Below are 72,089 nucleotides of genomic sequence, written 5' to 3'. Positions count from 1 at the left end.
TTATTGAGTGCTTTCTTCTCAGAAATAATTAGCAAACAGAACCGAGTTTTTATCAGCAGTTATTAACACTATTTTTTAGGTCCAAACAACCTTTTTTTTCAGTGTATTAAAACTGTGTTTGTAAGAATATTTGAGTAAAATACATATAAAATGATTTCTCCACATCCTTGGTTTATGATGTTAGGCTAAAATATGTCGTGAAATTTATATGATGATATATTTTTTCGTGAAAACAAAAAAAAAGGACATGTATCCATAAATGAACTTAATCTGAAGTCTCACTTGTTTTGTGCTCTCGTCTCCGATGGCGCCCGTCGTCACAGCTGACCGGCTGGCTCACCAGTATCGACTGGGGCAGGTGCAGCGCCGACGGGTAGAGGACGGACAGCGGCACCGTGACCGGAGACACCATGACCCCTGACCCCTGGATGACCCCGGAGCCCAAGCTGATGAGCGGCGCCATCATGGTCGGGTAGGGCAGCGAGGCCGTGGGCGGCGGCGGCACGGCGTGCGCGGGGGACGAGCGCAGCTGCGAGTGCGGTGGCGAGCAGCGCGGGGAGGCGCGGCTCGCCGCGCTGTGAGGCGACGGCGGGGAGCTGCGCGAGGAGGCCGGGGAGGAGGCGCTGGAGCAGGGAGGGGAGGAGGACGCCGAGGAGGAGGCGGAGGAGGAGGACGAGCGCTTGCTGAGAGACAGGTCCACTGGCTCCAGCTGCTGGGTGTGTGTGGGGTTGCTGGGGGTGTGGGACTGGCTGAAGGCGTGCATGTGTGTGTGGTAGAGGGGGGCCGGGTGGGGGAAGATGACTCTGTACGGCTCTGGGGTTTTCACCAACGATGAGTAGAATGACTGCGAGGGAGAGAGCGAGGATATAAGAGTTAGAAAACATGTTTTCAGCCACACAAACAATGTGTTCGTTAGAATGCTGTGTGTGTGTGTATTGTATGCAAATGTCCACTGTACGGCAGCCTGTTGGTCCAGGAAGACACGGAATGTGGGAACCACTCTGTCTAGACACGTAGCAGCAGTGTGTGTGTGTGTGTGTGTGTGTGTGTGTGTGTGTGTGTGTGTGCGTGCGTGTGTGTTGTAGGTCAGATATACTGTAGTGTATGGCATCAAAAAACATGCCCGGACATGATGAGAGCACTCAAAACACACACACATGCATGCACACACACCCAGTTCTACATTGACACACACACACACACACACACACATGATGCCTGCCTCACCGTCTCCATGTCTGTCTTCAGAGGGTAATCATACATCAGCATGGCTGCACAGGGCAGGCTCCTGCAGAGGAAAAACACACACCATCACCCACATGTGAATACACACAATGTCAAAGAAAACAATGCATTTAACACTCTTTCCTCTATCGTTCCTCCAATAATGGCCAGCAGGGGTTAGCAAAGCAAAGGTTCCAGCGTGGTGAGGCAGACTGTAAGGTGACTGTGGTGCAACAGCTTCATTATTGTGAATTTAGTGGAAGGATATTTTAATTTTTCATACAAAAACAATGTTGGGATACACAATTTTTGCTTTGCTCTTTGTGTGTGGGTTGGTTATTTAATTATTTTTGTCATTATTGGCTGTAATCTTATGTAGAATGGTATCAAGTATCATATAATATTGGAAGTAGTACGTACATGTTGCCTTGTTTTGATCTAAATATATATGTACACATATACACACATATATACAGTATATATGTGTGTATATATATATATATATATACATACATACATATACACATATATACACAAACATATATACATACATACATATATACACATATATACAGTATATATGTGTGTATATATATACACACATATACGCACACACACACACACATATACATATATACACACATACTATATATACATATATACATACATAAATATATACACATACACACACACATACTATATATACACACATATACATACACGTATACACACATATATACACAAATATATATACACACATATATGTACACATATATACACACACACACATACATATATATTTATATATATGTATGTATATACATACACACATATAGTGGCCCATACGGTGGCTTTATTTCTAAACTTGTTTAGTAGTTTTTGCCGCTTGCACGCAAACACACACACACACACACACACACACACCTTGTGAAGTCATTAAAAGTAATCGCCAAAAAAACCCAGGGAGTGTCTCAGACAAAAGCCATATTTATGTGTGTGTGTGTGTGTGTGTGTGTGTCTCGATCGACACACCTGCTCCTCCCTCTCTGCTTTCGCTATCTCCCACAGAAGAAGAGCTCCGGTTTCTCACTCGTCCGATCTGTGTTTTTGTCGCGTTAGCACAAACACAAATCTGGTCCGTACATTCAGGTTCACGGCGCTTAAAACCGTTGGGTTTCTGCCGTGTTAGGAGCAGGTTTTGAGGACCTCAGGTACAGGTACTGAGAGGCCCGGTCTGGTATTTGGATCAGAAGTGAGCGAGTGATTTCAAAGGTGGTTCCTGTTACCTCGTCTTTGTAATAACCAGGTGCAGCGGCGATGACTTTTTGAAAGGGTTAGGGGTTAGAACGAGTGTGTTTATATCTCTGTGTGTGTGTGTGTGTGTGTGTGTGTGAGAGATCACCAGAGCATTAAGGCAACACAAACTGTCAAAGAATGTACCCTCAGGGAGTGAGTGAGTGTGTGTGAGTGTGTGAGTGTGTGAGACAGAGCTGATTAAAGTCCACAAGCTGGAGACGAAGTTAGCCTTTAATTATTAACAAATGGCAGGAACAGAGGCCCGTCACGCCCTAGTCGCACACACACACACACACACACACACACACACACACACACACACACACACACACACACACACACATGCACAAGTCCAGATGGGGAGTGAACCAATGGAAGAGCAGGATGCGTACTTGCAGGGTCAGGAAGGGTGTGAACATGACGACTAAAGCCTCGCCCTTCACTCGGCTCTGAAGAAACAAAGAGACTGAAGGCAGGTGGGGACTGTGTGTGTGTGTGTGTGTGTGTGTTGGGGGGGAAACGAGGACTGTGTGTGTGTGTGTGTGTGTGTGTTGGGGGGGAAACGAGGACTGTGTGTGTGTGTGTGTGTACGAATGTGATTGAGGGTGTGTGTGTGTGTGTTTTTTCTAATCCGGGTTTTTATTGTGCTGCAGTTCAACTCGAGGTCAAGCGTTTATTCCATTGTGGCTGTGATCCACACACACACACACACACACATCAGTGCGGTTATGAAGCACAAAGCGAACATGAAACAGCAAAATAAATAAAAAAAAATAAAAAAGGTCAAAGGTCACTTAAGAAGTAAAGAGAAGTGTGTGTGTGTGTGTGTTGGAAAATCAGTGGAAATCCCCAGTCACTTGACACTGAGGTGTTCTTTGTTCATATCAGACGCCGGGAGAAAGATGAATGATGAATTATAAATGTGTTTTGAACACCTGTAAGTCGAGGTCGGTGCATAAACAGATGAAAATTACTTTCAAATTTTCTTTTTTTGTGTGATGTAGAACTGATTTGACATCATCGTTGGCCTTACAGGTCGCCATGCTGTCGTCAAACGTATAAAAACACACTATACTTGATAATAGTGATGTGAAAATCAGTGAAAATATGAAAAACAAGTTTGTTTTCGCTTGAGTTATGGACTCGTTCCAAACATTTTTCAGCGTGTAGGTCGGTTGGAAAGCTCTTTAAAAGTGCACGAGGCTTGCGAGTGACACATGCTGTAAATAGCTTTTAGACTTTAGCCTCGTTATCTGACGTCATTTCTCACAGATACTGGGAAGTAAAAAAAAAAAAAACACCCCAGCATAGAGAACATGAAAGTCCTTCGAAGAACAAAAGTCGTCATGGGAACACACCGTTCCAGTCAGACTTCACCTGACATGAGCTATTGTTTCTGTGTCTCTCTCCAGGTAACAACGGAGAGTGACGTTGATTTATGGCATCGGAGATAAGACGCACAGAGAGGCTGTACAAGTAAAAGTGCTAAGTAGAACCATATAAGGTTCTTCAGCTTGTCCTCATAGGAGAACCCTTAGTGTTACCAAGAACCCTTTTAAAACCCTTTATTCAGGAAAGGGGTTTTAAAGGTTTCTCTGGATCAAAATGGTTCTTGCTGAAACCATTAAGTGTTACCAAGAACCCTTGAAAAACCCTTTTTTTTCGGGAAAGGGTTTTTCAGAAGCAAATGGTTCCAGGTAGAACCTCAGCCCTTGTAGAAGAACCCTTTTGGAACCCTTATTTCTAAGAGTGCATGTATGAATGAAACGTTTCATCTTTCATCATTCAAGACGTGAGAAAACAAAGAATCTTACACTGCACTCTAACAACGACCAGGACAAAAATATGTGGACTTTACAGACAGTTTTTGTCTGAAAATGGCCTTTTCTGAACGTCACTAATGGAAAAAAAATGAAATTTACCCGAAATTGGCAAATAATCGATGCTGTTTTTTCCTTAACTCATTCGTCATCCACCGCTTTATCCTCCACTTGAAGGTCACACGGGGCCAAACAAACCGTCTTCATTTGTTTTTAAATGTAATATAATGTAATAAACACATGACGGTTTACCACCAGGAGAGTAATCAGGCAGCATTTTGACCAAATTTCCCCCATGAGGGCGGATCCTAATAAAACTAATACAATGATTTAGAGTCAAATTAATTGAATAGGAGTTCCGACATTACCACCACACCACCACAGACCGTGCAGCCTCAGGAGCTCCCAGTCAACCTGCAGCTGCAGCTGGAGCTTATTTATTCCCGTCTGGATCTAGAGCTGCATTTAATGGGTAAATTGAGAATTTTTAGATGAAGATATTTATATTGCCTGGTGAACAAAATCGATACAGTTATAGGGGTCAAAGTGATTTTGTGTGATCGGACAAACTCTCTCTGAGGCAGAAGAACCAGTGTGAACTGCACCTTTTTGGTAAATAAGTAGCCAGTGCATGTGTTGTTGCTGCCTACGCACTACATGTGGGTGTGTGTGTGTGTGTGTGTGTGTGTGTGTGTTTGTGCATGTCAAGTGTGGTCTGCAAATATTGTCCTTCCAGGTCAGAGGAGCTACTGTGTGTGTGTGTGTGTGTGTGTGTGTGCTCTACCCCAACCCACTCTGCAAACACGTCCTACATCATCACGCTCTCTCTCTCCAGCCCATCGTCGTCCACACTCTGCTGCTCGACAATCGTCTTCACTACTGTATTTATCTAAACCTCGCACTGGTTTTCTCTGCCTCTCTATGAATGATATAAAACAACATGACTGAAGGGGAAAATATTGTGGCTTGGAGCTGCTGGCCACCGAATCAACCACACACACACACACACACACACACACACTTATACACAGACACACACACTCGCAGCCGCACGCCGACTTTTCTGCTAGCTCGACAGAATACACACACTAAATCACGCCGGGACTGAATTATTACAGACGCGCGCACACACACACACACACACACACACACACACACACTTAAAAATACACACACACACATTCAAACACACACATGCACACACACACACACACATGCAGCCTAATAGCAACAGGCTGGAGAAGATGAGATCACCAGAGAGACCAGAAACCTCCAGACAACAGCCTGGTCCAAAAAACATGCCGCAACACACACACACACACACACATATGTTCTTGTACTTGCCGCATACTGAGGACCAGGTAAAAGTGCTGACAAAGTGAGGACCGGCATTTCCACTTTATAAATCAACACAATTACAAAAATCTACTTCATGAATGACGTCTGTAAACAACTACTGGGTACAGTAGTTCAGAGGTGGAAAAAGTACTAAAATATTATACTCAACTAAAAGTACCAATACCTTGATGAAATATTACTCAAGTAGATGTAAAAAGTAGTTCATTTGAAATGTACTTTAAGTAAAAGTTAGTTAGTTACTTTGCGTGGGGTGTGAGGGTAGTAGAAATATGACAAGGGGTCAGAAATCCAAAACTATTTTGGAGCTCGACACAGGATATATTACGTCACTTTTGGCGCCCTCTATGTTCACGCGCTAGTACTGGTGCTAATCACATCATCATTTGTCTGGTTCAATACAATACTTGAGTCAATAAGTACTTTAAATTGTACTTAAAAAAAACAAAATACACACAAAAAAAGTATTCAATACAGTAACTTGAGTAAATGTATTGAATTGTCTGCAGGTGGAGCCCTAGAGCAAAAAGTGTGTGAAACACCTGGGACTGAAAAGAGTTAGGGTTTTTGTACCAAATTGACGACCTCTGTTAAAATAGTATAGCATGTTTACAACCTAAGGAAGTGATTTCAATGAAAAAAAAAAAAGAGAACCGGCCAAAATGTCCCCACTTTGTAAAAATGACCTCACTTTGTTGGTTAAAAACCCTCACTGGTCCTCAGTATGCCGCAAGTACAAGAACACACACACACTTTTAACACTATCAGCCCTCACTTCTCTCTCTTCTTTTTTTTAGTGTCAGTGTGCGCAGAAACAACATTGTCGTCACATTTTTTAACACCCCTTAGGGAGTGAGCTAATCTTAACCTCATTTAAGATCCCAATTAGATGACTCATCAAGGTGGGAAACATTTAAAACGTTCCTCTCATCGCTCTAAAAACCCTTCGGTTGCCCTCTCTACCCGGTATTCTTTCAGTCTCTTACCCCCAAAGTGTACCTCCCTACGCTACTCTCTTATTTCAACCCCCTTGCCTCACTTCCAGTTCCTCCTCGGCTAATAACGTGTCACATGCTCTGACTTTGACCTCCCTCCCCACCCCCCCCCCCTCCCTTCCACCACCGTCCTCTTGTGTTTTGGCTTCCTTTGCTTGCCTTTTAGCCCACTCCTACCACCTCATACAGCACAGACTGCGAGGCCTGCAGGGCCTGCAGACCCCACGGAGGAGCCGAAGGGGGCCAGGAGAAGGGGGGGGGGGGGAAAGGAAACAGAATCCACCGTCGCCACACATTTAAAGACACGAGGCTCTAAAAGCTGACAAAAGAACCAAGAAACATGTCAAGAGGACGCAGCGGGGGGGTTTTGAGGCTTTCCAGACGACAGGAGAGAAGAAGAGGAAGAAGGAGAGAGAAGAAGAGGAAGCCCCTCAGAGTTTAGTCTGACTGTTATTATTTCCACACTGCGTGATGGGTCGGGGTGTAAAGAAGAAGGAGAAGGAGGAGGAGGAGGAGGTGGAGGAGAGTGAAGCCAAATGCTGCTGCAGGGGACCTGTGGTTTCCTGTCCGACCCCCCCCCCCCTGCACCTCCCTACCATAAGAATGAAAGGATAAGAGGAGGGGGGAGAAGGAGGGCAAAAAGAAAGAAAAACAGCCGCTCTGACCCAAACTATGTAAAAATGGAAGTGGAAAAGAACAGAGAGACAGAAAACCAAGTGGGTTTTTCAACCCCGAAATATGACAAAACTGCAATGGACCTCAAACATGGGGAGGAGGAGGAGGAGGAGGTGGTGGAGGAGGAGGGACACTGTCACAGTGGCTCAATCCAGTGGTTTAAGAGCGGTAACAGACACACTGCACACGTCTGTGTGTGTGTGTGTGTGTGTGTGTTTTTAACTTTACAGCCGTGTGTGTGTGTGTAACACTGTTTCCTTAACTTCAGCATCCAGGAGTTTAATGTTTAGCCCTAATGTTCTTTTGGACCTGCCCTTTGAGCACTGTGTGTGTGTGTGTGTGTGTTTGTGCGTCTGTGTACACACACACACACACACACACACACACACAGACACACACACTCTTGCGCATTTTGTTCCACCAGATAACATCAGCATGTTGATTCAGGAAAAGAGGTGTAAGGGTGGGTGGAGTAATTGGGGCGTGTTTGTGTGTGTGTGTGTGTGTGTGTGTTAATTAAAGAGGTCAACTCCACTTTTTCTTTCTTCTTCTTCTAAAAAGAACTTCTTTCTGGACTGGAGCTGAGTATTAAGTAAGAGAGTCAGAGAGAAGAGAAAGATCGGCCTCATTCCACACTCGTCCACCCCCCACATCCACATCCACATCCCTCTCTCTCTCTCTTTTTCCTCCTCCCTCCCTCCCTCCCTCCCTCCCTCCTCTCACTCCAGGCTCTAAACAGGATAAGGGCTTCATATGCCAAGTGGAATGTGTGACGCAAGCCTCAGCCTTGAAACAAAGCACAGGAAACAGGGAGAGACAGAGACAGAGAAACACACACACAGAAAAGAAAAGAGATGTGTATTGTCAACGAGACAGAGACGCTCAGGTGTGACTCAGTGTTTGCTCAATCTGACACACACACACACACACACACACACACACACACACACACACACACACACACACCTGTCAAACACACTGTATTACACTCATGCTGTGACACTGAGGGACAGCCCCTCACTCACTTCACAATCCAGCACTAGTTTCACTCTATTTAATCAGTTTTTCAGTCAAAACTACACATATTATCATTATTAATAATTATTTGTATTATTTTAAAGTGAGAAAGTTACATTTTGGACAAAATAAGAGAATAAAAGTAGTCAAGTAGTCACCTATCACCATATATATATTTAAATATATATATATATATATATATATATATATATATATATATATATATACATCCTTAAAGTTAAAATATATTATTTACTTTTGACTTAGTTACATTTTGGACAAAATAAGACAATATAAGAAGTCACCCATCACCATATATATATATATTTAAATATATATGGTGATAGGTGACTATATCACCATATATATATATATATCCTTAAAATTAAAATATATTATTTACTTTTGACTAAGTTACATTTAGGACAAAATAAGACATTAAAAGAAGTCACCTATCACCATATATATATATAAATCCTTACATTTAAATATAATACTTACGTTTGACCACTTTTCCCTCTTTCTTTTCCCCACTAACAATAATAATGATTATAATTAGCAACTTTAAGATAATTATTCATCAAGTCAATATAATTCTCTTTTCTTTTTTACCAGATTAAATTAAATAAATTAGGTCATTTTGACACACACACACGCGCACACGGCTTAATTATCTAATGAATTATTAATTACTCACTAACAGTCAACTACAACGTTCAAATTAAGCCACAGCAATGACTTCCACTTCAAAACAGCAAAATACAAACATATAAACAAATAAACAGCAGTGTGTGTGTGTGTGTGTGTGTGTGTGTGTGTGTGACACAGTGTCACAGACTTACTTCTCGGATGAAGGACGCGGTCTATTCCTGAAGCAGAGACGCTCGTTCGAACGCAGCCTCGCGGATATATATATATTTATATAATAATAAAGTAAAAAAAAAACAAAAAAAAACTGCGCAGTAAATGGGAAAAGTGACGCAGAAGACTGCGCTGTGTGTCACTGAGACCGAGCTCAGGAAACAACAACAGCGACAAAACAACAACAAGAAGAAGAAAAAAGAAGAAGAAGAAGAAGCTCCAGTGATCGATGGCTCTGTTACTCTCTGTGTCTCTTTTCTTTCTGAGTCTCAGAGTTTGTGTCACATGATCCGCTGTCTGTGTGTGTGTGTGTATGTGTGTGTGTGTGTGTGTCTGTGTGTGTGTCTGTTCTCCGTGGGGTCGGGCCGTAGGGCGGGACTGGGGCGGGGTGGTCCAGTGTGTGTGTGTGTGTGTGTGTGTGTGTTGCAATGTTCATTCCAAGTTTGGAGGAGACAACAAGAGCCATCATAGTGATTATCCTTAACAAGCCTGAGTGCGCTGTGTTATTAATGAAAACACGCCAGGTTCACGCCATTATGTGTCAGCGCTGAGTCACAGCTTATAAATGGATCCTAATCTGCAATTAAAGCTACAGTGTAGACGGGATTAAATGGGGGGGGGGGGGAATTATTGATTCCATGACTCCATAATGACTTTTTAAGATTATGTAAGACAAGTGACCCGAGAGAACAGCGCCTCCTGTGGGCTCCTTTTTTAGTAGACTCACAATTAAGGGCCAGGTATGGTGGCCCTGAAGTGCAAAATATAGGATAACGCAACAACATTAACTAAAATGCAACAACATTAACTAACTAAAACACAACAACATTATATAACCGAGACACAACAACATTAACTAAAACACAACAACTTTAACTAACTGAAACACAACATTAGCTGAAACACAAAAACATTAACTAAAACACAGCAACATTATGTGAAACACAGCAACATTTACTAACAAAAACACAACAACATTAGCTGAAACACAACAACATTAGCAAACTAAAACACAACAACATTAGCTGAAACACAACATTAGTTGAAACAACAACATTAGCTAACTAAAACACAACAACATTAGCTGAAACACAACAACATCCACCCATCCATTATCTACCACTTTATCCGCCACACAACAACATTAGCTAACTAAAACACAACATTAGCTGAAACACAACAGCATTAGCTAACTAAAACACAACATTAGCTGAAACACAACATTAGTTGAAACAACATTAGCTAACTAAAACACAACAACATTAGTTGCAACACAACAACATTAGCTAACTAAAACACAACAACAATAGTTGCAAAACACAACAACATTAACTAACTAAAACACAACATTAACTGAAACACAACAACATCCATCCATCCATTATCTACCGCTTTATCCGCCACACAACAACATTAGCTAACTAAAACACAACATTAGCTGAAACACAACAACATTAGCTAACTAAAACACAACAGCATTAACTATTAACTTTCAGTTCCTAGTTGTGTTGGTGATTTACTGCTGCATTCCGCATCCACAAACAGGACAATTGCATTTGCGCATGTGTGTACATGCCCAGAGTACCGTTCACACTCAAACAAGGGTCCGCGTTTGTCTAACATTCCACGCATGCACGCGCAATCGCACATTCCACTCCGGCAGTCAGTGTCGAGTTCTCGCCAGGACTTCACCCTCCTTTGTATGTTCTTGTATTCTTTGTACATTTTGTGTCCAATGACGATATCGCAAACTCGAGTATCGACCGATACCAATATCAGTCTCATACAGTCATTTTAGACCATTTATGAACGTATGAAGCATCTGCACAGTTGTAAGTTTAGATGCAATCTGGACTATTTAGTAATGCTCGAGTAAAAGACAAATGTATGGTTGTTTTTTTTTGGACAATAGTAAGTGTGTTATCCAGATTTGGTGTGTATCTTCCGTCTTCCTCGGAACTACGGTGACAGTTCTGAGGAATATTAAAGGATTCTGCACTGATTTCGATTTTATTTTTTATTCTTTTTTACAAATATGTACTTTAAATGCTCAATTAAGGGCCAAGTACGGTGGCCCTGAAGTGCAAATATAGGAAAACACAACAACATTAAGCACAACAACATTAACTAAAACGCAACAACGTTAACAAACTAAAACACAACAACATTAACCAACTGAAACACAACAACATTAGCTGAAACATAGCAACATTAGCTGAAACACAACAACATTGGGTAACTAAAACACAACAACTATTTAGTAATGCTCGAGTAAAAGACAAATGGATTGGGGTTTTTTAGACAATAGTAAGTGTGTTATCTAGATTCAGCGTGTAGCTTCCGTCTTCCTCAGAACTACGGTGACAGTTCTAAGGAATAATAAAGTTGTCTTACAAGTCCTGCTGAAGTTTACATGAATTCAATTGTTTTTGCAATTAACAGAGATCCAAAGATTGCGCTCTGCACTGATTTTGATTAGATTTTTTATTCTTTTTGACAAATATATACTTTAAATGCTCCCCAACACTACTCACTACTACTAGATGCTAACAGGTGCTAGGTGCTAACACTAATAGGTGAAATTATTTTAAATTCCTGCATACAAAATTAGGTTTAGTTCCATATCGTAGCCTACGAGGTGTCATATACTGTATTTTGATCATTAACTCAGACAATCAAATACAGCAGCCTTGTCATTTTGAGACGGATGATTTTTCGGCATTTTAGCGTTAGCAACAGTTAGCGTTTGAAATGCGGTGGCTTATAGCTCAAGCACAACGCATAATTACATTTCCCCACTGAATGATTTAGATTTTATTTTGTATTCTTTTTTTTTTTACAAATATATACTTTAAATGCTCTCCAACACTACTGGCTACTACTAGATGCTATCAGGTGCTAGGTGCTACTAGGTGCTACCACTACTAGGTGAAATTATTTTAAAATCCTGCATATAAAATTAGGTTTAGTTCCATATCGTAGCCTACGAGGTGTCTCATACTGTATTTTGATCATTAACTCAGACAATCGAATACAGCAGCCTTGTCATTTTGAGACGGATGATTTTTCGGCGTTTTAGCGTTAGCAACAGTTAGCCTTTGAAATGCGGTGGCTTATAGCTCAAGCACAACGCATAATTACATTTCCCCACTGACCTCAGATTTACACAGTGAATTAGACGTTAATTTTTCTCTCGTTGTTTCTGGTTCTGGTTGACAGGTGTGCACTAAACGTTTGCGTAAACACACATTTAATCGTTGCGGTGTGATGTATGTGATAAGTGCAGGCTTCAAACACCTCTGTGTGTGTGTGTGTATATTAAACCATACAAGCTATCACTCATACACTACTTGTGTTCTACTTTATAGCAATACTTTTGGTACAAATATTGGATTAAATACTGTATTAAAGTACTGAATGGACGGAGCATCAACACTTATATTATCAATACTGCAGCTCATTGTAGTCTGTTTTCCTGATATTGAGACATACAGGAAATTAAAGGCATATAAGAATTTCCCTCTTATGTGAAAACAATAATCGGGTTGAGAAGTAAGAATAAAAAGACAAATCAAGGTCAATAAAACCCATTTGTTATGTTTGCTGCGTCCAGATACTGAGCTTGTTTTGGAAACTGCTCGCTGATAAAAAACGCATTCAAACTTCTCTCTTTGTTTGGAACTTGGAGTCGAGAGTGATTCCGGTAAATACAATTACAGGTTTTTTGATGTATTGTATTCTAGAAAAACACAGAGCTTCCTGTTTGGCAAACACCCCCCAATCGTTGCCTCAGGTGAACGACGTTCTTATTTGCATAGAATGTAATGCGTTTACTTTTGACACATGTGTTTTCATGTCACCAGTCAGTCAAACGGCAGGAATTCAACAACGCCTTGGGAAAAGCAATTTGTTCATATCTCGGTGAGAATGAACGGCAACGCTGTTTTGCGATAACAAGATACTTTAATCACGTTCAATTATTAGCAATGTAGTTTTAGTCTGCGCAGAGAATTCTGCTAAATCACTGGCTGCTGTCCATCCACCCAAGCCAAAGTCCTGTCTATGATATGTCATATATTGCTCCGTGTTTGTTTATTAACCCTTTTGGAGGGTTCCACCAAGAACCCTTTTAAAAACCTTTTATATTCAGGAAAGGGGGTTTTAAAGGGTTCTCTGGATCAAAATGGTTCTTACTGGAACCATTAGTGTTCAAGAACCCTTGAAAAACCCTTTCTTCGGGAAAGGAGAAGCAAATGGTTCCAGGTAGAACCTCAGCCCTTGTAGAAGAACCCTTTTGGAACCCTTATTTCTAAGAGTGTAGGTCATACTGGTCTTTACAAGGTCAGAAAAAGCCCTAAGGTAATAAATAGAAGAATACACCAGGGTTATTATGGGTTTTCAGTTTGCTTTTTTTATTGCAGTTGATTCAACAAAGATTTAGTAGTTTCAGTTTAGTTCTAATTTAAAAAACTAAGTCTTAGTCGTAGTCTTTCAAGTATTAAGAGAAAGCCTCGACTTGGAAAGGATGAAAGAATGTGTGACACAAAATATGGATTATTATCAAATCCTTTAATTCCATTCTTTAATCTTTAACACCTGCAGGTAAATCAAAAGTAAACAACTTCAAACAGTCTGTATTCCGGAATGAAGTTTTGGAAAAAATTCATTTTATTTAAGTTAACTAAATTATTTTTTCCCTTAATTTCCGTTTACTATAATAACCCTGGTATACACACACACACACCATAACTCTTTGCTTGACCTCAGAAGAACCTCAGAAATTAGATTTTGCCTCATTAGAACCAGGTTTTTGGTCTTCATGATGACGACTGGTCCTCAGTGTTTGTATCCCAGGATAAAAAAAAACGTCTTAAAGTAAGTAACAGACGCACAGACCGACACACTAGCATCTGTCATCGTGACCCTGCCTTCCACACAGTCTGTGAAACGAGGTGAGGAAGCGCTGGGTTACGCTCGCTGGTTGTTGAAACAAGTAAAGTGATGATGTGACAGCTGTTATTTCATGGATGGTCTTTAAAAAAAGGAGTGCGAAGGGTTCCTTTCAAGTCTGAAAACACATCCGCTTCAGTTTTGTCTGCACGAGACCAGTGTGTGTGTGGACGTCTTACAGTGTGACGGAGGTAGATTTAAGGCAGGGGTGTCAAACTGAGGGGCCACATCAGCGTAATGGTTACCCTCAAAGGGCCAGATGTAACTGTCATACAGAATAAATGACACTAAATGTAAACAAATAATAACATAAAATAAAGGTAACTACTAACTTTCTGTATTTATTACTTATTCAATTTCACTCGTCACATGATGCATATACAACAATACACCGCGATCTAGCGGCGGTGCCGTCACTTTGCGGGTAACGCAATCGCCATGCATTGTGGGAAATGTTGTTTATGGTCAACGCACGCCTTAAAGCGACACAGAACTATTTTAGCACTGATTTGTAAGACCAATTAATCACTCGCAGGCCACATAAAATGACGTGGCGGGCCACATCTGGCCCCCGGGCCTTGAGTTTGACATATGTGATTTAGGGGGTCGCTCAGGTCAGGTCAGTCCAGCAAGACTGTGTTTCTGTGTCAGAAACGATGTGTTTGATACATGAAGCCACACAAACTGCAGAGACAAGCAGGACCACACACTTAGAAATAAGGGTTCCAAGGGGGTTCTTCTACAATGGCTGAGGTTTTACCTGGAACCATTTTCTTCTGAAAAACCCTTTCCCCAAAGAAAGGTTTTTTCGAGGGTTCTTGGTAACACTAATGGTTCCAGTAAGAACCATTTTGATCCAGAGAACCATTTAAAACCCCTTTCCTGAATACAGGGTTTTAAAAGGGTTCTTGGTGGAACCCTCCAAAAGGGTTCCAGGTAGAAAAAGGTTCTACCTGGAGCCAAAAAGGGTTCTCCTATGAGGACAAGCCTAAGAACCTTATATGGTTCTACTTAGCACTTTTATTTCTAAGAGTGTAGATTTCCGATTAAATTATGAAGTTCCAAGGGTTCTTGGTAACACTAATGGTTCCAGGAAGAACCATTTTGATCCAGAGAACCCTATAAAACCCCTTTCCTGAATAAAGGGTTTTAAAAGGGTTCCACCTGGACCCAAAAAGGGTTCTCCTATGAGGACAATCCAGCACCTTCTTGCTGTGAGGCAACAGTGCTAACCGCTACACCACCATGCCGTGCAATTTTAAACCATTTCAAACCTCATTTTTTAATTTAGAATGAAGGATGACTTGAATTTTGCTAACGTGGTTAGCAATAAAAATGTGTTTCTCTTAGGTGAGGTTACTTTTAGAATAGTTTTATCACTTTATGGCGACTTTGAACATGTTTACCGTCTATATTTGTACGGAACGTTTTTGTCTGTGATGTGTCATGTGCGAAACAGGGGCGTTTATACAGTACAGTACATGCTGATACACTTCATTCAATAAATCAACTCCCCCACGTGGAAACATACTGAGGACAGGTGTGTTTACGACAGCGCTAACAAGAATAGCCCTGTTTGAGAGTGTGTGTGTGTGTGTGTGTAAATGGAAATTTTGCACCTGATCTCTGACCTTTTAGGTCTGACGAGCTCAACGATGTGCTGCGAAGTAAAAGCGCTTCCTATTTCAAGAGTGTTTACATACTATATAGCGCTCGTGCATGTGCAGACACACAAAAACAGACAGCTTTATTGTTCCTGAAGCTCCGCCTACTGTCTCTGCTCCTCACGCATTTTAACAACACACCCAAAAAGAGAGCGACAGAGAGAGAGAGGTTAAGTTACAGTTAGGGTTTGGCAAATGGTGATGGGAAGTCTCCAGGAAATGACTGCAAAGGTGAGCTGTGACAGCGCTCGTGTGTGTGTGTGTGTGTGTGTGTAAGAAAACCACAAATCATCCAAGTGACATATGAAACACTATCGTTAATCCCTCGCTACGGTGACACAAAAAAGAAAAACAAAAGACTCTGACACTCGGTCCGTCCAAATTCATTAATTAAAGTGGAGCGAGAACATTCGCTCGAGTGTTATTTAACCTACGCCAAATCTTTTATTTATTCATTGAAATCCACCAGAGATAACGTCCTTGTAATTCAAAACGGGTCTGACTTTGACGGTTTGATCATTCTGTTTCTCTCTGCAAAGAAATTATAAAATACAACATATTCATCATTAACTAAGTGCTAGGTCACATACTAGCCCTTTATTAGTCAATATTAAGCACGTATCAACGCCTTATGTAGGAAAAATCTTAATTCATGTCATAATAGAAGTAGAATAAGGTGTTAATACATTCTAATAAAGGGCTAGTATGCTACTTATATATGTTAGTAAGCACCTAGTTAATGGTCCATATGTGTTCCCTAATCTAAAGTGTATTAATCCAAATTATTTATTTGCTCAGTTAAAGCCAAAGATTGCCCAATGTGACCTTGTTTAAAAGCAAAGCGATGACATTTGATTTATAAAACTTAATGCACTCTTAGAAATAAAAGTTCTCAGTAGAACCATATAAGGTTCTTCAGCTTGTCCTCATACGAAAAGCCTTTTTGGCTCCTTTTTATAAAGGTTCTACCTGGAATCCTTTTGGAGTGTTCAACCCTTTTAAAACCCTTTATTCAGGAAATGGGTTGTAAAGGGTTCTCTGGATCAAAATTCTTACTGGAACCATTAAGGCCACAGTATACTTCTCCGTCTGCGTAACCACGGAGACCCCTCGATCCTTCATAGTTCTCCCTCGTGGTGCCGGATACGCACTGCAATTTCCCGCCCGATCAGTAGGGGTCGCTACGCAAGGTTGATGTGCTTCTGGCTACAGTGAGCAATGGCGTCCGAAAGAGAAAGACTGTTGTTGTTGTTGTTACAGCTGAATAACATTGAAACTGTGGCCGTTTCTCACCTGCAATAAATATTTTTCTGTGTCCCGGAGCGCGGTTTTGAGATCATTTGAGGCGAGAAATTGGCCATTAAGAGTCTAAAGATGTGGTTTGTGTATTAAGATATGAAGTATTTATAGGACCAATCACAGCCTTTGCCGTCTCCGTTGTCCCTTGACGAAGTGACGGAGAGGCTCTCCGGCGACGTAGAGCACTTTACGCAGGAGTATACATTGAGCTTCAGTGTTACCAAGAACCCTTGAAAAACAAATGGTTCCTGGTAGAACCTCAGCCCTTGTAGGAGAACACTTGTGGAACCCTTATTTCTAAGAGTGTATGGCCTTATCTCCAACCAGTAAATACTGAAACCGCAACCTTAACCTAACCACAATTCCCATCTTAACCAATAACCAATCAGAGAAGAAGTAGTTGTCTCGTCTTCACATTGTTAGAAAACAAAGAAGGGTCACAAAACCAAGAGAAACACAATCAATCCTTCACAGTCATGACAGTAATTGAGTAACAGAAAAGAACAAGTTGTTTTTGTTCGAACAAAAAAAAAGAAGTCACTGCGTTATCAGATCACTTCTGTGTGAAAGGTCATAAACACACAGCAGCGTTTAACTCTGAGCCAAGTTTACAAACTGCACCACTCAGTATGCCGTTATTCAGCATTTTTCAGAGTAAGACACTGTCTTTGCTACAAAAAGTTATGACTTCATTTACATGCGAGTGTGTATGCAAACTCTCACGACCTTTTTCTCCCGGGAAAAATACTCCGAGCATGACTTCAGTGTTCCGAGTGAAGCTCCTGCTTCAGGCCGGAGCAGGAGATCCTCCAGAAACCACTGAAGCGTTATTAATTCATAATCGCAGCTAATAATAGGCAGGACAAAGGCCAGATGCACATGTGCTGACAACATCCTGTGAAAGAGCTACTGGGGAAAGTTAGAACAATAAAGGTCTTTTTTTTCCCCCTTTCTTCTTCTTCTGCTGTAGCCAAGATGCCATTCAGACCTTTTATGAACATCCGTGCTGAGACATCCAATCACACCAAGTATGCGTCCTTCGCAAGCTCAAAGCTCAAGGAGGAGTTTGATCAAATACCACCGTGTGAATCCAAAATGGCCACCTTCCTGTAGGATTTAGGCCATTTGCTCCTCCCACTTCCACTTCACCAAACCACTCTCATATGTACATTTTAACCGGCAAAAATTCTGTGCATTTTTTCGGGGCCGTGCTCACGTCCTCAGAAACGCAATTTTCAAACCACACATTCAGAGGTGCTTCGAGGACGCATGTGTCCACATTCCTGAGCATTAATGAATGCAAGACAATCCTCTGGGACAGTTTAGATAACATCTCTCTACAGCGAAACATCCTCTGACCCCATGCAGAGTCTGTACACTTATCACATGTGCATTCATTTGGAGTGATAGCACTGAAAGAGCAAAAGCTTTAGCCCAGATCTATAAAAAAAAACAGATAAAAACACATTCTCTTTGTGCACTGAATACACAGAAATCCAATACATTGAGTCATTTCTTTTCCCCCTTTCGACCGCATCTACGATCAAACACGCTTTATCAACAGTACTACGGTGGATATTGTAAGTCAATACAAGTACTTGGGCACCATTATGGATGGAAACTGACTTTTGAAGACAATGCTAAAATGACTAGTTCTGCAAAAAGGTTTAATTCCTCTTATATTTAGTTCGATTTTTACCCTAAAGCCCAATTTATACTCCTGCGTAAAGTGCTCTACGTAGGTTACGCAGAGCTCTCTGTGTCGTCTCCGGCTGCACAAAATATTTTATAAGTGTCCGTCACTCCACCAAGGGACAACGGAGACGGCAAGGGCTGCGATTGGTCCTCAGGACAGGCCGAGCTAACGCTGCTCTGTGCCGGCTCACAGTGCACACCGAGCGTCCACAGAGGTGGAGCTGATCACCGCCAACAATGTAGCTGCCAAACTATAAATACGTCATATCTTAATACACACAAACCACATGTTTAGACTCTAAATGGCTAATTTCTCGCCTCAAATTACCTTAAAACTGCGTTCCGTGACACAGAAAAGTGAGAATCGGCCACTGTTTCAACAATAACAACAGCCTCTCTCGGACGCCATTGCTCACTGTAGCTAAAAGCACGACAACCTTGCGTGGGGACCCCTGCTGATCGGGCAGGAAATTGCAACGCGTATCCGTCACCGTATGAAGGCTCGAGGGGTCTCCGTGGTGACGCAGTCTGAGAAGTATAATGTGGCCTTAACTCTCATCAGTTGGTTTGACATGGTTAACATAAAGAGTTCAGGTAGCATTGTTGCTTATCATTTACCTTATCTGTGATGATGTCAGCCAAGTCAGTCATTCACAGGGCAAAGTTCAAAGTTCAAAGTTCAAAGTTCAAAGTTGGTGCATGCATTGGATATGTTTTTTTTTTTGTTTTTTTTTAAGTCATGTGATCATAAATACCTCTCATTCCTCGCAGGTTAACGTTCATCTGCCCTGATGCGCTGGTCTCGTAGGCCGGGTGTGCGGGCGTGGTGCGGTGGATTCAGCCGGTCATCCATGTTCCCCAGTGAGGAGCTGAAAGTCAGAAGAAGCATCAGAGGTCTTTGGATTATGTTCAAACTAAACCAAACTAATGATTCTCAGAGGATAAAAGTACCAGGGTTTGAATTAAGAGAGAGAAAGTATTAGATTTGTTTTGTGACCTCCGCCAGGAGGTATATGCTTTCACTGGTGTTTGTTTGTCTGTTAGCAACATAACTCGAAAAGTCACAGACGGATTTGGATGATATTTTCAGGATATGTCCGCAATGGGACCAGGAACAAGTGATTAAAATTTGGGCGTGATCCGTACACGCTGCACTTAGCTGCCTTGGTGGAGGTCTGCGCTCTCCGAGTGCTTTTCTAGTTTTATTAATAATTGACTTTTTTGTCTCCATAAATACTTGTACTGTCTTTATTTACTACACTATGTTCGGATATATAGCTGTGTCAATAAAGTAAAGTACTCTCACAATTAATCTATATATTAGAAGAAATGATTTTTGTACGTTTTAGCACGTTAATATGCTTTTAATAACAAAGTCTTCTTGTAGTCTTCACCATTGTGTACAGTTAATGACAAATAGAATCCTTTTTTTGTCATTAATTTGCTGAGAGAGAAAAAATATCTATAAATTACTATATCATTACTCTTGTTTTACATGATTGTACGAGCACTAAAAATGATTTTATTCACTACAAATATGTTTATTTGAACGGCACCAAATTGAATGTTGCAGTGAAATGTCAACGTCTGAGCGAAACTGAATATTTCCCACCCTGAGCAAACACAACTTTTACAGGATGAGACGTCCGACAGAGTCTCGGTGTGTGTCCGTGTGTCTCGACCGGTGAGTTTGAGACACAGCAAAGACTCTGTGTCTGTCAATGAGTGTGTGTGTGTCTGTCAATGTGTGTGTGTGTGTCTGTCAATGTGTGTGTGTGGCTGTCAATGTGTGTTTGTCGACTGTTTTGGGAGGAGCACAGCTTTTTGAAAGGTCAATAACTTTGTGTACACTCTTAGAAATAAGGGTTCCAAAAGTGTTCTTCTACAAGGGCTGAGGTTCTACCTGGAACCATTTGCTTCTCAAAAACCCTTTTCCCGAAAAGAAAGGGTTTTTCAAGGGTTCTTGGTAACACTAATGGTTCCAGTAAGAACCATTTTGATCCAGAGAACCCTTTAAAACCCCTTTCCTGAATAAAGGGTTTTAAAAGGGTTCTTGGTGGAACCCTCCAAAAGGGTTCTCCTATGAGGACAAGCCAAAGAACCTTATATGGTTCTACTTAGCACTAAGAGTGTACTGACACAACAGAAATAATACAAATCTGTCTCTGAGGAGGTGAAGAAAAGGGACAACTGTCATGTTTTTTGTGAACCAAGCCAATTTAAAAGTCATTTTTCCTTCCTTAAATTTCCCAAAATGGCTGCCATGCTGCAGAAAATGCACAATAAGTCACGTGCATAAAATAAGTGAATGCACCTCTGGGCACAGACATATAAACCCCTCCTCGCTCCTCCTCCTCCTTCAGAGCAGGAGCCACACATGCAAAATAACCTGAGTGTGAAGAAACCACACGTGTTAGCATGTGTTAATGTTTTCTCCACCGCGTCGAAGTGTCTTTTTGATCACGTTGAGTCTCTTTGTGATAATTATGTATCGGCAGAGCAGCGATGGGTGTGGCCCCCTGCTTTAAGAGAGCTTTGACCCCCCCAGGGGAAAGATCACACCCTCTGTGAGAAATCATCACATGCACGCCTAAAAAGATCTCTCTCTGGCATGTGCTGCATTGTTCGGCTGCATTCACTCTGTCACACGATAAGTCATTTATAGAAGGGTATATTTACAAATAGTACACGTTATATATTACACCTACAGTATATCTGCTTGTTTTCCCTCTATACACTCTTAGAAATAAAAGTGCTAAGTAGAACCATATAAGGTTCTTCGGCTTGTCCTCATAGGAGAACCCTTATTGGCTCCAGGTAGAAGCTTTTTAAAAAAGGTTCCACCAAGAAACCTTTTAAAACCCTTTATTCTGGAAAGGGGTTTTAAAGGGTTCTCTGGATCAAAATGGTTCTTACTGGAACCATTGGTGTTACCAAGAACCCTTGAAAAACCTTTTCTTCGGGAAAGGGTTTTCAGAAGCAAATGGTTCCAGGTAGAACCTCAGCCCTTGTAGAAGAACCCTTTTGGAACCCTTATTTCTGAGTGTAGAAAGACACACTAATGTTACTGGATACTGATCATAAATTGAAAATGGATTTGGATTTTGAGTTCTGGGTTTACGCTTGTCATAACAACGGTACATGGTCTTTGATATAAACAGAGAATAAAATGGGTCCTAAGACTGAGCCCTGTGGCACACCTGAAGAAAAGAGGAGGTGGATCCAGAGCCGTTTGGACACACTGTGTTCTGTTTGATAGAGCTCGTAGTTGCTTGGTTTGTGATGCCAATAGCTAATAAAAATGTCCAAAATGGCCGCCTCGTTTTACACACGGGACCTTTAACATTTACACTTTCCTTAGGAAATGTCTATAAATAGTCAAACTGATTTAATGAAATATCTGCTGCGTTTGTTGACAAATTGCAAGGTTCCCACACAACTGGTACAACATGCTACACACATTTTGGCACACTAGCCACTGCTTTTTACTGTGTTGCACGCAAACTCACACACACACACACACACACATACAACAATTAGTGACGAGTCGTGTCTTTGCAGCGCTCGTACTTAAAAAACAAGAACCGACAAGAAGCTTCGGCTAAAACGATGTTTTCAGCAACCGGCATCACAGGTGCTATGGAGTCGTGCATTTACAATAAATACTCAGACAGGAGACACACCTTCTTCTTTTTTCTCGCTTTGTTATTAATTTCAGTTTGATTCCAGACTGATATGCTTGATTACGTTGATCATAAACGCTAAACGTCTGTATTGATGTCTCTGTGTTCCTGCCTGTAGTCATGTAAGAAGGCCAAATACTAAGGAAAAACAATGACAGGGAAAATTGTGCAAGACATTTACGACTTGTGTGCGTGTATTTAATCCTCTTAAATAAATTCTTAAAACACTCTTAAGCATCGAACGTTGATTTCCAGCTCTGACAGATGAGACGTATGACAGATATCTGTTATAGGCTATAAAAATATGAGTGAGATTAGGATCTGCCTTCTGTCTTTTATCTCCGTCTCCTTCTCTAACCCTGTGTGGGGTTTGAACACAGCGAGTGTGTTTGTGTAATAACGGCACGCAAAGTTACACTATAACACGGCTCACTCTGATCCTGTTATTGTATACCAACGTCTCCATGGTGAACAATAACTTCTCTGTGTGTATGTCATATCCACACACACACACACACACACACCTGCAAAAACAAACAATGCAGTTCTTAATATTGGGGAGTTTTTTGTTTTCCAGTCTCTGGCATCGAAATCTTCCGGGTACAAAATGCACGGAGGGAGAATCAGAGCAGGGTTTGTTTTGATTTGTGCCTCATGGCAACATCTAAAATGTATGGTGGCCCTGAGGTGAAAAACACAAACGCAAAACAAAAAACACAAATCACAAAAGCAAATCAAAAAACACAAACGCAGAACACAAATGCAAATCAAAAAACACAAATGCAAATCGCAAAAAGCAAAAAATACAAACGCAAATCACAAATGCAAAACCAAAAAACACAAACGCAAATCAAAAAAAACACAAGCACAAATCACAAACGCAAATCACAAACGCAAATCAAAAAACGCAAATCAAAAAAACACAAGCCCAAATCAAAAAAACGCAAGCGCAAATCAAAAAACACAAACGCAAATCACAAAACAAACGCAAATCACAAACGCAAATCGAAAAAAACAGACGCAAATCACAAACGCAAAACAATAAAACACAAATGTAAATCAAAAAACAAATGCAAATCACAAAAAACTAATAAAAAAACGCAAATAAAAAAAAAACACGAACGCAAATCAAAAAAACACAAGCACAAACCGCAAATCACAAACGCAAATCAAAAAACACAAACGCAAACCACAAAACACAAGCGCAAATCACAAACGCAAATCAAAAAACACAAACGCAAATCACAAAACACAAGCGCAAATCACAAACGCAAATCAAAAAACAAACGCAAATCAAAAAAACAGAAGCGCTAATCAAAAAAACACAAACGCAAATCACAAAAAACACAAATGCAAATCACAAAAAACATAAACGCAAATGAAAAAAACACAAATGCAAATCAAAAAACAGACACAAAAGCAGAAAACACAAAAACATTAACTAAGTTTGCGTTTTGTGCCATTGTGTTTTCGGTGTTTGTGTTTTGCACCTCTGGGCCACCGTAAAATTGTCATGAAGTGATGCATGCAACCACATAAAGAACCTAAGCACGTACACAAATCAGTTGTGAGCTGTGATGATTCAATCATCCTGACTGATATCAAAGTCAATCAATTCAAAAATGCAGAGCTCATTTCAGTAGCGCAGTCATTTTCATATACAACCTGACAGGAGACAGACAGCAGGGTGTGTCACAAACACCACACCCCATTAACACACACATTCTTGGGAAATCTAATGATATAGCTGATCCGGATGACATCGCCCTCGCCTCCAGTGAAACTGTCACTAATCCAAACTTCTTCTTTTTTTTTTTAAACCTACATAAATCCTTTGTCCTTTGCTTGATTATTATAATTCCTTATAATAAAGCTGCACGAGTAAAAGTCCTTCAGATAAAAGACACAAACCAGGAAGAGACGCCATATTTCTCCTCAGTTAGCAGCAAATAATGATAATAATACTATAAAACTACATTTAAACTTGTGATTAATGAGTATTTTAGATTGGATTCTGAATATAACGTGGGTGTAACTGGTTCAAAGCCTTGTGGCAACATTTTGGATCAGTTGTAGTGAAAAATAAGTTACAATAGTTTTATAAAATAAAAGCAAAGGGTTATTATTTCGAAATGTATAAAAACAAAAATGATCCCTCTCACATTCAAAGCGTCATTATACCTTAATGTCTTCATTCAGTGATCGAAGCTCCTTCTTCATTAAGAGTGAAATTAACTTCCTTTTAAATAAGGCGTAAAATCTGGGCCGGATCTGACTTGTCTGGACTGGCTCTTAACCTGCTGCTATAGGCTTGGGACTCACTGTACGTACATACCGTCTTCATAATTAGGTATTTTATCTTTTATTTTATTATTAAATTGAGGTTCATACAACTTAAATTTATCTATTGACATAAGTTGAGAAGAGTATACTGTTCTACAGAAAGGACGCTGTACGTTTATTTTTCAAATGGAGAAATTTAGCTAGCAAAAACTAATGTCCAGTATTAGCTGACTTTGTTTACAACTTTGTTATAAAGTAAGGAATTCATGATTAGAAAACCAACACCTGATCCTGTGTGAGCTAAAAGACGAGGAGAACAACACTTTTGTCATTATCACGGTCATTTAATCTTACATACGGCTCCTTTTAATATAAGTTAAAGCACCACACGTCTGTCTCTCACCAACATCTGTGTGCTGTAACCATTATGTGTAAAAACGTGATGGAAACGCAGAAGCAGCACAGGTTGAAACCTGAACGCTGCTGCACGGTGATTCAAATCTCAAAAACCAAACTAAAGCTGTTGTTTTTAACTTTTATTTTGTTTCAGTAACTTTGTACGCTTGTGTTTCTCATGGATGTTATTAAGAAGTGAACTGGAATAATTCCCTGCACAACACAATTACCTATTCTTGTCGGGAGAAGGGTGGAGTGAGAGCATGAAAAAAAAGACTTAAAATGTGTGCAACTTGTGGGGCGTGTGTGTTTGTGTGTGTGTGTGTGTGTGTACTCTGTGTGTGTGTTTGTGTGTGTGTGTGATGGGTGGGGGCTCTATGAATCGTCTCTCCACCCTGCAGGGAGTAGCGCTTCCTCTCCAGGGTTCAGAAATATCCAACAGACAGCTTTATTGTTCGAGGAGAAAAAAAACCCTACTATCTGTCGCTAGCTTTTTAAGAGGAGATTTGAGTAACTGACAAGTCGTCTTGGTTACGCCCTGGCTCTGAGGAAGGGAGGGAGAGAGAGAGAGAGAGAGAGAGAATAACTGAGAGAGAGAGAGAGAATAACTGAGAGAGAGAGAGAGCAGGGGGTAAAGGGAGGGGTTCTGTGGACACTCGATGTGCTGACAGGACAGAGGTGGTCACACCCAAATTGTGGCGCCTGACCTTCTACGACAAACTGCAACACCCAGCGCATGCACGTGCACACGCACATGCACGTGCACTTTGAATTCCCTCCATTTATTTTGGAGTTACTTATTTGGCAGATTAGGGATTTTACTCTGTGTTCCATAAAATGGTGAAAACAACAGCGACAACAGCAACAGCAAGATGCTACTGCATGTGTGCATGTATGTGAATATTATATATATATTATAATATAACAACAATTAGGAGCTCATACATTCTGTCGTACACCGTCTCACCGCTTTATCCGCCACATGAAGGTCACGTGAGGACCGGAGGTCACGACCTGTGGACACACAGAGACGAGAACAACCATTAACTCTCTACAAAGTCAACAATTAACCCTGAGAACACGGAGCATTTTGGCTGCTTTTTGTCCATTACAGATGTTAATGACTGTGTTAAAATATTACAGTATATACAGAGGGTAAAAGAACATGCAGTATATAGAGTGTCATACAGTTATATCCTCTTTTTCAGCACAACCTATAGGCAATCGGATGGAAAAAAAACATTTGGATTAGTGAAATTTGGTTCACTTGGCTCGTTTTTATGAACAAAAAGGAATGAAAAACGCTCTAATTTTGTGACTTCTGCACAATTATTGCTACTAAAGCACATTTTTTACAAAATTATATCTTTTAAACACACACCCAGGAGGTCCAGATCTGCGTCACATGAGCACTTAACCTAATCTGCATGTGTACGGATTGTGGGAGAAAACAATGCCAGCCACTGTAGCATCATGTTTATTTCTCAGATTACATTAGTAATATCACATAGAGCTGAATAATCCCTGCAGGTTTTTCCCTCCTAAATATGAGGTTTGTTTCATTTCATAAGAGTTTAATGAGCTCATAAATCAGTCGGCGCCGACAGCCCACTGCAACCTCAAATTAACTCTTATCTTAGCTACATCTGTTCCGCGAAATGCATTTCCACAGGTCTGCCTCCGTCTCACACGCCGCCGACTGATTGTTCTACCTGCGAATCAATACAACAAAGGCGTTTACAAACGAGGGTCGACCATAGAAAAGTGCCTCTGTTGTCGTTTTCGTGTCGGTTTGCGTAATGGTTTTCATCACCGTTTGTGTAATTTGAAACAGCCACATGATGACAACTGGGAGAACGACCTCAACCTCAAGGAGAACAGAAGAGACGAGAGAGAGAGAGAGTGAACATAAGCTGAGATAAGAAGCAGAAACACTCGAGTGTATTATGATAAATTCACTCAATTATAGGAATGAGAGCATGATTCACTGAACACGACATTATGCAACACGTTAACTGACGTTTGGACGTGTGTCTCTGCTGCAATGTCTGGCTTGTGTGATGAAACACACACACACACACACACACACACACACACACAGAAAAACAAGTTTTTACATCTTAGTGAGGACACATAATGCTTCAATATTGACATTTTAAGACATTTCCTTTGCTAAATGTTGGAGATAAACGCGTGTTTTCAGAGATTTTTAAGTACTTTTAACTTATCGACAGTTCGGTATTCTTCGGCTTGTCCCGTGACGACACTTTGACCAATCAGCGGCCGGCAGTCTGCCGACGTCACATATTAGGAACTTCGTCAGAGCAGCTACTAAAAAGAAGTACCAGGTGCTAACACTAACGCTAACATGCTATCGCTAACGATAAAGCGAAAAGAAACACAGTTTTTTTCAGGATTTTTAAAAGTCTTTTTCACTGACCTACAGTTCGGCATTATTCGGCTTGTGTCGGGACGTCGCGGCTCGCTCACCCGTGACGACACTCTGACCAATCAGTGGCCGGCAATATGTCGACGTCACATATTAGGAACCTCGTCAGCGCAGGTACTGAAAAGAAGTACCAGCCAGGAGCTATCGCTAACTTGCTATCGCTAACATGCTATCGCTAACGATAAAGCGAAAAGAAACACAGTTTTCAGGATTTTTAAAGTCGTTTTCACTGACCTACATTTCGGCTTGTGTCGGACGTCGCGCTCAACCGTGACGACGACTCTGACCAATCAGTGGCCGGAAGTCTGACGACGTCACATAATAGCAAGCTCGTCAGCGCAGGTACTAAAATAAAGTACCAGGTGCTATAGCTAACATGCTATCGCTAAAGGTAAAGCGAAAAGAAACCCAGGAGAGCACCTGACCCTTACCTAAACTCCAATCTAAACCCACTTCTAACCCTAAAACCAGGTGTTTACCCTTAACAATACCCAGAAAAAGATAGAAATTAAAAGTAAAGTACACACACACATACAAAACACTATGCTATGCTAAGATATTGCATTGACATCCATTCATTTGCACAACCTAAATAAAGTGCCTTCCCCTTCCCTTAACCAAACCAAAATTCTTAGCCCAAAAACAGTTCCTCAGTTATTCTGCCTTCTTAGGACCAGATTTAGCCAGAAAATGTCATAAAGAGCTAACAGAGTACATACACATGCAAATATATCGAGTCCTGAATGTCAACAGAGTCAGATTTTTACAGCCTCCATCACTCACAATGATCCCGGTGCTTCAGCAAGCTCATCAGGATTTAGTGGCCCCGGTCGTTGTGCTCGATGAGGCTGTTACTGACACAGTTTTGACCCTTTGTACTGACCGTCCATCGCGCTCTGGTCGCAGCACGTAAAGTGAAGTGTGACGTGTCATTAATAATTACGGCCCTCATTAAAATGTGTATTAATTCTGTCACTGCAGGATAAAGCAAATCTGAAAGAAGACAAAGAAGAAGACATCTTTTATCTGTGCTGCACCGCTGACATCACACACATGAAAACCCCCCCGTGTGCGATGAGGCCTTCACAGTGCTGAAGTCGTCGGGGTTGCAGGAGGATAAATGCATGTGCGGTGGCCCTGAGAGCAGGGCAGGGCAGGGCCGAGGTGGAGTGTGGAAGGGTAAACAGAAGCCAAGTCAAATAAAACAAAACGGCACAACCCCTGGCTGTCTGCACGGCTTGGCAAAGAGACACTTTAACACACACACACACACACATATACACACACGCCCTGTTTACACACAGCAGTATTGGAGACTCAGGGTGATCCTGCTTCCTGTCAGCTCACTCAACCAGGGAATTAAAAGAAAATCTCCTTAAATCATCGAGATCTTTGTGCACTTTTCACACACCGGGAAAGTGGGAGCTACGCATGACACCGGCAGGTGCAATCGGGGATCGCGATATGGCGATTAAAATGTGTGGCATTTTGATGAAATCCTGCAGCAGAGCGGGGGAAAACGGTGACCCACAAAGACTCCAAAAAAACTAATGTCAAATTCTTTTTATGTCAACACAAACACAGAATCTTGGGTGTTATATCACTGCACACACACACGCACAATGGGCAGGGCGGCTGCTTGTGTATCCGACAGAAAAGCCAGGAGCTTGTCAGAGATTAGCAGCGTTGAGCTCTCAGCGAGGATGTTTACGGTCATCTGCAGGGTGTGGCATGAAGTTTACCTGCTTCATTAGTGCAGGAGGAGGAGGAAGATGAGGAAGATGAGGAGGAGGAGGAGGTGTGGCTCCAGAATCTGGAGATCATGGAAATAACCCGAGTCCTTTTGTTGCCGACCTCATGGAAATCTCCATTCAGCGTCGACTGTTTTGGATGAAACTGGCCACTGTATTAAAAACAAAGAGTGATTAGGAGAACTTCTTACAGAGCAGAGTTTGTGGTGCTGGTAGAAAAGCACTTTTACTATGATTGTCCCCGCATGTTGATGTTGATACGGCTTTGACAGCAAGGGCACCGTTTTCTCCTGTCTGTGTTTACACTAAACAACTCATCAACACTTTTTTTTATTATTCCAACCTCGTCTTGGGACGACGTCTGCAAGTGATTTACGACTCTCCTGGAAGTAAAGTTCAATCAAAATGGAATGTGTGGCCTGAAAAACACAAAAGAAAAACACATTTTCCACGATGTATTGTCTGTGATCATGACAAAGTCGAAGTTATAATGCATGTTGTGTCAGCGCTATATACAAATACAATTGAATTGAATTGCATTAAAGGCGCCATATGTAAGAATGTGGCCAAAAACGGTTACTACATTCAAATTCAAAACACCGAGGAAACTTTTAGGTTTCGTATTTTGACGTAACTGGCAACCCATGGTTGCTCGGCAGCTGAGACTCTACTGGCGCCACATGATTCCGAAACATTTTTTAATGCAAATATTTTGTCTGTACTGTTGTTGTTGGTGAGTTCAGTGTGTTATATGAACATTATTCCTGAGTCTCTGTGACATATTAGGATTTCATGGCCAGCTGCTTTAGATTTATTTCATAATGCACCATTGAGGTTAAGGTTAGGTATTAACCGGTTAGGATTTAAGGTTAGGAAATAATCCGAGGTAGAAGAAAACGTGTGTGTTTAATTGCATTTAAAATCTTTGTGAGAGCCAAAAAACAGGTCTCTTTCAGGGTTAAGACCCAGCTTTAGGTTTAGGGTTAGATTTGGGTTAAGGTCAAGGTCAGGGGTCAGGGAACACATTATGTCTACGATATAGTAAACAAGTTTGTTGTGCACTCACAGCAAGGGCACACGAGTTCAGTCCACTGCGTGATTTCGACTCACTCCTCAGGAAGACGTCCGACTGTTTACGTTCCCGGGGCTAATTCACAGTGACAGTGTCTGTGTGCTGTCAGAGCACAGAGTCCTGTGTGAAGTGATGAAAACAACTGCTGCTGCTGGGAATCACAGTGAGATGAGAAGAGAAGAGGGTGGCAGGAAGCTCGACCTAAACAACGCACTCGAAGACACGGACAGGCGATCGTTCTCTGTCAGTTCACTTAGTCGAGGACGGCGTAGGCGTCTTTAACCGATATATCTTTTGCAGTACTTATGCAAACGACGTCAAACTTGGCGGTGGCGATTACTGGCGCCCTAAGCAAGGCACCTTTGCAGTTTGAAATCAATCGGATTATCGGTTAGAGAGATATGCAAATAACAGACACGCAGATGTTCCTGCAATTTATAGATAGAATTTAAAAAAATAAATGTATATATTTCAACTGTACCCACACACACACACAGACACAGACAATAATGAATGACTTCATCGTAGTTATTTTCATGACTTTCATCACTGGCTAATAGGCAGCTCTGTCCTGAGCAGCTGTTTGATTAATGGTTGCACTCACACAGGTTGAGGAATGTGAGCAGATTCTGCTGCGAGCTCTCCGCGCGTAATTGCATCCTCCTGTTACTTTCTCGTTTTGGACTTTGAGGAAATGCATTCTTCGACGAAACAAAAACAAAAAAAAACATGGAAGAAGAAAAGATCAGATGCAAGGGAGAGGAGGAGGGGGGGGGTTTACAATAACACGTCCAAGGGAAGGAATATGCTTTAAAATGTGCATCGGAAATATGGTTCAAATGAAGTCTTTTGTTGCTGTTGCTGTTCTCTCTGTTGTGCATGCTTTAAGGTAACGCATGACAAACTTGCCCCGACATGTTTTTTTTTCTTCGATCTCGGAGTTCCAGGAAAACAAACACACCGTGTGTCTGCGTGTTTTTAAATACATACCGCGTACAGTATATTTCCATATGCCGCCAAATCCTTATATGAAGGAAACGGCGTTTCAAAATGAGCGGCGTGTTAAGACAGGAGGACACAGGTGAAGTGTTTGCATGCACCGAAAATGAAAAAGGAACCTGGTTTCAGATGTGCTGACGAATGGTTATGAAATGTATTTTTTTATAGTACATTACAACCGTAGTAATAAAACAAAAACCATGTGCAACAAGGAGAGGAAGAGCAAAATAAATGACTTTACAGTGTAAATCAGTGAAGTGCACAAACACACACACACACACAAACACAGACGCACACACACACACACACAGACACTCGGGTTGAATGATTTCAGTGTGTTGAATACAGTAAATGATTTACAGAGCGTCTCAGCAGCAGCAAAACTGAAGTTTAGATACAGCGACAAGTAATCAATCAATCAGACACTAACAAGAACAATAACATAAAGAAGAAAAAAGCTCTGTATGTACTTTAGTCTCAGAAAAAAACCAAAAGATGACAGCAACTGTTTTCGGCATCCATTTCCCTTCCTACTCTGGCGAATCAGCGCCGCAAAAGGTGGAAAAACAGGATGTGAAATGGACTGGATTTATTGTGTGACGCTTCCTGTCGGCTACTGTAACTCAATGAAAATTTAAAATGCACTGGATCAGGAAACTGTGGAAGAAAGAAAAGAAAAGAAAGAACCTCTGAATATGAGAACCTGACCATTATTTTTAAATAAAGGTTCGTTCAGATTGTGTTAACAGACAAAAAAAACAACAACAATCCTCACTCGTCGTCCCTTCGTTTCACTTTCTGATCACTTTTCTGCAAATCATTCACTTCTTCCTAACAGAGCATGAGGACGGATCCATGACATATTGTTTCAGGATATCATCTGAGAGCTCGTCTTACACGAAATAAAGTCAGTCTTTGGATATTTGAAGTCTTTGAAGTTTGACAAAGCTTTCTAAAACACTCACAAACATTCAAACATACTGAACGAGTACAGGTGCAAATGTAACTGCTTTTTTGTGCTTTCTTTGGGGACGACTGCTCAAACGCCGCCGTGTTTATATTTACATTTGTTAGAGAGCTGGACCAGGGCGTTTGTGGAATTACAGGACATCCATTCATCATTCAAGTCCAACTTCCACTGCCTTTTTTTTATTGTACTAAAACATTCTTGAGCCTGGAAGAGGACAAACATCTCCTTCTTCCAGAGTCTTCACCAGGCAGCTTCTCCTCTGGTTGACTTTACCGTTCATCACGTGTAGTTAAGAACCCTCTGGAAGCACCAAAGTGTCCCCAGTTCTGTTCGTCTTTGCTGCCGCTGAGCTCAGCGTCGGTCCATCCACAGACGTCTGTAAGCCCAGCTTGGTGAAGAGGTCCTGGAGACGCGTGACCGTGCTCAGCAGCTGCTGATTCTCCTCCTCCAGTGCAGAAACGTGCTCTTTCAGTCGACCCTCGGACTGAACCAAAGCCTCCAGCTGATCCTCAAGACTGTGCACGCGGGCGTGGGACACCTGGTGGTACGGAGGAGGAAGGGGGGGGGGGGGTTTAAAATGGACAAAGCAACAATTTTCAAAAATGACGTTGTGATAAGATAATCTACACGCCAGGTCAAATATGGACATTTTAATTGACAAATGAAGGCAATATAAAGTCAACTCGAGCTTAATAATTAATCGATTAAACTATTTAAAAAAAAAAAAAAAAAAAAAATTCCAACTCACAAGTGGGTTTATTAGCTATAGGCTATTATCTTAAGCTATGTAGTAAAACCATTTAAGTAAAACGGAAATATGTGATATGTGAAAAAAAACAAAAAAACACAATTACACCGTTAAAGCAAAAAACAAAAAATCTTGACATTCTGAGGGAAATGGGTTTGTTTACTTGCTGTAGGCTACTAGCTTAGCACAAGCTATAGAGCTAAGTATTAATCGTCAACTATTTTGATCATCGCTTAGTCGATTTGAAGCTTTTTTTCATGATTAAAACCAGATTTCTGATCGTTTTAGCTTCTTAAATGTGAATATTTCCTTTGTTTCTTTGCTCCACATAACAAAGAAATCATTAAAACTGAATCATTTTGGTTCTTGGACAAAAACCAAGACATTGGAGAACGTCGTCATTTCCAGGTTTGACAAACACTGATCAAAAATAATGGCTCTTAAGTAAAGTTTCATTCGCCGGGCGTCGCTACTTCAAGTCTCCTAGCGGTGGCGCTGCTAAAATGAATGAGGTGAAACTTTTGCGGTAGTTACCAGGCAGAAGAAGAGGGAGTTTACAGTGGGATAACTGCGGAGAAAGCTACGTAAAAAGATGCTGCATCCACATTCAGTAGATAGACTTTATTCTCTATGTTATGAATAAATGGAGAAATTCTGCACTTTTAACGTTTGTTTTCTTGAGAAAGACAGATATCGTGATGTATCGCTAATATATTCATTATCAGAGAATCGTTGCATCGTGATGTTACTGGTGATTCCCACCCCTCCTTTAGTGTCTGTGTGACGTTTGTACCTGCAGCTCCTCCAGCAGGTCCATGTTCTGCTGTCGGAGGCTCTGGTTGGTTCTCTCCAGCTGTGCCGCTCGCTGGTTCTGGTTGAGCGTCGGGGGCGTGTCCAGCAGCTCGTCCTGCAGCACGTGGTACTCCACCTCGTACGCTTGGAGCTGCTTGGACAAATCCATCTCACAGACCTGACACAGAGAGAAGGTTTACAAGTGATTAAATCCACAAACTACTTCAGGTCATGAGAGTTTGAAGGAAATGTTTTTCTCTCCTTTGAGCTCACCTCAAAGACGCAGTGCCAGACAATTCCCTTTACTTTCCAGTTCAACAAGATCATCAAAGTCACTTATTTGGAAATGAAATTAAAAGCGAACTCGACAACAACGAGAACAAAGGGCTTGGCTGTGTTAATAGAGCGGTAATAATCAAGTAATATGTTTTTGCTAAATGTGAAGGTGTGTTGAAAACTTCAAAGATCACCTTTCTTACTTCTTCACCGTGACGTAACTCGGCGAGCGAAGGTGCAATCTTTTTTTTTTTTTAAAGTGTCCTTCTAACGTCACAATCATTGACCTATATATCCCAGATTCAAACGACAGTAAAAACAAACAATGGTTCTGTACACAAGGCTCCACACATCCTGTACACTCCCTGTGAGTCACTCGCACCACACTGAGCATATAGACCGTCGTGACGTGAGGTGGCACAGGACGGGAAAGCACCGGCGAGCTCCCGCACGACTCCACAACCTCCTGCTACCGTGCAGGAAATTGGAAGGTGAATGCATACTTCCTAAACTGCAGCTTAGCATGATAACGTGTGTACTTCATGCTTTAAAGTCCTGACATTAGCACACTTATCATATCATCTGTTTATATGACATGACTTTTCCCCCGTCCACAGATAATGACTCATGGATAGGTGAAAGGTGAAATGACTTCACTGACACTCCACCCGTCAGCTGCCCCTCGTCGCTGACACAAGCAGAGAAGCAGAGGGTGTGGCTCACGCTGTTAGCCGCCGTCACTCAAGCAACAACTGTTTACCTATACGACGAACAATAAAACAGGTACGAGGTTGTGTGACGAGTTCAGTCACGACTCCGCCGTGGCTGGAAGATATAATATTTAACATTTCTTTATGAAAATAAAATATCTATGCTATCAACCCATTAGCATTGACTTTAAAATGATTTTATTTGCCTTTAAATGACCTCATAATCTCGCCCCTCCCTTTCTGTGTGATCCGCTCCAGCCTCATGTTCCCTCACGGTCACCTCGTTTGACAACACATTGATTTTCTTTGGGGGGTGGGTTCTGTTTTATGTCTGTGTTTTAACATTATTTTCTTCTTTTTTTGTCTTTTACATGCGACTTATGTATTGTTAATCTTTCTTAGGCCTGTTATTGTTGATTTTGTGAACCCTGTGTTTCACAAATGTGCTTTATAAATGAAATTTGATTGGATTGGAAGACTAATAGTTGCACTTATAAGTTGTTTTTATGTCAAATTCTGTGATAATTGTCATTTGTATTGGTCAATCTTTGAGTTTAACTCATATAGCATGCATATGTCTTGAATAAACCTGTCTTTATGGACCTTTATCACAGCAGATATGAAATAGCAGGACAAACACAGGTTTTACCAGTATTTTCCCAGTGTCAGCAGGGATTGACTCCAGCCCCCACACCACCCCCTGCAGCCCTCATTAGGAGGATAAAGTATTCGACAGTGAGTGACTGTTCTATTTTTGCGTCATTGTTAACAAAGAAAGAAACAAGTACTTTCTCAGTAGCCGACGCCTGATTTTGGCTTATTGTTGTGTGGCAGAGGTTGTTGTTGTGACACAGGCGACACTTTCATTAAGAATCAAATCACATGTGTCAAATATGAAAACAGAGACCGAACACGTGCTTGGAGCTCGTCATCTCCAAATACTTAAACTTACTTTTTTTTGCTCCTGGTTTCAATAAACAGAATAGGACAAATAAATAAATAAATAAAATCAGGACAAATAGGAGGACGTTTACATCAATCCATGCACATTTAATTAATTTACTGGCAGAGTTCTTCTTTTAAAGTCTTGAATACAAAAGCCATTTCTGGCAATAATAAAATCTCCTTTTTCAAAATACTTACGTCAAAGAACCAGCAAAACTGTTTTCTGCTGTGCTAACATCATTGCACAAGGGTTTTCTAATCATCCTCACACCATTAGCAAACACAATGTACCATTGGAACACTGGAAATGGGCCTCTATACACCTATGTACATATTCCATTAAAAACCAGACACATTAACAATGTATAGAGTATTTTTCTGATTTATTTAATGTTATATTCATTGAAAAAAAAGACCTTTTCCTTCAAAAATAAGGACCCCAAACTTTTGAACGGTAGTGTATATCTAAAAACGTTGTTGTCGTGTCCTGAGCTATAGTTACACTCACCTGGTTAATGGTCTTCTCCATCTGCACCAGGCCCAGGTTGGGCAGCGTGGTCTTGATGAAGTCCACGATGGACTCGAGGTTGTCGTGCTGCAGGATCAGGGGTTTGTGGCTGCCCAGCAGACTCAAGGCCACTTTGAAGATGACCTCTGACCCCTGCAGGAACAACATATCTGAGGGTGGACGATGACAAGAGGAGCAAAAACAAAAAACAACATGGATCGTTAGTGGGTCAGAAGAGGTTGTGCCACGGTGACGTCTTTTAAAATGACAGAAGGTGAAATTTGACGGACAGGTGCACACAGCACAGATTATTGCGTTGATAGGCGACTTAAAGAGCTCAATAAATGATAGATGCTTTTACGTAGGAAGAGGAATTAAGCAAATATAAATATAGGCCAGGGTGAACACAGAGAAGAGTAGGTGTGTGAGTTTATCTGCCTTTTATGCATCAGGGTGGGGCAGCGTTGCATGAGATCACACAACAGATTAAGGAGTGGGAGTGGAGTCCCATATTCAGTATAATATGTCAAACACTCTGCTTTGATAATGCCCACACATGTACTCGAGTGAATGTGTTCACAGAACTTTCACGAGACCTAAAACCAAGCCCCTATCGTTATGCTAAGATGAGCACAAGGTGCCAGTGAGTCTGGTTCACCGACTGAGCGCTGTGTCAGGAAAACAGGACGTAATACGTCTTCTTTCATGGACAAAAAGAGCTGTGGACCATCGCTAACTCCCATTGCACTTAATTTAAACTGAACAGTTCTGGTAATAACCATAAAACTTGAGTTTATTGGCCTAAGTTCAAAATCGAAACTTTTTTAGACGTGACAGACATCGCAAAGGTATATTATGTGAAAGCAGATCGATATATGTGACCGTATAGCTTACCGAAGACTCTGGCCACGAAGCCGAGCGGGAAGTGCGAGGCGAAGGCAGTGAGGAACCACGGCGTGGCATATAAGCTGGGTCCGATTTCCTGCTGCTCCAGGTGCGTGTAAAGATCCCTGTGGTAGTCGTGAAGCAGCCGCGACAGCTGGTACATCTGAATCTGTGTCACACGAACACAGCGCATAATACACTTTTTATTTAACTGGTGTTTTGAATCTCGTGTCACACATCCACATTCCCGCACCGTGTACAGGAAGACCGAGCGAGTCGAGGAGGAAGCACAACAGCAGCGTTGTGCTCGCAAATCAAGTCAAACCGCAACAGGTAGTAAGAGTATTGATGGAAACGCCAAGAATTGCCCACAGAAAGTTTGGCAGAAATTGAAGATAGAATACTTGTACCTGATTGTATAAATATTTGATATACTTTTACATTTACATCAGGAGTCCGATATGATATATTCAATATTAACTGAAGGCTACAGGGTGAGGTAAAGGGATATACAGCAGCGACATGCAACCTCACCAATAAATGAAGCTAAATTTAACCATATTTTCCCTTTAAATGAGAGCTGGGCAGTAGGTTAACGCCATGGATGTATTATATGAACTGGATAGAGCTCCGCCCCTTGCTTCCGTTCATTCCCATGAAGCTGCTCATCCAGCGCATATGACAAAATGGCTCTTTTACTATTGCGGTCAATGGGAAAATTGCTTTTGGGCTCCATGGGGTTTTCTGTTGCAGTACCCACAGTGGCCACCACCAAAAAATTGTCTTCAAGGCAGAGGGGGCGGAGCTCTATCCAGTTCATATTATACATCCATGGTTAACGCACGACGCGTTTCCATGACGACTGACCGGAAAAAGACGCGCGTGACGCCATGTTTACGTGCCGCGACACCGGAGTCCAGGCACCGTTTACCAGTTAGCTCCGTTAGCTGCATTAGCTCCTTCAGCGGGCCTACAGTGGAACTGGAGCGGTCTGTTTATTAAACGAAAAGAGCAGCGCTACAAACAACCTGTGTACTGCATATGTGTGCCTCTGTTTCTAAAGTTTACTTACTTTAGAGACTCATTTTAACAACCCGGAGTCACATAAACATGACATCACGCACCTCTTTTTCCGGTCAGTCGTCATGGAAACGCACCATGCGTTAACGCCGATATCGCGTTAATGCGCCCAGCACTACTTTAAATAAACCTGAATGTCAGCAAAAAAAGAATACAATATAACAATAAAAAGTGACACTAAAGAGGCAGCACTAAAAATAGACTCAGGATTGTGGGCAGACGTTTGTTCTTTGAGTGAAGGAATAAATCAATTCTAACAGCTGGGTGACAGAGAGATTGGGGCTCCGCAAGATCACCTGGGCAAATGTCATGGCAGCAGTGTTTTGGTTGATTACAGAGAAGTTGCGCCCTTCAGCTTTAAAACATACCAAAGGTTTGACACCGTCCACCACAAGCTGGTTGAATTGAATCTGGCTCGACGACGCGCAGCTGTCGGCAGACAGGTTCGACCTTGGCTTGAGACAAGGCCACGGGCTCTGGGCGCCCGGCGAAAGTGAGAGTGCATTTTTTTTTTTAACGCAGGTTATGATGTAAATGTAAACACAATAACCGTGGCGTACATATTTCAGGCATGATGCAGCTTGATCTTGGAGAGTATAGGAGAGCGTCTCAAGTTGCTGTAATTAGATCGCAGGCTGAAACCCGACACTCGACTATACTTAATATCAATCCGAGGCATGACTCCCGTTAACCCCTCGCACATCTGCGAAAATCTCCAGCAAACAAAAGCATCAGAAACCTGAGCTGCATCACATTTCACATAAATAAGCTCAGGTAAATACAAGCATTGATTAACAGACATGTGAAAGTTCTGTGTGTGTGTGTGAGAGAATTTTACCTGGAGGATAAACATGTCAGGCCTGTACTGTTTACGGATCCCAATGTCATACATTAGGAATTTCAGCATGTTGAAGGCGTCCTCTTCCCCCATGTGTAACAGCAGCACTCCCGCAATGAAGGACAGACCTTGGCAGTAGCCCACCTACAACAACACAACAATAACAACAATGACACACTTGGACGAGAATTGAAGAAGTCCATGAAATGATGCAGAGGAGGGAATGATACCTCAGGGTCCAGCAGTGAGTAGGCTTTCAGGATGTTGTACAAAGACAACTGACCTGCTCCCAGCTGGGCTTGGAAATAAGGATGAGTAGGAAAAGTGCGACCTGGGAAAGAAGAAAAGACAAACCTAAAAGCACAATAATGGCTTCAATAACATATATGTTTTACTCCTGGAAAGAATCTCGAGTGGACAACAATAAGAGAGAGACCTAAGCCCTGGGGGTGTGCACGTATGTGTGGCCTGTTAAAGTATACGAGGATGCAGGACTTCACACTTTTCTGTTGTTGTTAAAAAAAAGAAAGAAAAAAAAGAACGCATGTGGCAACATGCTTTAAAAACATTTCCATGAAAAGAGACACACATGAATGCTCAATGACTCAGAGACTTTGCATGTAAATGCAGACGCTACATATAAAGTGACAACATAATGACGACCTGCAATCTGTCGAAACATTCTTTACATTGACAGGCTGGTAATTGGCAGGTGTGTGTGTGTGTGTGTACTTGTATTTGTTACCCCTTTAGGACTTTTTTTTCGAGCATAAACACTGAACTTGTCAGGACCAGCATTCGTCAGACAGACCAAAACCTGGTCATAATGAGGCTGAAGCTAATGTCTGAGTAAGTTTAGGGCTAAGATTTGAATCATGGTTATCCATCATGGTTAGGTTAGGCATTAAAGTAAGACATATGACACCCTGTTTCCCCAAGTTAACCTTGGCTAACCACAGCGGGTCAATCACCCTGCCAAAACAGCCCTGTTCAGAACGCTACCTTTTGAGCGCCTGTCTCTTTAAAATGCAAATGAGACACAGGAAACAACGTCAGCGTCACTGAGGCTAACGGCAGCTAGCAGTTAGCATTCGGGAAAGCCAACGTTGCCGTGATATATAAAATGTAAATCCTCTGAGGCTGGAAGTTTGTGTAGAACTCTGTGCTGCACTGTGCAGACAAGAATAGAACACTTTGCTGACTACCAGCAGCTATTGCCCTCGCCTGCACTCTGGCGTTTTTTAGGGACAACCGCGAGACAACAATTCCAGGAATTTGCCATTGTGGTCACAATGAGTTTCATACATTGAGTTTTACAATGTATGTTATGTCTTATCTCCTGTACTTAGACTGAGGCGGACTACAAAAACATGACATGAGTCATTTTCCCACACTTTGCCGACTCATAAGGCCTCCAGAGTCCCAAATATAAGTATTAAAATGTTTAAAAACTTAATTTAGCATAATATGTCTCCTTTAACTAACTATTTATGCTTTGTTTTAGGCTGTCCAAATGAATGGAAGACCGTGCAGTGTCCTAAGAAGAATAGCTGCACAGACCTGATGTGCGTGTGTGTGTTTGCACTGAGCTTCTCGACTTACAGTGAGTGACAATAACACTCTGGAGAAGACAATGACGACTGTAAGTGGTTGGTGCTAGGGTGTCTTCTCTTTGTGAAGGCGAAATGCTCGCGCTCACACCCTTGCCTGAAGGAACATGTCTGTGAGCGTGTAGCGCTGTTTTGTATACTGAATGTTAGGTGTGGTTCCCACTGACCTTAAAAGAGTAAACACTGCCTTCGTCTTGCTTAACATGTGTTAATTCACTAATTCCCGAGGAGATATTGCATACGTTGGTGATAAATGTCAGATAAATATACTTTTTTTTTTTTTTTTACATCTTTATGGACAGAAAACACAAAATCTGACGTAAATTTGAAAAAATAGATTGTGTTCTGTGTCTTTATTAGAAAGAAGATACAGTATATATTATTAACATGCATATAAGTTGCATACTAGCCCTTTATTAGTAAATATTAAGCAAGTATTAACACCTTATGTAGGAATAATCTTAATTCATGTCGTAAAAGAGGTAGAATAAGGTGTTAATATGTGCTTAATAATTACTAATAAAGGGCTAGTATATATGTACTTATATATGTTAGTAAGCACCTAGTAAATGTGTTAATGCATATGTTACTACCTACAGCTGTCATATGGAAAGTACATATATATATGTATATGTGTATGTATATACATATATATGTATCTGTATATACACACATATATATACACAGACATATATACATACATACATATATATATATATACATACATACATACACACATATATACATACATATACATACATATACATACATATACATATATATATACATATACACATATATACATACATATATGTAGTTTATCTCTGTTTTTAAGGTTTCAAGTTGCAAATGTGTCCTCTTCTTGCTGCTTCAGTATCATAAACACCAGCATGTGTGTGCTTTCTGTCCCTTTCAGAAAGTAACACCTTCAGCTTCAGACGTGTCAGCAGAGCATCACTGTGTGTACTGTATACTATATGCTCTTACCACCGTCTCCGCCCTATTTCGATGTAGTATGGCGAATAACATAACAGTCAGATGAAAGACACGAGGTCAACAGCGAAAACACAGCAGGTTAAAGTGCCGGGGATAAATATGTGGGTGGATGTGTATAGAGGCGTATGTGGGTGTTATACTATAATGGGTGGTGTTGTGTGTTTTGGTAGAAGGTGTTAGGAGGCATGAGTTTAAATAATGAACTTTGAAAAGATAACCGTGGAGTATAAGGGCCAAATTGAAGGGAAGAAAACATTTAATCTATGGAGGAAAAAGTCATCGTATGAAAAAGTCATAATATTACGAGAAATTATTTATTATTATTTAATCAAATAATAATAAGCAGTCTAATCATTTTTTCCCGTCATTTCCACCTCCACAAAAGAAGGAGGAAGACTTCCTCCAAGTCTGCATGATTCTTTCTTCCAAACAGACTCGGTTTTTGTTGCACAATCTTCTCAAAGTCCTGATGCCAATGATAATGTGGCACTGATGTGCCAAGAGATTAAGATTATTTCCTTATTTGTGAAGCCCAAACCACAAAATGCTCCTCATCTCGGTTGCAGCCGGTCCTCTTTGAGATTTAGCTTGAATTGTGATCATAATTCTCATAATAATTTGACTTTATTCTTGAAAATTTGGCCACAAAACTTTATAGAGAAAGAAATATAAAGATATAACAGTAGTAAATTAAATTTAGGACTTTAAATAACTTTAAAGGCCTCTCTTTTGAACATCTGCAGATATGTTGTATCTAAAATAATCGTATTCATAATAGCTTCATAATTAAGCTTTTGAAAATGTGTGACTGAACAACTACAGTGTGTGTGTGTGTGTGTGTGTGTGTGTGTGCATTACCCAGGTCTATGAGGATGGCGTGCTGCTGCGAGGTGAGCTGTTTCAGCAGCTCTTTGTACGGAGCGTGATTGGCAGGCGGTCGGGACGGCACGCTCTGCCTGAGCAGATACTGCTCAGAGAGAAACTTCCAGATCTCGCCGCGATGCTGCCTCGGGACTCCTGCCAGGGGTGACAGATGTGAAGGTGTGGTGAGGCAGGGACAGGATGGTACATACATGTACAATACATGTTTAGGTGTCAAACCTGATCAATGTGCAGGAGTCGTTAATGTGGTAAACAAATATTCTAGCTGCAAAAGTCTGGTTTTTAATGGAATATGTACATAGGTGTATAGAGGCCCATTTCCAGTGTTCTAATAGTACATTGTGTTTGCTAATGGTGTGAGGAGGCTATTGGATGATTAGAAAACCCTTGTGCAATGATGTTAGCACAGCAGAAAACAGTTTTGCTGGTTCTTTGACGTAAGTATTTTGAAAAAGAATCATTATTTCTAATCTTGTCAATGTCTTGACTATATTTTCTCTTCATTTTGCAATGAATAAAAGTGTGACTTTTAATGGAAAACACAACAAAAATTGAATTATCTCCCACTTCGTCAGGGCATTGGTGCTGACATAGGGCAAGGAGCGATAACTCAATTGTTAATCATAATTATATGTGTGTGACAGTGTTTGTCTGTACTATTTCGGACATTTTAAAAGAGCCCCTGTCGTATGCAAATCCAAAACAATGTCAGGCTGTCAAGATTGTCAGGATGTTTAGAAACATCGTCAGCCCAGTCATTTGTCTGAGAGCATTTCTTTACATGCAAATATGCTAATGTCATGGTCAACACAGTGAACATTGTGTTTTATTATTTAGGAAATCGAGACATTCACGCTCATCCACCAAACATAATGTAAATGTCGCGTGGTGTTGCCGAGCAGCTTCACAACAACAGGTAATTATATATATGCTTTCTAGACAATGGATCGATGAGAAATGTTAACTATTCACACACATGGTTTCCAATAAAACCTGCAGCCATTCAGTCTAGATATGCATACGGACTCATTGAGTTCATTTGCATTTTATTTGTGACGAGGCAATCAGCTAATTCACCTTGGTCAAAAGTAAATCAGGTAATAAAATGAGAAAGAATTAGTAGGCTAATTAACTTGGTCATATAAACTCTATTAGCGTAGGATAAAGAGCCTGATTACAACCATCAAGCTGTCAACATTTGAACGTCAGAAGAGGGCGTTTAACCTCCAGACAGTAAAACACTACTCCTCTTCTTTTCAGATAGAATCTCCCAAGGCTATTCTCAAAGTTACAACATTTGTCGTCCAATGGCATTTGTCTGCTCTAGACATAAGATCTCTCCTGTGACAGTATGTCCCAGGCTTTACTGTCCTCCCTGCACAACATGCTGATACTAGAAGATGATGGACAGGACATGAAAAGATGGACTTAAGTTGTCGATCACAAACCCTGGATTAGAAACAAAGAATTCATGAGCTCCCCGTCTACTGGCTGACGATAACGATAAGGGTTACCAAACACATTTTCAGTCTTCTACGTCAATCTCTAGTCAATATTTGCAAATAATACCTGAACAATATATTCTAAGAAGAAACACTGATATAAGAGAATTTGTAGAGTACCTTGTGCAACAGCAGCATGTATGGTCTCGGTGTCAAATTTGACCTTTGCCCTCCCGGGAGTTCCCAGCATCTTCTCCCACACCAGAGTGACCTCCTTCAGACATGGGGTGATCTCCTCGTAGTCCAGCTTGAGGCGCTTGTTCTGTAGGTTGCTTTCTGAGGCTGAAACACATCATGTAAAATATGTGTCATGAATGTACATATACATAGACTGTATATAAAAAGGGGACATTGTATTCCCGATTTGGCGGTTGAAGCTAAACAGGAAGTAAGACTATACTGAATGGCCATGAGGGGGCAACGCTGCTACTGTAGTAGACAGTATATGGGAAATTGACCTACCTCTCATGTGATTTATGATTTCAATAAGGATTTTCCTGAGGAGTTAATTGTCTGAATGGCTAATTTGGGTCTTCTTTAATAGCACATATTGTCCATTTAGTAAACTATTCCCATTTAGAGGAAAGCGTCTACATGGTGGTGGCCATAAATCTCAAATCATCAAATTGGGAGTTCAGATTCTTATGGGTGACAGAGCTACACCTAACGATTATTTTCGATTATGACGATGTTCTTGAATGTCTTGTTTTGTCCATGAACCCAAATTATTCACTTTTAATGATTTCTTTGTTATGTGGAGCAAAGAAACGAAGAAAATATTCACATTTAAGAAGCTAAAACAATCAGAAATCTTGTTTTAATCATGAAAAAAAGCTTCCAACTGATTAATCGATGATCAAAACAGTTGACGATTCTTTTTGTAATCGATTCATAATCGTTCGAGCTCGAGGTGACATCATTACCGACTGCCACTTGCATGCACTAGGTCCTGGTACATCAAAAAAAAAAATAGTTAACAAATAAATCCTTTGTTTTTCAAATAACAGCAGATTTTCGCACCAAATAGGCAGTCAGGATGTCAGTGTAAATACAGTGTGTCTCGTTATCCAAACTGTAATTTGAAAAGACTGGGTGAATTAATGAGTCAAAATCACACTTTAGCACTTTTACAAATTTGACACAAACATAAAAAAACCTGTGTTCCGTTCCAAAACCACTGATCAAAAAAAGGGTGAGGGGGCACACCCAGGGCCCCCCTCTCCTGTGCTCTCTTTTTTGACAACTCCCTTCCTCTCCTCCCTCCTCTCACCTCTCTCTCCCCCCCCCCCCACACACAGACCATCACTTCTTCTCTTTCACTTCTCTACCAACAGTCAACCCTTTGCCTCATATGGTAATGTCCGTTTTCCCTCCTTTTCCTTGTGTATGGCCCCACCCTTTCCACCCGTGTGTGGTGTCCACCCAGAGACCAGGACAGTGTCATAATCGTGTCTATGGGATATGAGACCAGAGAACAGAAGGCCAACCTGCACAAAAAAACACCCAGGAAGCAACTTTAAATGCATAATTATAACAAGACGTAAGAAAATAATTATATACACGATAACATCATAGTGTGTTTTGGAATAACGTCAGAATAAACACACTTTCAAATAACTTGGCACGAGATGACTTGAGATGATGCATTCGTCTCAAAAATGCTGTACATCACCATCACGGCATCTACAAAGACGAGACCGAAAAGTGGGAGGAGTGACCTGGAAGACATATCCTGAAGAATAACGCGAGACAACTTGGACGGCGCACAAGGCCGACACACCCAGAGTAAGAATAGATGCTGCTGAAGAGGCAGGGCAGCGATTCTTGCCGTCATGTGTTATCAGCCGCCTGGAACAGGAAGAGAGTCCAGTTTATCAGAATTCTCTCTTTGATTTAGCACCACATCCCTGCACTCTACAATCTCCCTTTTTCTCTTCCCCACCCTCTGCCGTCACAGATGACCCACACACCAGGCAACAGTGAAAGAGATAAACTCAAAGAATGGAGGACAAAGATTTGAGCTCCACCCGGTCGACTAACAGATAAAAAGGTGGAGCGCACACACAGTGAACGGGGGAATAAAACACGATTAAACAATGGATGCCAAAGAAAAATGTTCACACACTGGCTATGTGAATGTTTTTGTGACAATGTGACTATGGCAACTTTGTGTGATTGTCTGTTTGTGTATCTGTGCGGCTGATTTTCTTAAATCGACACTGATCCATATGCTCTATATATGTGTAGCATGCGTTTACATAGTTTATATATATTAGTGAGTGACGTAAAGGGTGTGTGACGCACAGTTAGGCGTGTGTCGTTACGTGCAAACTGAGCCGAGATAGAGATGCCACACCCTGATATGCTAACAAGGAATGGAACAAAAACACACGCACGTGTGCACACACACACACACACACACTCATTATAAAAGCTGTTGATTTGCGGTGAGCAGAAAATATTTTAAACAGCAGACCAACAGGTGTCCACTTGATTACCTGTTCGCATACACATCTGGAGAGAGGCGTGTTGCCAGAGTGGCCTTAAAGACAGACTCTCAGTTTGCAATTTGGCTTTTAGATAAAGCAAAATCTGTCTTGTTCAACAGCGTTAACAAAAACAACAACACAAAACTGGATGCTGTTCTTGTTATCGTGAGAACAGGCAGGAAACGGTACAAGGGAAATGTATAAGAGGTTGGTAGAGTAAAGTAAACTTTTAACTTTTAACCAGAGGTGTACCCACACTGTGTAACCTGTGTGCCAAGGTAAACACCTTATTTCTGTGAAGGAAAAGTGGAACAAATGTTTCCTGGATCCACCTGTTTACCTGCTGTAAAATTGAAAGGCTTCTTCCTTCTCGAGATGCCCCACCCGTCTTTTCTAGAGGGGTGGGGCTTAATCTGTTCATTTCCAAAGAAACGCCCGACAATACGGTAATAATACAATGTGACGTATTATCGTCTATTTTTAGATGTTCATATACTCCCATTGTTTCCTAATGTATGCTACAAAAATAAGAGCTTTTGCGTGTGAACGGGGGGGAATAAACTGCATTCAAGGTCTTTGCATCCAACTCACCCAACAGTTTCTGGTTCTCCGTCTCCATCCTCTGCAGCAGGATCTGCTGCAGGATGGCCTTCCTCCACAGATCTCTGAGCTCCTCTTTGCTCCTCTTCGTCCTCTCCTCAGTCACCACGCTCATGTCTATATTTCCTGCAGCCGTCACCTGGCCCACACACACCCGGCCTCTGTCCAGACCGCATTCTGTTCGCTCTGGGAAAAACACATCACATTAACATTAGTGAAACACCACAGGAATAACATACAGTAGATAATAAAATAGTCAGTCCCAATTATATAGCATTAAATTACTGCTCAAAATGAACTTAAAATGAACACACACTTCATCTGTGAAGTAAGAAGATGATTGGCTTCACTTTTGGATGCAGTCCTGCCATCCATCTTTTATGGTTTTACTCTATATAACTGAATTACTAGTTTTAAAATCATTTCTCCTGACCAACTTAATAAAGACATAGGACATCGTTGCATTAAAATATTTCAAAATGACAAGGCTGATGTTATACAGTACTGTGAAAAAGTATTTTTGATGCTTTATCAATGCAAACAGTATTTCAAGATCATATTGAATTATAATACATATATAACTATATTGGAACACATCCAGAAAATACTGAAAACATGGATGCAGTTTTAAAATAATAGTTTTTTTAAGAGAAAAAAAATACTTCTACAGGTTATAGTGTCAAATATGCTCTTGGGATGTAAACATATGGGAAATATGGGATGTCTTCATGCAGCACTTGTCTTTTAAGGCACGGAAGACATGAAAAAGGACATTTGCAAAAGAATTTGTTGTTTTAAAATGGCTAAAAGCAGGAGGATAAACACAGCTGCATCTTTGCCTCAAAATAACCGGGGCAAAGCGTGCATATGCGTCGTGCAGCTGGGTCACCAGGTTACAAAATACAGGTCCTAGGTAATGAGAAAAAGAGTCATTATGGAGGTAGAAATTGATAAAATATGTTGAATTCACTGTGATATTAGTTGATTATTCCTTAGTTGGCTGACTTCATTTCCCTGACCTTTCTCACACTGTCAATCCTCAGACAGCCATACAACAACAACAAGGAAAAAAAAAAAACTAAACATAGAAATATTTTTTACACAGTAGGGTGCAACACATACACAATAACAAAAAAGTGTTTTCGTGACTCCACCCCAAAGTACAGGGTGGATCCCAAACCTCAAAATACCCGGTGTTGTTTAGAGAAGGGACATAACAACTATGCAGATTGCACTTACTTCTCGCACACACACACACGCACCCATGCATGCACCCTCTATGATATCAGTGGACATTACGTTGACCTTTATTTCCCTCATATTTACTACTTACTACTTAACCCTAACCTTAAAATACGCCGTCACCTTAAAATGTATTGAACAACGTGAACAGGAGCCTCGATGAGAAAAAATCTCAACTATTTCAGGTTAAGTCCATCTTCAAAGATAAATCCGGATACTGTCCATCAACACGTTACACACACGCGCGCGCGCACGACGACACGCAGTGACGTCTGAGTTCTTTAAGCCTTAAAAAAAAAAAAGAAAGGTCAACACTAATGTGCGCCTTTGTGTCTGCGTCTATAAGTCGTCAGTCAAACTCAAAGGCAAACCAGCGGAGGAGTCACTGTACAAATATTTGGCTCTTAAGTTCTAAAAGCATGAAAACATACCAGACACATGTGTAAGAGACGCACAGAAAAGGTGAACTCTCTTAACGGAGTCACGTATTATTGGTGAGGTAAACAAACACTGCCCTAAGTCCTTTAACAGAACATTATCTCAGAGTTTGCGTTTTAAAACTTAGTCTGAAATACTTGTTCTACTGACTACTGGAAATTAATTAATTTGTCTTAATCATAAAAGCACTTTTCTATTAATTTGGATGTTCGAAAATTAAGGTAAGGGATAATATGTTACCTTAACCATAACCAGTTAATGCCTAATTCTACCTTTACTTAATCAGTTCCTCAGGAATTAGGTTCTGTCTCATTATGACCAGTAGTGCTGAAACTATTAATCGATTACTAAATGAATCGTCAACTATTTTTGATCATCAATTTGAAGCTTTTTTCATGATTAAAACAAGATTTCTGATCGTTTTAGCTTCTTAAATGTGAATATTTTCTTTGTTTCTTTGCTCCACATAACAAAGAAATCATTAAAACTGAATCATTTTGGTTTGTGGACAAAACAAGACATTCGATAACATCGTCATTTCCAGGTTTGACAAACACTGATCAACGTTTTTTTTAACATTTTATGGACCAAACGATCAATCGATCAATCGAGAAAATAATCGACAGATTAATCGATTACGAAAATAATCGGTAGTTGCAGCTCTAATGGCCAGGTTTTGCTCTTCGTGGTCCTGACAAAGTCAGGTTTTATGCCAGAAAAGGTCCTTAAAAAGGTAGCAAATACACACATAAAAACACACACACACACAGACACACACGTTGGCGCGTGTGCACAGTCCACACCCTGAGCAAACGCACCACTTTGGCCAGAATCAAGTCCCGGCACATACATTTCAACACAACATGCAAAGTGGGTCAACAAGGCGGGCGCTTCGCTCTGGCGCTGTCTGTGTGTGGACTGTCAACATGACCATGAGACACCACCACCACCACCACCCCCTCAAAGACACACACACACTCAAAGAAATTCCCACATACACACACACACACACTCGACACACCCATGACCTCATATATATATATAAGAACACGCATGAATACACCCAACTGCAGCACACTGAGCAAGTGTGAAGCGCATCTTCCTTTACTTTTCTTTTTTTTCCAAAGACTTCAACTTTAAGCACACAATGCTGGGTGTGTTTTGTTATTTTGTCAAATGAGCGATGAAATATCGTTAACATTAAGCAAAACAAAAAAAGGAAAAGTTTTTATTGACGCAGCATACACCACTTAGTGACACTTAAAAACAGAAATAATATCTTATTAAGAGCATTTTCGGTTGAAAAGTAAACTATGACGTTAATCCACCTTTTGTTGAATTTAACACAACAACCAGAGAAGTAACACATTAATGTGAATGACCTGTGTGTGTCAGTTGTTTTAGAGACATCAGACCATGTGGTGATTGAACTGTGATAATTAAAGGTATCGATGTGTAGGATTAGTAAAATTTAGACTTTGGCACCCCTTAGTGGTAGCACAAAGAACAACAACTCTGAAGACGGCAGTGCTATTTACACAATGTGGATAAACGAGACGACAGGACCGCTTTGCTCATGTAGTTTTTCATGTGGTTGAACTTTTCTGTTGTGTTAAGATGAGAGCTTCATTTGACTTTGTTGTATCGTGATTGTTGTGACCCATTTTGGAGCTGGTACAACGTGTAACGGCTGCTTTAACACATGCACTGCACGTTAACCTTCATGTGAACCAGTGTGAGATCAGCTGACCACTGGCAAATGGAAATAATCAGGATAATGCAATGACGATAAACTGACACAAGTTACTAAGAGTTACAATGCGACAACCATCTCAATTGTCGACACATCTTCATACGCACAATTATCAAAACACAGGATGTGAGACATGCAAGCACAAGCATGAGTCGCACATTTGCAGACACACACACACACACACACAATCAATCAAACTTGTTTGGACATAAACTGATAGGAAAGATAGATCCTTTATAAAAAAAAAACCCGATATCTTTTATTAAATCAATGTTTCATTCAATGTAAAACACTCGTTTGCATTATGCTTCTTACAATATAACGCACTCGCCCGTGGCAAATCCAGCTATTCTGTTTCGTCAAAGCATCAGCCCTACAGACAAAAATTAAAGTCATAAGCTCATATAAATTATTTAATCCAGTCAATCATAAGAAGTTTTGAGGCGTAAGACAGTTATTGGCTAAGTCGAGATTTGTGATGGTTCTCCAAGAACATATGCTTAAGGATTATTGATTAATCTTCCCAAAGGGGCATTTCAAATTGCCAACAAAGTAATCCGTCTTAAATATGTCAGTGAGATGCCTTGAAACAGCATAAGAACTGTAATATCTAGACCAATTCAATTCACATAGATGCATTTTAAACAATACTTCCTTGTCGAGATTTAAAAGGGATATATACTTGATGTTTGAGTGGCTCATTTCACATGAAAAACTGCATATTATAAACCGATAATACTTGAAAGAGACAAAAGTATTACTTAAGAGGTGAAAATAGCCAATTCAAAGACATTTGGCAGATACTGTATTCTTCTCGTTCTCTTCCTCTTTTGTGTTAGCGTGTCTTTTAATAACAGCACACTTTGACAAAAGCACATCTGAGGTGTGTTGCTCTTGTTTGTTGACTTTGCTAAGATTCTGGAAGGACGTGTCGTGTACTGTCTGACTATGCACACGTTTACACAAGTGTCTTCACCTGGAACTGAACTTGCTCCGTCAAAAACGACATGTCCATAAATGCAGCTGGAGCATGAAGAGTCATTGTACTGTTTTGCTCGCAGAAGTTCTTAAGAACACACAGACACACACACACGTACACTCACCTTCTCATGCACGCAAAGCAGAGGCCTGCTTTTTTGGCAAGTGCTCTAAAGTGGCATGTTGGCATGTGGAGTATTGTTTCATTTATTATTCACATTTGCTATTTCTATTTGTATATATGTATATATAGAAAGTGTCATTTATTTGATTTATGTGCCCACAGTCATTGTTAGTCATTGTCTTTAAACAAATTCCCACTGTTACTGCCTTCATGTTGATGCAACAACTGCAATTCCCCATCGTGGAATTAATAAAGTCTTATCTTATCTTAAAATTAAGCCAAAAAAATTACCTGCTCAACTGGTTACGTCTACTTGCTTTTTTCTCACTTTGTAAATGGATTCGTTTGATGAAGTTGTTGATATAGTTGAGGTAGAAGATATTTGGAATTTACTAAGAGGACATCAGACAGGGAAAGTCCAAAAAAAACCAGGGCAAATGCAGTTATGCCGCTATCACAGTGGTTGATAAAACATGGCAATATATGCAACACACAGACATTCTACAGGTGAATGAACACAGGATGTCAAGTCTTTTGTGAGAAAAAAATAGCGATATCGGCGGTTAACGGCGTCAACGTTAATGCGTGGCTCGTTTCCATGACGACTGACCGGAAAAAGACGAGCGTGACGTCATGTTTACGTGACACCCGATTGTTAAAATGAGTGTCTGAAGTACCGCTAAACTTTAAAAACAGAGGCACACATTGGTACACAGGTATGCTGGTTATTTGTAGCGCTGCTCTTTTCGTTAAATAAACAGACCGCTCCAGTTCGACTGTAGGCGCGCTAACGGCGCTAAAGGAGCTAATGCAGCTAACGGAGCTAACTGGTAAACGGTGCCTGGACTCCGGTGTTGCGGCACGTAAATATGACGTCACGCGCGTCTTTTTTCGGTCAGTCGCCATGCTTTAACGTGCGCTAACCTAGTGTCCAGCACTGTTTTGTCCAGATTTCTGTTGTTACTGTGTATCTGAGAACATTAAAAGAGTCGAGTGAATCAACTCTACTCATGCTGTTAACATGAAATCATGGGTTTAATACCCAATACAGTGAATGGACATCCATGTAACCATACACCTACATACATCTGTATGACATACAGTGATAGATTATGTTGAAGTAACATAAACTACATATGAAGATACAGTATATTCTACTGTAAGAGTGTGAATTATTTACCACTGATGTCCGTGTTCTTCTGAGGCGTGGCGACCCGTAGGAAAATCTGTTGTCTCCACGAGTGGCGACGACTGCACATAGGGCTTCCCCCTAACCCGCCGGCTGCATTTGGTATAGAGAGAGCAGCCACGTCCCTGGAAACACACAGAATTTAATTAATGATTTGCATAAAATAAGTTATATGCTGGATTATTACCATGCTATTACTATTGCATAATGTACATTTGTACCTGCTCTTTGGTTCTGGGAAATCATTCTCATGGACAGGGGCCAGAAATTGAAATTTTAGAAAATTAGGGACAGAGGAAGATGAGTGGAGACGAGCACGCAGACCGACCAGAGTGCTGAGATGGAGAAACGAGTGTGAAACGGAGGAAGAAAAACAGCAGGAACGCTTGAATGGAGACACAGAGCTACTCACAGCAGATAAGGCATGAGCTGCAGAGACAAACAGAGCAGGGACATCTCACCTCCTTTTATTGAGCCGGGCTCCAGAAGAAGTGGAGGAAGGATGATGCGCGAGCGGAAGAGAGTGGGATGAATTGGAGGGAGAGACAGGAGGAAGGATGGAGTTGGTTGGGGCGCATCTGAGAACCAGTGCAAATATGGAGAGAGAGAAAGAGACAGGAAAAGGTGCAAAGGAAGTCAAAGCAACTGAAAAAAGCATGACGACAAAAAGTTCAAAGGAAAAAAGCAAAAAAGGGTTATGCAAGCAGCGATTACTGGCAGTTTATAATCATACAGGTAGTTCTTTACATCTCTTTTATTCAGTATCGTCTTCGACTGAGTGTTTTCTCGGTCATTGCTGTGCATGTGAAGTATTTTTTTCCAGTATATATATATATTCCCAGTATTATTTCCATACACATTACTCAATGACAACATGGTACAACTACACAGACGATAAAAAGATAATGCTGTCAATGCTAAATATGTTTGTTATGCAAGGAAATGGACACTTTTGCATTCTGCGACTGCCTTGAATCTTCTTAAGCAAACATCTTTTTGTCATTAAGTGTAATCCAGGTTAAGTTTGACCCCCCCCCCCCCCCTCGACTCCCCTCTAACCAGAAAAGGAAGAGATTTGTAAAGCCACATTAGACAGCATGGATCAAACTGTTCAAACAAACTAAGCTCAGGTGCACGGTTTCATTGAAGGTGGATACAAACACACTCTCTCCTTACTTGCTCTGGTGGGGTGTGTCAGTGCTGACGGAGTAGTGTCGTACGAGCTTGGGCTTGGAAACGGCGGCGGGGTCCTGCGGAGCGTGAGTTCGCGTGTGCACGGGGGAGAACTCGAGTCCAGAGCAGGAAGTGGGAGAGTGGCTGAAGGTACTGGCCCGTCGGCGAAAACCCTGCGGCTGATCGTCGCCGGGTAGAGAGGAGGAAGAGGGGGAGAGGTGGAGGGAGGTCTGGAGGCACTTCAGGTCGCCTGTTGAGTTGTGGTTCCTGAGAAAATGACAGGGCAAGAAACTCAAGTTCCGTTCATCCATTGCACCTCTGGGTTTTCCCGATGTCAGGACATCAATGCTCCAACATCTGCCGTCAACCTTGGTGTCAGTGCACGACTATAAGAGGCTGAGCCTGACCAGATAAATAAAACTAAGTTAAACTGCTCAGTTTACCTGAGTGGGCTGGAGGGTGATAACTGGGCGGATGCAGACAAAGGGTCATCCGTGCAGGACTGGGTGCTGTTGACTGTGCAGATGGAAGAGTTGCTGTCACTTCCTTCGCTGTTGTCTCGGTGAACCCTGGCCTTGCTGCTCCCCTGAGAAAAAAAAACCACACACAACCCAAAGTTATGGACTACACATTTAGGGCTTAACTTTTAAATGCAAACAAAGGCCGATTACATTCAAAACCTTGTCAAATAACAGCACACGATATTCAGTAGGACATGCGCAGCTGCATGTAATGACAGCCTTTCCTCTGCACACAAACCAAGGCAAAACAATCAACGCTACCTTCCAAATGCCCTCCAGGGACTCGGTGAGAGATCGCTTGGCTCGGCTCTTGAATTGCTCGAGACGCTGCCGGCTGCTGCTCTGCTGCTGCTGCTGCACCTCAACGGGCGCTGGAGCGGCCTTCTCACAGGCCTGCATGAACACAGAGACAGTGTTGACACTTGTAAAAGAACATATAGGACATATAGGACATAATTGGAAAGATGACAAGCAGAGAGTAATATAAAGAGGATAAATAGCTGGGTTTATCAGGGTATCTGTAGGTTCTAACAAGTCAAATTTAAGAGTTTTTTTAGACCAATTTATGTCCATACTGGCAAAAAAGTCCCAGAATGACTTGCAAAGTAAATTGTATTTATCAATTAACATAAATACACAAAACGCTGTGAGTTACAAGTGCAATGTTGCATCACAGAATCACCTCACGTGAATTTGTGCTGGTTGTGAACTAATATTTGTCCTGACTGTATTTTAGACATTTTAAGACCCTGGTTTGTGTGTGTCCACATAATAAGGGTAAAAAACACATTACTTGTTTGCTGTCCACAGGCAGTGTGTGCTGATGTCGGCTCTGTTTCTCCTCATACAGACTCCTCAGCGACGCCATCACCAACTCATTCTCTTCTTGATCACTCTTGGGGCGAGCCCTCTGAAACGAGACACGTTGAAAGGTCTCAGACAGAGGCAGTGTTGCAGTTCAGCTGCATCACCAGCAGATGGCAGCAGATTATTAAAGAAATATTGGCCCGGCTGTCATCTCACTCACATCTCTCACTTCTGATAGAGAGTGCAGTTAAGACTTATAAATGAATCAAACAAATGCAACAGGTGTTTCAGAGGAAAGACACAAAGAGTCATGTGACGGAACAAGAAAACCTCATATTTCCACAGTGTACAAATGTATTATTTTCTAGTAGAAATGTACACCTTGGTCTTTAGAACAGAGGCACTGCTGCATTACCATTGTGTTTTCAAACACTGACGCTTGTGTTTGATTGTCCAGAGTGGCCAAGTGTCTCTGAAGCTCCAGTTTGGTTTTAGATGGGTGTAGACCTGAAAAATACGGAAATGGAGTTTCAAACCGTGTTTGTGCTGTTGCAGTAGCTTCACAGCAGAATGAAAGTGCACCCGGGGACAGTTTCCCTACCTTCTATCCTCTCACACAGCCTGTGGAGCTGCTGCATGGGGCAGCCGTCACACTGCTGGCTCTGGGTCTTTGCGTTCTGCTGCAGGGCGGCCACGGAGAACGCCTGCCTCAGAGTCAGCATGATCTCGTCCACCTTAAAGTGCAATCACAATGAACGATCCAACAGCTTTTATATCTATTTTTATCACTTTCCAAGTCAAGAGAATAAATAAAGTGAACTTTTGCAGAGTGCAAAACTGGAAGAGGAACAAATGCATCAAATGCATATTCAGTCGCTCATTACATAGTAATCTAATCAGTATCGTCACATGCACACAAGGACTCACAATATCACCTTTAAATCAGTCTACACAGTCGCACATGGATCTGTGGAGCTTTTCCATTTCTGCACCAACAGTAAATTAGGTATTCCTATCCAGATTTGTGCTTTTGTTTCACCAGACACTATGAATGGGAAATGACAATCTCACCAGTGATTCATCCGTACACTGGAAAACATAGCAAACAAAGTGGCAGCTCCCTCCCTCCACCATCTCTCTGCAAATAAAGCCGAAGTGATCCACGTGTCGAATGCCCTGCAGGGACGAATGACAGATTTTAAAAATCGCACAAACAAAATGCGACTGTAAAAGGTAATTTATGCAGCGCTTCATACCTGGGAGCAGAAAGAGATTTCTCTGAAGCTCTTCTCTATGGCAACTTTCTTAGTGTCTGGACTGACCAAGAAGATCTGAGACCTGCCGACCTAATGCACAAAAGAAATACAGTTAGACTTTTAGTGTCATGAGTTGTGTGCGTACATTGTCAAATTCCTGTTGTGTTTTTTGTAAAATTTCCACTCAGAAAGTACCAATATATATTTGAATTATTTTCTTTTAGGGAATATCCCAATAGTCACACATCATTCCTTAAACCTCAGTAAGGGGTTTGATGATTCACAGAATAAGGAAGTGTATAAACCAGAGTAATAAGTTCAGCTTCCCCCTTCACTGTCTTTCTGTTTCCAGTGTGACCGACACAACCAAACATTTTCTGAAGGAGTTAAAAACGAGACAATGATGTCACCAGGGTGACGCCGCTCTGACCAATAATATACATGGAAGCAACAGGATGAGTTATCGCTGTCAGAAACGCTGTAGCTGCACAGAGGGGTTGGCAACACACACACCGGTGCTTCCTGTGCCAATGAGCACCACTTCCTGTGTGGAGGACTAACAGGAAAACTCTGATATCCAGGAGGTCACCAAGGTCAAGTGAAAGTCAGCGTGGCGAGGATTACTTTGAGCTGCCGTCAGCATTTGCTCTTGCTGAGTCATTGGGAGATGTTGCTGTTCTTTTGTTTTCTCTCCTTTGTGAGCAATAAGTGTGTTACTTTTGATTTTGGAAATCCAAAATTTCACTTTAAAGCTCCAGTGCAGCGCCCTGCTGGTTCTACGGTGCTTTGTTAAGTTATGTTTGCGTAGCACGTATTTTCAATACCGCACAATCACATTGTGATAAAATCCAACTGAATGTCCAGGTTTATTTTTGAGCAGTAGAATCCACTTTGGAAACTCTCTGTTTGGGCTTCATGGGTAAGCTACTAATTTATATGTATACAGGTTACAACCCACACCTTGTACTTTTTAATATTACTTTGTTTCTATGCCAGTAGTCACCGTCGTAGCTAATGATTACACCGTGACCGCAAAGACAACACGCTCTCAATTTAGCTAGAAGTGGAGTGAGTGCGTTTCTGCTGAGATCATGTTTTTTTATTTGATCATCGTGTCATTTTATAGCCCTGCACTGTTAAATTAACTGCTGCGGTATCTTAATTTGTGCAGAACACAACAGCTGTTCATAACAGATGTTGTTGACGGAGACAACCCCGTTTAGAGTTGCCTGTTATTTTTTTAATAAGCGAGTGTGCATTAACACCTAATACATATACATAACTGCCATAGGATAAACCACAAAAAAAAATCAATATTGCTTATTCTCTATACTGACAAAGACTGTCAAGAACAAATACTGCAGTACTACTCACATAGGACTAGGCAATAATTCACTCACTCTAATTCTTTATCCTCCACATGAGGGTCAGACTTAGAAATGTCCTTATTTTTGAAGGAAAAGCACTTTTTTTCACAATGAATATAACATTAAATGAATCAGAAATACACTCTATACATTGTTAATGTGGTAAACGACTATTCTATTCTGCAAAAAGCTTGGTTTTTAATAGAATATGATTGTACGTAGGTGTATAGAGGCCCATTTCCAGTGTTCTAATGGTAAATTGTGTTTGCTAATGGCGTTAGAAGAATATTGGATGATTAGAAAACCCTTGTGCAATGATGTTAGCACAGCTGAAAACAGTTTTGCTGGTTCTTGTCAATGTCTTGACTATATTTTCTATTCATTTTGCAACTCTTTCGATGAATAAAAGTGTGACTTTTAATGGAAAACACAACAAACATTGTATAAGTGACCACAAACTTTTAAACAGGAGAGTATATATTTTTGGACATATCGCACATTGCTTGAAATTACCGTAAACAGCATGGTCCTGTTCTCCTGCAGGCTGGTGGGCTGCACTTCGATGGAGCGGGAAAGTGCTTCAGTAGTGTTGTTGTGAGAGATTTCCGGTGACAGCCCGTTCTCATCCAGGGCGTGCAGACAGGGGAAACTGGGGTCTTGCTTGAACAAGAGGAGTCGCTTGGCGGCGGCGGGGCTCACCGAGGCGCCATCACCGACACCACTGCTCCCCAGCCCATTGGACTGGGAGGTTAATGCCCTCCTCATCCCGTCCACCAATCCCTTGCCATTTCCACCTTTATCGGTCGTCCCTGAGCCATGTAACTGGCTGAACTTCTCAATGCACTCGTCGATGAGAGCGGGCGGGGCTTTCCTGTGAGCGACGCTCACACGGCCGCAAAAAAGTACCTCGAACTTTTTGGCAAAAGCCGTCGGCGACACAGCGGCGACGGGAGCCGCGGAGGTCGTCATCGCGGCGAGATGTGTGGAAGAAGAACATGATTCAGAAGATTCACTTCCACCTCCAGTGGACGTTTTGTTGGAAGTGCTGGTGGTATCGCTGTTGCGTGACGAGCTCTTGCCAGCTTGCCTCAGCGTACTGATGATCTCAGGGACCTGGTGAGATATGAAGAGAGAGATAAGAAACCTGAAGCAACTGTTACAAAACATGCTGTACTTACGCTGCATTTTAGCTGACCAATGTACAGTTATAATAAACAAGCACATGTAGTCGAGCAGATTAGCAAAAAAATGTTTCACAACTGGAAAGAAGCAGCTAAATTTGACTGAATGTGCCTCTTGGATCATTCTTTTGAAAAATTAGCCACGTAAATTTCCAAAAATTTGGAAAATGTACACTGATTCTGATGTTCAGGTTATAATTGGTTATAACATTTTGTTTGTCGTATGCCATGCTGTACAAATGATATGTACAGTAGTACAGCTCCTCATGAGCAAATACATTGACCATTTTTTGTACATTTGTAATAAACATTTTGCTGGAATAATGTTGCGTTTGTCCATATTTTGTACATTATTTAAAAAATGTTCTGAGTAAATGGCAGAAAGAGATAAAAAAAAAAAAGGATTTCTTATTTTTTAAAAATTAGACTTTTTACTTGTGCTGGGCGCGTTAACGCGATAGCGACGGTTAGCGGCGTCAACTTTAACGCGACCGGAAAAAGACGCGCGTGACGTCATGTTTACGTGCTGCGACACCGGAGTACAGGCACCGTTTACCAGTTAGCTCCATTAGCTGCATTAGCTGCATTAGCTGCATTAGCTCCGTTAGCATGCCTACAGTGGAACTGTAGAGTGCTACAAATTACCAGCTGTACCTGTGTACTTCGTATGTGTGCCTCTGTTTTTAAAGTTTAGCGTTACTTTAGAGACTCTTTTTAACAATCCGCAGTCACGTAAACATGAGTCACGCGCGTCTTTTTTCCGGTCAGTCGTCATGGAAACGCGTCATGCGTTAACCTAGTGCCCAGCACTACTTTTTACCTATCATTTGACGCTGAAATCTCTGAAATCGGCCCAGGAAATGAAAACCTGATGTAAAAAACGGTTGGAAATTGACATGGGTTTTTTCTAAAGAATGACCCAAGAGGTAACATTTTTACCACTTTCCTGAAAAGAATGCAATATTCTGCTTGACAAATGGGGATTGAGGAAGAAAAATGGGAGTCGAGTGTCCACGTGTACGTGATCATATCAATAATAAACCCTGGCGTAAACATTGTGCTCAAAACACTGACTTCACAAGAACCAAAAACCCTGAAGACGTTTCTTCACACCACAGGTTATGTTCTTTAACTTATCAACACAGCCAGCTGGACGGTTTAGCATTAACGGCAACATGACTTGGCATGTCTATTGCTTTTGTGAAACTATACACTCACTGTGGATTTGTGGCATAAATAATGACACAAGTATTTGAATTTGCTTCACATGTGCACCCAGAAATGATAAAAACCCGTATATATAATCCTTATCCATCATTTTATTTCTATCACAGCCGGTATTCACAATTATAAATGTGTCTTAACAAGCAACAAAGAAGATGTCTAAGTGTGCTTTGGAAATTGGCAGCAACATAAAAAATGATTCATTCCAATGCTACAACACTGCTCTTTCATGACATCACATATATGTAGGAGCTGAATATGACAACACACCTTGAATGGTCGTATTTGTCCGTATGCTAACACTGTTTCAACACCCATAAAGGTGGCTACACTGTGGATAAACGCTGAAAGAAACAACTCCCATGCGAGAGAGCGAGAGAGAGAGAGAGACCCACGCACTGTAAACCGGCAAGTTTTGACAAAGACTTTGATTGTGCAACAACACAGACAACAAGGTTGGCCGATCTATGATACAAGTCTATTTCCAGTATAGTGGAATGATAACAGGCACAGAGCAGAGGACGGATCATTTCCAAGCGAGACGAAGATGCACGCAACGAATTAGTCGAACCACAGCTCGCTTTTCCTCTCTCAAACACTTAGAGAGATCAAATGGATGCAGCAGTAAAAATGCTGTGAAGCTGCTTGTTAAATTAAAAGGAAAATGCCAAGTTGAAAACTCCATTAAACACACTTAGTGACATTTACAGACTTTATTGAGGAAACCGCAATGAATTACACTAATGTGTATGACTTCATAAGTGGCTTAAAATGATGAAGATCATAATAATAGTCTAACTGATACGATCCAGTGCATGTCTACTTCGCGGTGATGAAGATGTGTGTCTCTCTCTCTCCGGTTAAAACTCAACGATCTATAATTCCGAGCCCTCACTCACTCACTCACTCACACAAAAATCCTTTTTCTGTGACCACTCTTTCCATGACTCACAGAGGATTTCCATGACCAGCACATGAGTCTGAAACACTGCTCGTACCAGTTTTAAACACATTCAAAACATGGATGGAGTGGAGAATTTTATGAGAACTAAGGAAAAAACGTGAACAGCCAACCTTTTGTTGTACTCCCACAGAAGCAGATGTGGTCAGCTGGAAATCAAGGCGATCGTGATGTTACCAAAATACATTTTGAACCACAAGAACCCTCAACAAAGACAAATGGATATAAACTAATGCTTTTTAAATGAATCACACAAGGGCTCATAGCAGGGGTCTCAAACTCAAATGACCTGGGGGCCAATGGGCATATACTGTGGTCATGGAGGGGGCCGGCCTAGAGAACAAAAAGTGGGGGGAATAATATTATTTATGATGCAAAATTAATGTATTAACTTCAAAAACAGACATTTATTTTAAATGACATAAATAATAGTGTGGACAACTGTAATTAAAATTTGTACCAGGAGCTGTTTCGGCCACTGCCATTCGTGACACGGGCCCCAACAAGTGTATTTATATATATATATATATAATTTAATGTTGTATGATACATTTAATAATGGGATAATTATGACTAAATGGCTTATTATTACTGTTTACTTCCGCCAGTTTGAAACCCCTGGCTTATAGCTAGACTTCGTATATTAAAACGTAGTGTAATAAGAGTTATTTATTACAATAACAGTCATTTGATCGGCTTACTCGCAATTCAATACAGCGATGGTTTCATGTGGTAAAGCGTAATAAGATGATAGAATGAAAGGAATCTGTAAAAAAAAACACATTCTTCACCTGTCAAACTCATTTAAAAAGACAAAAGGCATCCCAGCAACACAGAAACAACCCGCACACATGGCTGTTGGAGCAACAAGCTTGACATTATGACCACATGCTGCCACACCGATACTGTGCCACTACTATTGGACACCTTTTATTAACATTTTAACGATAAATAATGATAATAAAACACACATAAAAACCACCCTAAAGACTAAAAGCAATAACCAATTCAATAAACCACATATTAAGTTGGTCTGTCCCATGGGACATTGTGCCAGTGTGTATTTTTGTACTTGTTTTGTTCTATACTGATATCTTTGGGAACCGAACAAAAACCGAAAAAACATTTAGCGCACACACACACACACACACACACACACACACACACATTTCTGTGGAGAGTTTGTGACCAAACAAAGGAACACAGAAAAAAAGAAGGAAGTCGACCAGTTCAGTAGCAGCGGTTGAGTCACACACCAGTGATGTCATTCAAGTGAGATGCCTGAGCAGCTACTCAACCTCCAGTCAGTCTCACACACACACACACACACACACACACACACACACACACACACACACACACACACACACACACACACACACACACACACACACACACACACACACACACACACACACACACACACTTATCTTAGAGAGACAGGTTGCGTCTTGCCTCAACACGAGGCGTGCTTGCTGCTGTGCTAACCCTGTTCTTATTCTGATCAAAACAATACCTGCTACTTACTTCTGGTGTTTTTAAAAATGCGCGTCAGCTAAATTCTCTCAGTGTTAAAGTAGGATTTTCCTGGAATTTCATCCACAAATACCTTCTGTACTGTTGCTTAAACAAGAATGAGTGTATGCAGCTGTACTATGAATGAATTCAAAGGTGTTTTCAGTTTGATTTGGTATGGTTTCTCTTAAAAAGGTTAAAGCCATGGGTCAACAGCCAAATGATTAGTAATGGTTAGAATCTGGTCCATAAGGTCACATCACAATCAAGATAATGTGTTAACATTGTAGGTCAGGACAGACAGAAAGAGCCCGATGTTGTGTGTCATAAGTATCTTATTCAAAGTGTCTTTGTTGTCCTACAAACCAGATAGTCAAAGACTTTCTCCCTCCACTATCCTCCATAACAAGAACTTCATTTACTCATTCACGTGCTGCGGTCATCCAGACGCCATGTTCTCTCACTCTAGCGTCAAGTGTCGAGGTGTTTTTTTAATCAAACTGGCTTGAGTGCAGTCTGTTATCTGTCCGCTCGCAAACAGACGTCCCTCTGTTTTGCCGAGCCCCCTCCATCTCCGTCAAGGCCCTTCCTCTTCCTTACCGATTTGGCTAAAAAAGACACTTGAGCTGACCGATAGTGTACAGTTAGGCCCTGTTCAGCTTCACCTCTCCTCTGACTACTTCACTCTTTCATATCCTGGCTCTGAAAATATAGAAGAGCCATGAGGAGGAGGAGATGGAGGAGGATTTGGGATTTTGTCCTTGTCTGACCTATTCTCATTTGAAGGAATCTACCCTAATTTCACTCCCTCTCGGGCTTTATTTGGCTGATAGCTGCTTCTTAACCGCTCAGCATGATGAGGTCATCAGTCATCCTCTACTTTCCCAGTCGCTCGGGATTTTCAGCTGAAATCCCCCGTCTTCATAAACACGACTTTCTTATCAACAGAAATGTCTATTTATCACGGAAGATATATCGCACTTATTAAAATACTTTTCTCACACTGAAGAGCTGAAAAGATGTATAAATATATGGTAAAAAAAAAAAAATCTGTTCTAGAGTCAAGATTAAGATTACACAGCATCTTATTCAGTGAACCGTTGACAGGAAGGCAGCTGGACACTGCCTCGAGCTGTGATCCACAGACTTGGCCTCTCACAGGAGGAACAACGCTGAACAAGTACCACCTTTCTCACCCAACCAGAACTACAGTGAACTACTGTATTAATGACCTCAAAAAAAAAAAAAGGTGGAAGTTATACAAGTGCCACTACGAAACAAGAAGCTGCAATTCAGCCCGTGTTTCGGTGTTTGTCTAAGAGAGCAAAGAGGTCAAAGGCACGGACATCATTTTAGTCAGTAACCTGGAGCTTTACAGCAAAAATCGTTGATGTATTGCTATGTCGGACCTAATACAGAAATGTCTTATACATTCCTCTGGCTTTTTCTACTTTTTCTTAGCTAAATTTAAAGCAAAATACTACTATTTAGAAGTCTGTCCATCAAAAGATGACAGAGAAAAATGCAGCAGAACAGAATAAATTAGTAAAATTGGACCAAAGCTACATCTTGAGACGCACGTACATGCTCTACTTGGAACAAAATACTTCATAAAACACTGTAATGTTTGCTTATGCATATAAATAAAGTTGAAAACATGTCCCTGAAATCCCAATGACACACCAATCAGCCAAAATCAACAGCTAAATAAAAGTCCAAGTTCGGTACTTCCCATGGTCATGTGCTTTATGAAGTGTAAGCTGGAGCTCTGGGGTTCAAAGGTCAGTGGCAGAAAAGTCGAGAAATGGGAACATTTTTTTCCAAGTGTGGGTGTATGGCACAGCCACCAGAGACAAAGAAGCACAGAGCCAAGCAAGACAGAAATGACAAACCCATTCAAATGTGATAACACAGACACAATGTAAGGGCTTGTTGACAAAGTGCTGTGCTGCTAAAAAGCAAGGCTCAGAGATAACCACCATGTTTTCCCTAAGAAGGGTTCTGTGTACAGTGGCTCTGACACCCGACAGGTGAGATGAACAGGGTGAAAGATAAACTAAACGGACAAATAACATGGACAGACTGTCCCGTTACGTAAAAGACAGGAAGGTGACAATGGTTTACTGGCTTGTTTTTGCAATATCGCCGGGACTGTGTCACATGAGCAGGGGAGGAAAGTCACATAAAAAGAGGAGTGGAAAAGCATGTGAGCACCAAAGGATTACAAGGAGAAGGGGCATTGGAAACTCAAAAAAGTGGATTAAAAATCCAGGCGGCACAGTCTTTCTTTGACAGTTTGGATAGCTATGAACCCAAATCGGTTTTTTGAAGAATGCCTTTTGTGAAAATCAAATAACTGCCTGTGGAACTCCTTTCCAGCTTCTTCTTTTTTTTATTATTATTATTTGAGAAGGTGTAACGTCAGCTCTTTACGTGAGATAGACGGAAAAAGGGTGGCGAAATTCTGTCAGACTACATCTTTCATTCAAACCGCACACTTACATTAGTATACCCACTATTTACATTCATACGACTTCATCGGGAAAGGGAAAATAAGAAGAACAGGAAACAATTGTGTATAATGTCGTTATCCGGCCCAAAATGTGATGCCAAGTCAAGGCTTTAGGGTGGTGTTTATGTTGAAACCCACAAGAGAGAGAGAGTCTCCTGAGGCGATAGCTCGACACAGACTTTGTGCCTAATATGGTGCACAAGACAACACTGGCATTAGCATCGAGCTGTGGACGCGATATCGCCCGTGACGCACTCGCATACACTAATATTTGGCAAGTGTGTTTACAACAGCCGAGCAGACAGAATTTCTATATACTGAGCTTTATCAAGCGGCCTGACAGTCAAGTAAGACACTGGACAGAACCAGCAGCTCCAACACCATCCATTCAAGGAAAACTTGCGTTGTTTCAGGTCAAGAAACATGCTGAGATTTCAAAAGAGATCCTCCTCCTCCTCCCTCGAATGATGCATGGTGGAGTTTTTCTTGATTCACCTCAACCAAGGGGTCACAGTTATGTTTTTTCAACCACAATAAGAGGAAGTCACCAAATGAAGGTTTCCATTTTGTGCCACCAGTTGGAGTGGAAAGCGTAAGCATGCATTTGTCCTTGAAGGATCTTGCGCAGGAAACACTGCAAAAATGCGTGGATAAGGAAACGTATGTCACACAGACGTCTGCAGACAAGTATGTTCATGGTCTACATCACGTCACAGACCATCATCGGAAAGTATAAGGTGATGAAAGCCAAAAAAAAAAAAGTAGGAAGACCACGAAGAGTTTAAAATGATTGATGATGGCTCTGGAGATTTTAAACAGCCATAATGATCTAGTATTAGAATAATTAATGACTGCAGATATGCTGCGGGTCTTCATTTCTGAAATGTTATGTCAGCAGCATGACTTAATGTGTTCAGTAACCTGCATGTCTGCTTTTACAAACGTAATTGGGCACAACAATTAGCCAGTGAACGGAGATATAGCAATTAGCAGATTACAGAGTTCCTACACAGTTTCCATTTCAAAATTCCAGACTTCTCTGAGGATTTTTCAGTCAATATTAAACAATTAAACAAAACTTGACAACAATGAGTGTCTAGCTTGACGACACGCATGGAAAATAATAAAAATAAAAATAATAATAAATAAATCGACACCATTCTACAGCCATTCTAGTTTCATATCATCTACAACAGGGGTGTCACTCATTCTCTTATTTAAAATAAAGGTAACTACTCTGTAACATATTGCTAAATAACCTTCTGTATTTATTACTTATTCAATTTCACTCGCCGCATGACGCATATACAACGATACACTGCGATCTAGCGGCGGGGCCGTCACTTTGCGGGTAACCCGATCACCATGCATTGTGGGAAATGTAGTTTATGGTCAACGCACACCTTACAGACCTATTTTAACACAGCTTTTTAAGACCAATTAATCACTCGCGGGCCACATAAAATGACGTGGCGGGCCACGTCTGGCCCCCGGGCCTTGAGTTTGACACATGTGATCTACAGGTAGGCTACGTTGCATTAATAACTTGTTTTGATTTGTATATATTCATCTATTTAATTTTAGACAGTAATAGTCTGGAAACAACACTAACATTTTTCCATGCTAATCCAGACATGGAAATTATTCAAATTAAATTCCATGTTTTACAGGAACCCTGAGATTAATTAATAACTAGCATCATTGTTAGCAGCACTACTCCATTATTCCATTCATTCGTGTATGTCAACACATGGACAAAAGCAGAAAAGTTGTGTAGTATGAGGTCATTTTGAGTACATTATTTCATTATTATATTCAACTTTATCTAAAGTATAAAACACTAACAAACCAGAAAGTGTCTTGACCACTTATGGAGTGTGTATGTGATACTACTGTGGTGACTCCATTAGATCCGCATCGTAATGTTTACACTACATTTAGTGTTTACACACCCGAACACGGGCACGATATGGCATTAGGACAAGCATGTGCGTCAGTAAGTCCTTAAATAGGCGTGGTCATAGTACTTATGATTTTTATTTAATTAAATTTATTTTATTTAAATGAGTGTTAATAATTTAAACGGGACACGGAACACCTTCCCGGCTGAGGAGGCTCGGCTAACACTGACCACGGCTAATTCGTTAAACGTCGCTAACAACCGCACGCGCTTATTTAGCTAATTTTAATGTTCGGGAAGCTAACCGTGACAATTAGCAAGGCACTGAAAAGTCAACAACACAGGCTTCGAACACCACTCACATCTTTCTGTTCCTGTTTGAGTTTGAACAGGTTGAGCCGCTGGAGTCGCGCTTTCATCCCATCCGCCATAAACTTCACCAAACTAGGTCCGACTCGTGGTTGCTTTTGACGGGACTCGGTCCTGACGGTGCGGGACGATTCGGTCTCATGTCATTGGAAAGTTCATTTTTTTTGCTCCCTGAAGCCCGAGGGACACTGGGTCAAGATTGAGTCCGTGCAACTGTAGCACATCCTGTTGAAACACTTCAAAGTAAATCACACCAGCTCACTCCGTGCGGCGGTTTGTGTGGCTTCCTGTGCTTTTATTCTGAAGGACAAGCGCCCTTTTTTCCGTTTTACGCCATATGAGTGTGGTTAGCTTTGATGCAGCTGGATCCGCCAATACAGTGAGAGGCAGGGGCGGACACAGTTCCTGTCCCGGGGCAGTCAAACTTTAGGCGGTAGACTTTTTTCCCCTTTTACCGTTACATGATGTTGTAGATTATGTTGTGTGGCTGCTGATAAACACTACTTCCTGTGTTAGGAATGAATGTTCCTCCTGGGAACGAGAGCTGGGGAATATACTTCAGAGGTTTAGAAATGTTTTTTTAGGTCAGGGTTCTTCAGCCCACGCTGGATTCAGATTTGTTTTAATCCCTTAAATCCTAATTCCTCCTTCTACTGTAGAGCAGAGGTTTAAGAACCCCCCCCCCCCCCAAAAAGCAAAGTCTTCATTTAAAGTACATAGAAAAACAGCTGATTTGATGCTAACTGAAGGCCACAGAGTGACTTAATTCACTGTCTGTGTAAATGAACTAATAAAATATTATAAACCAAGAAATATTAAAAAAGTATTTTGCAGACTGCAAATCATGTTTATGTTTTGCAATCATGTTTTGGCATGTGGCGCCACCTACCGCCGTCTACCAATCATTGCAGTCAGTAGAGTCTCAGCTGCCGAGCAACCACGGGTTGCCAGTTACGTCAAAAAACGAAACCTAAAAGACCTTGGTGTTTTGAATTTGAATTTAGTAACCAAAGTTTTTGGCCACATTCTTACATATGCCACCTTTAATGTTTACAATAGTGTAAACTGACAGAAGTATAAATCATTTCTATTTAACTGGGATCAGGTCAGTTGCTGTTGGCAAAATCACCATGTGATGAATATGTTATTAATTACATGCTAATTAGATAAACAAGATAATCTAATCTAATCTAGGATCAACTGTGCCACTTTAGCGTCTTTAGTCAGACACCAAATGTTAACTTTCTGAAAATAATAATACACTTTATTTGTTTTAGCACTAATCAAACATTACAGTGTTTGAAAAAATGAGCGCAAAAACACAAACAATAAGTAATTAATTGATAACTACTAATTATAAGTATGAGTATAGTCACCATGATATTAGGATGGCTTCAATGAATAAATGCCACAAAAAGTAGAACCAGAAACATTTATTGTGACCTTTGTAAAACACTCCAGCAGCGACACCCAGTGGTCACTGTTCAGTACTGCAGCAGCAGCAGCAGCTTTATGATCCGGATAAACTACTATAATATGTACTACTTAGTTAATTATTTATTTATTTATTAATTCATTCATTCATTCAATAATATATTGGGTAAACATTATACCAGTAAGTTGAGTAAAAGTACAAGTATCTTATCAGAAAAATTACTTTGGTAGAAGTTGAAGTCACTTTTTAATAACATTACATTAAGCAAAAGTCTTAAAGTGTTCTGATTATTTACTTTACTTAAGTGTCAAAAGTCATTTTCTGCTATAAAATGTACTTTAAAGTTGAAGTTTTACATTCACCTTCGCCTTTAGTTTAATCCTAACTAACTACCTAATGACTCAAACCTGATTTCTTCACCCTGCAGCAGCGTCACAGGAAGTGAGAACCATGACCCAACATGTCTTCACTCCTGAGTCCTGAGCTAAAATCACTCTCCAATTTGTCATCAGGACAGTACAAGAACAAGACTGTACCTACTGTACGTGTGGAACTGCTGCCAATAACAACGGGAAAGAAAATCACAACCTCAATAATGATGTTCTGTCCAATTATCACAATAAGATTAAGTCCGAACAATCATCATGATCTGACTGAGGTCTGAAGATTTGAACTGTGGTTAAGGTTAGAGATAACACTTAGTTTTTTAGCTGTGTGTGTGTGTGTGTGAGTCTTTTGTGACAGTGACAGGTGGTCAGCGTGATGACATCACCGCCATGTTTTTGGATGGGGCTGAAACGGGAGAGTGAGAACAACACATACACACACATACACACACACACACACACACACACACACACACATCACAACAGGGCCCTGGGCCACAGGAAGTGGTTTCCATGGTTACGTGGTTCTACATCCTGCTTGGCTTCATATAAAGCAAACTTATTTAGTCTCAATCAAGCAAACACACACACACTTATTTATTGTACACTTAATTATATGAACTTAAATTACATATATATATATATATATGTATTTATATTAGTTGTTCCTGATCTTGTGTGAAGTTACAGTAGATCCAGTCATATTTACGGTGACATCACAGTGTCCTTCCGTGTTCTTGTATGCTGGTATTTGTTATGTGTGTACCGTGCTCTACACACGCCTCCACGTACCTGCTTCTTCGCACTAAGAAAGACTCACAGAGGTCAAAAGGTCACACAAGGTTAATATCATCCTCCTCCTTCATTGTGGCCGCAGTTCTTTTAAGTCTTTAAAGTATGTGGAGCGATGCTATCGAATGTCTGGGGCCTGACTGTGACACCAGCTGCAGCTTTGCGCGCGCACACACACACACACACACACACACACACACACACACACACACACACACACACACACACACACACACACACACACACACACACACACACACACACACACACACACACACACACACACACACACACACACACACACACACACACACACACACACACACACACACACACACACACACAGGGCCGCTGGCATCGCACGCCAGAGGCCTGTGTTTGTTGATTTTACATTTGATGGCGTGTGTGTTTGCGGTGGTGTATATGGCTGATAAGACCTGCTCCACTTGGTTGTTTTTGGAGATCGGGGGAGTTCCTCTTTGAGTCAGGGTCTACTAGGTTTATCAAGGTCCTATTTCCTCTGATTGTACCCCTATTCCTGACATTCTATGCCCAGACATCACACACACACAGACATACCTTGGTGCTGTCCTGGCACTGGAACACATAGCAGGCACAGTGCGGCGTCTTCCTGACCAGGCAGCCGAAGCTGCTGGGCTCCTGGCTGTTGTGTATGAGCTTGGTCACCTGGTGCGGCCCGCACTCAAACAGCACCGTGTGCGTAAGAGGATCCCAGGCGACTCCGTCTCCCAAAACGGACGCACACTGCACCCGCGACGGCGACACGTGAAGAGCGACCTTCTGGCTGGAGGAGGAGGAGCGGCTCCATTGTCCGGGCCGCGTCCTGGTGATCTCCGACACCACCCAGGGCAGCATGGCCATGGTGGTGAGGTGGTGCACGGGCAGAGAACCGATCAACGTCAGTCTGTAGTGGAGCTCCGGTTCCTCTCCCACGTCCACCATCTTCCCCGCCCACGTCGCGGTCCTCTTCGTGGACGAGGTGAGGCGTGAGAATGACGGACACGACCGGTGGTTTGGGGTCAGGTGAGCTCGGGGCCTCTTGGAGCCGCCTTCTGTGCCGCATGACTCACTTCTCTTGGGCTTGACTTCAAAGTAGAGTCCTTCCATGCTTACATGGCCCGGAGGAGTCGCCTGCAAAGGACAGAGACTTTTTAAAAAAGCACATACATTGACTTTATTTGTCAACACATTCACTAACATTTCTTTTGTTGTGTGTGAAGGAGCAGGACACTGGTCGGGGAATGTGCTGGTAGAGTCACATAAAGGGCATATGACAAATATGACCACCTGGTGCTGTTTACCCAAACAGAAACACATGACACGTCCACTGACCTGAGCTTTAACGCTCAAGGACACACACACACACACAACACTGCACGTGTGTATATATATTTGTGAGGACCATAAAACATATATAGGCCAGAGAGAGTGAGGACATTTGGGGCTGGATTTCACATCTTTAAAAGCGTTTTTTGAGAGTTAAGACTGGGTTTTAGGGTTCAAATTGGGTTAAAGTTAGGGTAAGGGGCTTGGGAATGAATGCATAATCGATTAATCGGTCAATCATTGTTTTCCAAACCCGGAAATGATGATGTTCTCAAATGTTCTCCAAAATAATCCCGTTTTATG

General features: G+C 41.2%; 2 protein-coding genes across 2 annotated transcripts in view; both read right to left on the bottom strand.

Moving 5' to 3' along the window:
- klf3 (Kruppel like factor 3 (basic)) overlaps positions 1–9,518 on the bottom strand; it is a 16,370-nt gene extending 6,852 nt beyond the window's left edge. The window contains exons 1-3 of the mRNA XM_083909756.1: positions 9,226–9,518; positions 1,228–1,288; positions 283–844 (exon numbers count right to left, since the gene is read on the bottom strand). Coding sequence (XP_083765882.1) covers positions 283–844; positions 1,228–1,269 — 604 coding nt within the window. The 5' untranslated portion in view covers positions 1,270–1,288; positions 9,226–9,518. The remainder of the gene's footprint in view (positions 1–282; positions 845–1,227; positions 1,289–9,225) is intronic.
- A 22,887-nt stretch (positions 9,519–32,405) lies between these two features.
- On the bottom strand, positions 32,406–71,567 carry tbc1d1 (TBC1 (tre-2/USP6, BUB2, cdc16) domain family, member 1; the record flags this gene model as incomplete). The annotated part of the gene is made up of 22 exons (XM_083909612.1): positions 32,406–32,993; positions 33,997–34,173; positions 36,435–36,604; positions 37,329–37,488; positions 39,238–39,381; positions 39,468–39,568; positions 42,702–42,860; positions 44,348–44,509; positions 47,308–47,502; positions 53,032–53,165; positions 53,262–53,375; positions 53,502–53,618; positions 54,217–54,480; positions 54,657–54,799; positions 54,996–55,127; positions 55,528–55,644; positions 55,957–56,048; positions 56,143–56,275; positions 56,613–56,717; positions 56,798–56,887; positions 58,678–59,277; positions 71,019–71,567. 22 exons carry the CDS (start codon positions 71,565–71,567, stop codon positions 32,745–32,747), a joined length of 4,107 nt encoding a protein of 1,368 aa, XP_083765738.1. The 3' UTR covers positions 32,406–32,744.
- Positions 71,568–72,089: the final 522 nt, after the last annotated feature.

This window comes from Microchirus variegatus, assembly GCF_963457635.1.
Source record: "Microchirus variegatus genome assembly, chromosome: 23".
In the NCBI taxonomy this organism is placed as follows: Eukaryota; Metazoa; Chordata; class Actinopteri; order Pleuronectiformes; family Soleidae; genus Microchirus; species Microchirus variegatus.
Note: the sequence above shows the minus strand (reverse complement) of the source record. Positions and strands in the feature narration are given on the sequence as shown.